Source organism: Silurus meridionalis, chromosome 12 (assembly GCF_014805685.1).
Source record: "Silurus meridionalis isolate SWU-2019-XX chromosome 12, ASM1480568v1, whole genome shotgun sequence".
In the NCBI taxonomy this organism is placed as follows: Eukaryota; Metazoa; Chordata; class Actinopteri; order Siluriformes; family Siluridae; genus Silurus; species Silurus meridionalis.
In genome coordinates, this window is record NC_060895.1 from 25991018 (window position 1) to 26046017 (window position 55000).

At 43.7% G+C, this 55000-nt stretch overlaps 2 protein-coding genes across 2 annotated transcripts in view; both read left to right on the top strand.

Annotated features, from left to right (window-relative positions):
* The window catches only part of grin3ba (glutamate receptor, ionotropic, N-methyl-D-aspartate 3Ba), a 63809-nt gene extending 62369 nt beyond the window's left edge, over window positions 1-1440 (top strand). Inside the window, exon 9 of the mRNA XM_046863405.1 lies at window positions 328-1440. Within this exon, the coding sequence (XP_046719361.1) occupies window positions 328-949 (622 nt within the window). The 3' untranslated portion in view covers window positions 950-1440. The remainder of the gene's footprint in view (window positions 1-327) is intronic.
* Window positions 1441-13686: 12246 nt separating this feature from the next.
* Window positions 13687-43953, top strand: plppr3a (phospholipid phosphatase related 3a). The gene is made up of 8 exons (XM_046863535.1): window positions 13687-14041; window positions 15625-15728; window positions 23736-23921; window positions 24158-24287; window positions 25045-25240; window positions 28044-28101; window positions 29187-29360; window positions 42153-43953. Exons 1-8 carry the CDS (start codon window positions 13942-13944, stop codon window positions 43359-43361), a joined length of 2157 nt encoding a protein of 718 aa, XP_046719491.1. The 5' UTR covers window positions 13687-13941; the 3' UTR covers window positions 43362-43953.
* Window positions 43954-55000: the final 11047 nt, after the last annotated feature.

Here is a 55000-nt window from a genome sequence, read left to right on the forward strand (position 1 = left end):
TAATTCTTGTTCACTTGTTCATTTAATTTATTTTTATTTAAAAACCATACCATAAGAGTTGATCAGCAGTGTGCTAACAGTTAACCAGGTTACTAATACTGCACTAACCATCACCATCTCACAGAAAGTAGCTACTGTGCTACGCTCGCTGACTTGCTAACACGCTAACACATTTGGAAGCTGCACAGCAGTTTACATATTCATGAAGTCATCATGCTCATTTGCATATCCGGCAAATATGTTGAGGAGTGCAGTGAACTGTAGATCTAAATCTGTATACACACATCTGTCCAGAAGAGGTTAACTGGAGTTTCTTTTGCCCCTCAGCATTCCGTTGTGTCTGTCAGAAGGCTGTAAACTCCACCGTCTGCCCTCCACTGATCCCTCCATCTCCTCCTCCACCTCCATCAACAAGTTGACCAGCGAAAGTCCCGAAGCACTGAGCGGAGAACCCAAAGACACTAACCACAAGCGTGTGCACTTCAACCTGGGGTCAGAGCGAGGCATCAGGGGCCAAGACGTGGCCATGGTGAGGCCACAGGTGGGCATCGGGCTCTCAGAGGAGGCTGCATGTGACCTGGTGGAGTTGGAGCAGGGCAGTAGGAGTTCGGATGGTGGAATGAAGAAGCTGTTGAGGTCACAGCGGGGTATCAGGGGGTTAGTGGGCAGCCCCCCTGCTCAGCTGTGTTCTAATGGAGATGCGGCATCAGGTCTCAGCCTGGTTCTCCTGCCCCCCGCCTGCCCCGAGGCATCACGCAACGCTCTATGGGAGGGCGAACTACAGGAGATAGAGGGCAAAATCAAAGAGTTCCGGGGGAACCTGCGGGCAGCGCTGGCACGGAGAGCTGAGCTCCAGAAGAACCTGCAGAAAGAGAAAGAGAGACAGAGACAGGCAGAGAGAGACAGCAGACGTCTCTCCATTACCACAGACATGAACAGGAGGAGGTGATGAGTGAGACCGGAGGGATGAACGAGTGCGCTCTCTCTCTCTTTCTTCCCTCTTCTCTTTCAAACGCTGTTTCTTACAATCAAACTAAGTTTAGTATTTTTATTTATTTCCTTTTATTTTTTTTATTTTACAAACATGAAGATATGAAAGCAAAGCAGAAAAGATTGTGAATGAGAGAAAGCGTGAGAGAGAGAAAGAGAGATGTATAATGAAAAAGAAAAGAAAATAATGATGAAAAGCGGAATTTGCTTGAGGAATAAAAAAGGGATCAAAGGAAAAAAGAACAAAAAGAAACAGTACAAATGAGGAAAAGAGATCAAAGTAAATTTAAAAAGTTTTTTTTTAAGGAGTGAAGCAATGGTGCTGGTTGGTCGGCTTGTTATGACATCATCAGTGAGAATTCTTCTGCTTTCTGATTGTTAATATACAGTGTGATGATGTCGATCAGGCAACAGAACGCTGAAGGAAGAAAAGTAAACTCACCTGAATCACGAATCCTTTCCCCCTCCAGCACAGCGTGTACACGTCTTCATTCTCTCTTAGACTTCCTGTTAGACACGTGTGAGGCCACGCCCACATTTAGGCAAATATACAGTATTACTGAAAGCTTTTGTATATAAACAGTTTTTCACCCTGTGTATCTCCAGAACAGCATCATCATCACTGATGTCTCCTAACAATAAACCTGAACATGATGGTTAAAGTCAAATACAATATGAAATATTCTGTTTCTCTGATATGTATGTAGAGAAGCTCATCTCAATGAGATCAGGGTCATGTGGATAAAGAAGTGGAGGAAATGAAGAGGATGAGAAAGCAGATCTTTCTCTCCTGACATTCTTCTGTACCTCTGAATCTCAATACAGAACCTCATCATCTCCACCCCCAGGAACTGTTCTCCTGCATTCACACGCACGCCACTGCTTCACGTTTTACACACAGATCTTCATATTTCTTTTGAGTTTGTTTGTTAATTTATTCATGTGCTTCAGATGATGATGATGATGATGATGATGATGATGATGGGGGGGGGTCAAGCACTGAAGGCACCATATTGTTTTCTCTCATTCGTCTTCTGGTTAGTGTATCTATAGAACCGTCTTATAAAAAGTTAACTGATTGTGGAGGATCTGAGGAGCATTCTGTCCAGATATGGACCAAGTTCTGCCAACATTCTAGAGCCACAATCAGGTCAAAATCACTTGATTCCCTGCTTCTTGATTCCTTGATCATTTACGGTTTCCATCACCTCAGAACTATTTTCCCAAAATGGTCTAACAAATGCACCAAACAAAGCGTGCACCAAACTTATTCTCAGCGCCATCTGCTGGTCAAAGATGACACTAAGATGCTTAAAATGTTGACATCGAACTGCCATTATTGCTCCTCAGTTTCCAAATGTCCAATCTACACCAGATTAGACTGATTTGACCTTCTGTTTTCCTTGATCACAACATACACATTATTTGTAAAACTACTCCTCAGTGATCAGTGTCTGTCTTCTTCTTTCTTCTTCTTCTTTCGGCTGCTCCCATTAGGGGTCGCCACAGCGGATCATCTGTCTCCATACCCCACTGTTCTCTACATCTGCCTCTTTTACACCAACTACCTGCATGTCTTCCCTCACCACATCCATGAACCTCCTTTTGGCCTTCCTCTTTCCTCCTACCTGGTGGCTCCATCCTCAGCATTCTTCTACCAATATAATTTATGTCCCTCCTCTGCACATGTCCAAACCATCTCAATCTCGCCTCCCTCACCTTGTCACCAAAACATCTTACATGTGCTGTCCCTCTAATAAACTCATTTCTAATCCTGTCCATCGTCGTCACTCCCAACGAAAACCTTAACATCTTCAGCTCTGCTACCTCCAGCTCCACCTCCTGTCTTTTACTCAATGCCACTGTCTCTAATCCATACAACATCTCAGGTCTCACCACAGTCCTATAAACTTTCCCTTTCAATTTTGCAGATACCCTACTATCACAAATCACTCCTGTCACTCTTCTCCACCCACTCCACCCTGCCTGCACTCTTTTCTTCACTTCTCTAACACACTCTCCATTACTCTGCACTGTTGAACCCAGGTACCTGAACTCCTCCACCTTCACCACCTCTTCTCCCTGCATCCGCACCCCTCCACTGCCCTCCCTCTCATTCACACACATGTACTCTGTCTTACTCCTACTGACTTTCATTCCCCTTCTCTCCAACGCATATCTCCACCTCTCCAGGATCTTCTCAACCTGCTCCCTACTCAGTGATCAGTGTCTGTAAGTGCAGCATTAATGATGATGATGATGATGATGAGTGTGTAGGACAGTCTGAGTGGTAATGAGCAGTGTTTTAATCACTCATATTATATACGTTAGAAAAATTATGAGAACATTTAAAAAGGAAATAAATATCATTTCTACATGGATGTGAAGTGCACAGAATAATTTCATTTTACTCCAAAAAAAAAAAGAAAGTGAGAATATCTTTTAAAAAAATGTAGAAATGCAGTAAATACATTTATCATCAGATCAGATCAGAACTGAGTCCAATTCTCTCTCTGATTATAAACAATATTTGTCACACTGAGAACATTGTGTGGTGAGTGAAGGGCATCAGGAAGTGTGTTCTGATTGGCTGAGAGTAAAAACATGTGTTCTGATTGGCAGTGAGTAACAAGAACTGAGTTCTGATCGGCTGACAACAACCGGAAGTGAGTTCTGATTGGCTGAATGTAAAAGGACACGTGTTCTGATTAGCTGTAACACGAAGTGAGATTTGTGGGAGATGAAAGCACATGAAGTATTGTAGAAAAGAAGATTTAGTGTGATGTGAGCAGCGATCAGAAGGACGGAAAACTCAAACACTGGTTATATTTAAGTGTTTTCAATAATTAAATGTTATAAATTAATTATAAATATATGCATAATAAATTAAGGTGATGTTGCTGATATAAGTTATTGGGTTAATTAATGATCAATATGTTTATTTATGAAGATAAAAATGCGATGAGATTCAGTATAATTATAGACCAGAGAGCAGACTGGTGTAATGACGCTCTTCTGCCACAGGGATGCGTGTGTGAGTCCCAACAGACCAAAATACAGTGTAACAGTATAAAGTGAAAAAAAAATGTGAGAAATGATCATAAATTTTACCTAAAATAAGGACAGCTACAAATCTGCTCTGATTATTTATTTATACATTTTAAAGAAACAATATACTTTTTGAATCTGAACAAGTATAAATCAAACAGCTCATTCAGTAAATTATTAAATATATAAATCACACTTTTATCTCCATAAATAATATTATTTTATACAGGAACCTACAGAATAAAAATCCTAAATAAAATTAATTTAGAAGCTAAATATTTTGCTATTTTCTTTATTTTTCTATTATATGTATATATATATATATATATATATATATATATATATATATATATATATGCACACACATGAATATATATAAAATATTTTTCCCATTTTAGGAAAAAAAAATATATAATTGTATTGAATTTCAATGCTGAGTTAAAGCAGTTCTTTTGAAACAGCAGCAGGAGATCAGACCGAAAAAATCAATCATCACCAGCCTGTAAAGACGGGAGGACTGGAGGGTGAGGTCAACCGAGTGAACAGAAAAAAATCTGTTCTATTTTGTTCGATAGATAAAATTTTACCACCAAATCACTGGACGCACTGGGAGAGATCTGACAGCATTTACTCTGGCTTTAACCAATAAATTCCTCCTGATGTGGAACAGTCCAGTGTTTATGGCTGTATGTGATTAGATTCAGTTCTGATGCACATTTTAGAAAAAACATTTTGTTTAGGCTGAAGGGATGAAGGACAAGTGAAGGTCAAAGATGTTTAACCAGATGCTGAAAAACTCAATACAGAGCTGCTTTCAGTTTATTTTAATAATATAATATAATATAATATAATTTAATATAATATATTATAATACATTATAATATAATATGATTTAATATTGTACAATGTTGCAGTGAAGAATCAGGTCCAATTAACAGCTAAGAATCCAGGAGAACAAGAGAGAAATTATGGCGTGATCGTTCAAGTCATTACGTCATTGACATCATTAACTGTGTGTCTGATGGTCCTGAGAGAGAGAGAGAGAGAGAGAGAGAGAGAGAGAGAGAGAGAGAGAGAGCGAGAGGGAGAGAGAGAGCAAAGGAGGGGTTCACAGTGAGCGGTAATTCTAGAATTTCAGAAATCTAAATATATCCCATCATTATGACGCCATGTCTCAAGTCAAGTCAGTCAAAAAGCTTTTATTGTCATTTCAACCATATAAAGCTGATGCAGTACACAGTGAAATGAAACAAGGTTCCTCCAGAACCCTGACGCTACATCACAAAACATAGAGCTACATCACACAACATAGAGATACATACAACATAGAGCTACATAACACAACAGAGCTACATATCACAAAATAGAGCTACATCACACAACATAGAGCTACATACAACATAGAGCTACATAACAATACATAGAGCTACATCAGACAACATAGATCTACATCACACAACATAGAGCTATATCACACCACATAAAGCTACATCACACAACATAGAGCTACATAATACAACATAGAGCTACATACAGAACACAGAGATACATAACACAACATAAAGCTACATAACACAACATAGAGCTTCATAACACAACATAGAGCTACATACAGAACACAGAGCTACATAACACAACATAAAGCTACATAACACAACATAGAGCTTCATAACACAACATAGAGCTACATACAGAACACAGAGCTACATAACACAACATAAAGCTACATAACACAACATAGAGCTTCATAACACAACATAGAGCTACATACAGAACACAGAGCTACATCACACCACATAAAGCTACATCACACAACATCAAGCTACATACAACATAGAGCTCCATAATACAACATAGAGCTCCATAATACAACATAGAGCTACATACACAATACAGAGCTACATCACACAACATAGAGCTACATCACACCACATAGAGCTACATCACACAACATAGAGCTACATCACACAACATAGAGCTACAATACACTGCATAAAGCTACATCACACAACATAGAGCTACATACAACATAGAGCTACATCACACAACATAGAGAAACATAACACAACATAGAGCTACATCACACTGCATAAAGCTACATCACACAACATAGAGATACAATACACTGCATAGAGCTACATCACACAACATAGAGCTACATACAACATAGAGAAACATAACACAATATAGAGCTACATCACACAACATATATCTACATCACACTGCACAAAGCTAAATCACACAACATAGAGCTACATACAGAACACAGAGCTACATAACACAACATAGAGCTACTTAACATAACATAGAGCTACATACAGCATAGAGCTACTTAACACAACATAAAGCTACATCACACCACATAGAGCTACATCACACAAAGCTACATAACACAAAATAGAGTTACATACAGAACACATAGCTACAGTTGTGTTCAAAATTATTCAACCCCCAATGCTGTAAATGGTTTTAGGGAATTTAGTGTACATTTGTAATTGTATTCAGAATGAAATCCTACAAGGACTTCTTAAAGAACCATATGCAACTAAAATGACATCAATTAGTTTTGTAATACAGTAGTAAATGTTTCTTTTGTGAATTCTTCATTGACATAATTATTCAACCCCTTAAAGACTACCACTCTGAAGAACAGAGGTTCAATGAAGTGTTTTCAATCAGGTATTGAAAACACCTGTGGATATCAGGGAGCAGCAATAAAGCCTAATAAGCACCAATTAGCAGCTTTAAAATGACTGTGATACTCAGCTCCTTCTAGACATTTACTGGTGTGGTTACAAACATGGTGAGGTCAAGAGAATGGTCCAGGAAGACAAGAGAACAGGTGATTACTCTTCACAGGAAGGGCAATGGCTATAAGAAGATTGCAAAGATGTTAAACATACCAAGAGACACCATAGGAAGCATCATTCGCAAATTCAAGGCAAAGGGCACTGTTGAAACGCTACCTGGTCGTGGCAGAAAGAAGATGCTGACTTCGACTGCTGTGCGCTACCTGAAGCGTAGAGTGGAGAAAAGTCCCGTGTGACTGCTGAGGAACTGAGAAAAGATTTGTCAGATGTGGGTACTGAAGTTTCTGCTCAGACAATACGGCGCACCTTGCGTAATGAAGGCCTCCATGCCAGAACTCCCAGGCGCACCCCCTTGCTGTCCCCAAAGAATAAGAAGAGTCGACTGCAGTATGCCAAAAGTCATGTGGACAAACCACAGAAGTTTTGGGATAGTGTTCTGTGGACTGATGAAACAAAATTAGAACTGTTTGGGCCCATGGATCAACGCTATGTTTGGAGGAGGAAGAACAAGGCCTATGAAGAAAAGAACACCTTGCCTGCTGTGAAGTATGGCGGGGGGGTCAATCATGCTTTGGGGCTGTTTTGCTTCTGCAGGTACTGGGAAGCTTCAGCGTGTGCAAGGTACCATGAATTCTCTTCAGTACCAGGAGATATTGGATGACAATGTGATGCAGTCCGTCACAAACCTGAGGCTTGGAAGACGTTGGACCTTTCAACAGGACAATGATCCCAAACATACCTCCAAGTCCACTAGAGCATGGTTGCAGATTAAAGGCTGGAACATTTTGAAGTGGCCATCGCAGTCACCAGACTTAAATCCGTGACTGAACTGGAGGCTTTTGCCCATGATGAATGGGTGAAGATACCCGTAGATCGCTGCAAGACACTTGTGTCAAGCTATGCTTCACGTTTAAAAGCTGTTATAACTGTAAAAGGATGTTGTACTAAGTACTAAGATTGAATGTCACTTGGGGGTTGAATAAAACTGATAATGATGTGAGCTCAGAAAAGACATTTGTGGTTATTTCATTATAAATGTTATGTTATATTTGTCTGACCTACACGTGCCTCTTTGATTTAATTGTAAGCAGGATGACTGAATGATCATAATCAATGTCAAACCGACCAAAACAATCAATTTCAGTGGGGTTGAATAATTTTGAACACAACTGTACATAACAACATAAAGCTACATCACAACATAGAGTTACATAACACAACATAAAGCTACATAACACAACATAGAGCTACATAACACAACATAAAGCTATATAACACAACATAGAGCTACATACAGATACATACAGAACACATATTTAAGAGTTACGTGTCCTCACAATAAAGTGCATTGTATGCAAACAGTGCGGAAAAAAACTGAGTGAACAGGCAACACAAGGCAGTGTGACACAAATACACAAAACTCATAATAGTGCTTCTAGTAAGCCTGCTCTATAATGTGTTATACAGTACAATATGCAAAACAGAACTGTATACAACAATGTATTTGTAAATAAACACAATTTAAACACAAAATGTGCAAAACAGCAACATCAGCAATCAAGTTGATGTGCAAATCAGCATGTAAACAGTTACAGTATACAGTTATAATTAATTAATAATATAATATGGGTGGTGCTAAAGACATGGATGTGTGTGAATCGAAATGAGTATTAAGTGTGTGTTTGAGTTCAGATTTTTAGCAGTTCAGAAACACAGTTAAGTGAGTGTGTGTGTGTGTGTGTGTGTGTGTGTGTGTGTGTGTGTGTGTGTGTGTTTCAGTTCCAGTTCAGTTCTGTGTGTTGAGGAGCCTGATGGCTTAAGGGGTTAAAACAAGACATCACATTAAAACTGTCAAACACTCTGTATGTGAAGGCTGAATGCTTCGGAAACTCTTTTTTGATGGTAGAGGGGTGGAGAGTGTGTGTGAGTGTGTGAGTCTTCACAGCTGGGTGAGCTGGCAAAGGCGTTTGTCAAGCTCCAGCAGACACAACACCAGGCCCTCACCTCCTGCATGCTAAGCAGGAACAGTGGCTCCAGGAGCTGATCCGTGCCCAGGCGGAGGACGAGAAGGTCCCACCACCATCCTGATGCCGCGGCATTCCTGGAGCTGTTTAAGCCAGGAAATGGTCGGACCTACCTGGATGAACAAACCTCATAGAACACCATGTTGAGACACCTTCAGGTTCAATGTGCACAGTTGCCCATACCAACTTCCTGAACACAAACAAAACATGGTTTGGGATGAACTCAAGGCTATGCTTGACATGGGGATAATTGAGGAGTCTCACAGTGATTGGAGAATCCCAGTGCTCTTGGTCCGCAAGTGGCAGGTTGGTTAGCTTCTGTGTGGAATATTAAAAAGTCAACTTGGTGTGAAAATTCTACGCGTGTCCAAAGCCTCACATCAATAAACTGCTTAATCAGCTAGGTACGGCAAACTTTAATTCATCAGTGGATTTAGCCAAGCGATATTGGCAGATAGACTCCAATGTCTTGTGAAAAAAAAGCTTTCTCCACTCCGTTCAGTTTACATGAGTTTATCACACTTCCGTTCAGCTTGTTCAGGGCCCAGGAACGTTTTAACCAACTTCTTTGACCACATAATGGGCATTCCCCTTCCTACTTGGATAACAGAATAATCTATAGTAATGACTGGCAGTGGCATTTGCAACACCTAATGTTACAGTCATTGTGGCTATAAAACTAGGAGCTACTGAGCAACTCATAAAATAGCTCAACATCTGCGATCATCACAGAACCAATACCAGCTTCTCCATGCCAGAACTTTTAAACACTCCAGGAGGTCCAATGTCAAAACTCCACACATGTAGTGGGATCCAATTGCCACTGGTACGTCTCTAGATGGTTCAGGATGTTTGCGAGTTTGGCATCTACTTCTTTAAAGGTCCATAATCTTCATGAGGTTGGACGTGACTGGGGTTGGAGCAACCTCAGGATGCCTCAGGATGGGTAGGGAAAGAGAAGCAGTGGAGAGAAATTAGCGTAGCTGCTGTTCATGATATTAACAGCACAAGTTGATAATGTGCATTTGATCAGATGTTCTGGAGCACAAGGTTATGATATGTGACGTATGTTATGTGTAGGCTTTGCTAAAAAGCTAAGTTTTTAATCTGCACCCCAGTCGAGGGGGAGGAGCACCAACTGTAATGGTGCTAAACATCAGCTGTAAGTTGTTGTTGCAGTAAAAGCCGGTACAGCACCATAGAAAAGGAGTGCCTGGCTTAAGTGGGTGGTCCTCACCCTTCGATTCTATCTGTTGTGACAGGCCTTCACACTCTGTTCAGACGTGCCGCTCCAGTATGCAAGGTGTGGTGTAAATGTCCGTGATAGAGGGAAGAGAGACTCGGATAATCTTCTCAGCTGTCCTCACTATCCTCCCAAACCAGAAAGTGATGCAGCTGCTCAGGATGCTCTAAATGATCCCTCTGAAGAACATGGTCAGGATGGGGAAGGGAGATGAGCTTTCCTCTGCCTTCTCAGGAAGTACAGATGCTACTGGTCTTTTGTGCTGATGGAGCTGGTGTTGAGTAACCAGGTGAGGTTCTCCGCCAGATGAACCCTAAAGAATTTGGTGCTTTTGACAATCACCACAGAGGATCGATAGATGTTAAGTTGAGAATGACCACTTTGTGCTCTCCTAAAGTCAACAACCATTTCTTTAGTTCAGGGGACGATAGTCATTGAGGCAGGAGACTGTAGACTTCTTTGGCATAGGGGCGATGGTTGTTGTCTTGAAAAGTCGTTGAGCACTCTGCCAGGAATGTTGTCTGGTCCAGCAAACTTCCGTGGGTTGACTCTGCATAGAGTTTTCCTCACTTCAACTGTGGATAGACAGAGCACATGGTAAATGGGTGGAGGGGTTATCTTCCTTGCCAACACGTTGTTCTGCACATCAAAACAGTCTTAGAAGTCATTCAGCAGTTCTGAGAGGCATCATAGTCACAGGTAGGTGAAGTTGTCTTGTAGTTCGTGATCGTCTGGATGCCACATGCGCCGGGTGTCTCTGCTGTATTGGAAGTGGCCATGGATTTTCTTATTGACCCTAGCTGTTCTCAAGGCCGTCTTGTCCCCTGCGCTGAAGATGGAGTCTGTAGACTTTAGCAGCGCACACACCTTTTTGCTCATCCATGGCTTTTTGGTTGGAGCGTGTGGTGATAGTCTTGAAGATGGTGATGTCATTAATGCACTTGCCAATGTAGGTGGTCACTGATGATGTGGACTTCTCTAAGTTGGTGAAGTCGCTGTTGGTTGCAGCCTCCATAAACATGTCCCAGTCAGTGCATTTAAAGCAGTCTTCAAGAGCAGACATGACAGAGATGTGGTCTGAGTAGCCGAGGTGGGGGCGGGGCTTTGCCAGGAATGCTTCCAGGACGTTTCTGTAAACAACATTCAGCATGTTTTCCTCTCTGATGCAAAGTCCACATTCTGATGAAATTTAGGGAGCACAGTCCGCTGTGGCGACCCCTAATGGGAGCAGCCGAAAGAAGAAGAAGAAGAAGAAGAGTCCTGATTTGCATGATTGAAATCTCTAGCGACAATAAACTGTCAGTGTGTGTGTTCTGCAGTTTGCTAAAGGTCCCGTAGAGTACACAGAGTGCATTTTTAGCATATGCACTAGGTGGAAAGTACATTCAGAGTACGATAACGTTGGTGAATTCCTGGAGGAAATAAAAAGGTCCACATCTCACAACCATAAACTCCACCAGCAATGAGCAGTGGGTGGAAACAAGGACAGAGTTCTTACAACATTCCATGTTGCTGTAAGCACACAGTCTGCTGCTGTAAGTCTTCCCACACACTTTTACTGTAGCCACAACTTTTCTCCAATCTTGTAAAAGTGCTTGTAAGTGTATCTGCGACCAAATCAGTTTCTTCTCCTCTGTCAGTCGTTGTGAAATAGAAAAAACAGCGATTAAATCCACATTAATATATATTTGAGATTGTGCAGTTTGATACAGATGTGGTTTGTGAGCTCTGACTAGTGCATCTCTGACCATCTAATCAAAGACGTGAAAATGCTGACGTTATTGTACGCCTGCTAGAGAATCTGTTTGGTTACAGCAACAGTTTCATTCTCATGTGTTTAAAACTACAGATGCTGATTCTGGAACTCAAGGCAGATTTTGTTGCCCCCTGACAACAAGTGATGTGATGCTGAAATCTGATTGGATAGAAAGGAATTAGACACTACTTGCAGCAGTGCACCTGATGGAAACACTATGAAATTAATAGACTATTGGGAACAATTTAATACATAATAATGGAAAAAATTGTAATCAATTAAAATGTAATTTAGTGATTTTGATAGAGTTGAGCCCTCTCCCACACCCACTCCTACACCCACACTCCACTCCCACGCCTCTCCACACCCACTCCTACACCCACACTCCACTCCCATGCCCTCTCCCACACCCACTCCTACACCCACACTCCACTCCCATACCCTCTCCCACACCCACTCCTACACCCACACTCCACTCCCACGCCTCCCACACCCACTCCACACCCACACTCCACTCCCACGCCTCCCACACCCACACTCCACTCACATGCCCTCCCACACCCACTCCTACACCCACACTCCACTCCCACGCCTCTCCCACACCCACACTCCACTCCCACGCCTCTCCCACACCCACTCCTACACCCACACTCCACTCCCACGCCTCTCCACACCCACACTCCACTCCCATGCCCTCTCCCACACCCACTCCTACACCCACACTCCACTCCCACACCTCTCCCACACCCACACTCCACTCCCATGCCCTCCCACACCCACTCCTACACCCACACTCCACTCCCACACCCTCCCACACCCACACTCCACTCCCATGCCCTCTCCACACCCACTCCTACACCCATACTCCACTCCCACGCCTCTCCACACCCACTCCTACACCCACACTCCTCTCCCACACCCTCTCCCACACCCACACTCCACTCCCATGCCCTCTCCCACACCCACTCCTACACCCACACTCCACTTCCACGTCCTCTCCCACACCCACTCCTACACCCACACTCCACTCCCACACCCATGACCACTCTCACAACGCGTGCCATCATTTTAAACAAAGTTTTTATTACAACACACAAGCTAGTTCGCATCCTAAATGCCGTAAAGCTCCTTCTTGATAAGTCTTGGATTAGAGTGGAGAGAGTGGATCATCTTGGGGATCATTGAATGATATATGAGAATCATTGACACAGGAAAGGTCTGTTACTACAGAAACCATAATGAACTCATTAATATAAACTTCACCAATCAGAAAGCAGGATTGAAACAGCGCCATGGTGTTCATAGAGATAAAATGAGCACCTTCTGGCCAATCAGAGAGCAGCGATGTGGTATGAATATATTTAGATTTACATTCTAACTTAGTGTAGTGCTAGCTAGCCAAATACCTAATTGTACATTCCGATGCGTAATGAGTGGGGCAGAGGCAAGGCTGTGATTTGCATATTCATGAATATGTATACGTTTCATTCTGTTCATTTTATAATGCTAAAAAAGTATTACTACAGATTATTCTGTGGTTTATTTGGACAATTTCAGAAGGACTTAAAAGGGCGCACACACACACACACACACACACACACACACACACACACACACACATACCCTGTTTCCTGCTGTCTTTTGTTTTCTTCAGTCTTAATGATGAATGGAAAGGAGCAGAGACACACAGGGGTCCAGTGGGGGTGTGTGTGTGTGTGTGTGTGTGTGTGTGTGTGTGTGTGTGTTGTGTGTGTGTTAGACCCCTCCTCCTCCTGCCTCATTTACTCCTTCCCCTCCCTCTCTCACCCTCTTTGTGTCCACGCTGCTCTCGTCCTCACAATCACTCGTCTTCTCCTCACACAATCCGAGAAAGGAAAGAAACTCATCCGTCCTTCTGCCATCTCTCCACCCGAATATCCTCCCATCCATGAGATCTCAGAGGATAGATGAGGATTAAGACAGCAGCATAGTGTGTATATCTGTGACTGTTTGAGCGTGCGTGTGTGTGTGTGTGTGTGTGTGTGTGTGCACTCACCCTGAAAAGAAACACACTCTCAGTCTGGTGAATGGATGAAGACCAACGGATCCAAACTGGAGCGCAATAAACGAGTGAAAAAACGGAGACGGACCGGGAAAGAGTCCCTCCATCAGCACCACCCGAGAGAGAGAGGTGAGAGCTTTATGTGTGTGTGTGTGTGTGTGTGTGTGTGTGTGTGTGTGTGTGTGTTGTGTGTGTGTTTCTTTATGGAAACAGATTCCTTTCACACCAACCTCACAGGGACAAAAGACGTTGTGGAGACAAAAGTCCTGGGAACACTGCACTTATTTTGGCCATCAGGAACTATTCAGTGTGTGTGTGTCTCTGTGTGTGTGTGTGTGTGTGTGTGTGTGTGTGTGTGTGTGTGTGTGTGTGTGTGAGAGAGAGAGAGAGAGAGAGAGACAGTAAAATTTGAGGCATGTACACGTGAGGTGTAGCTAAAGAACCTTACTGTCTGGTTCCCTTGCAGCAATGCAGGTGTGTGTGTGTGCGTGCGTGCGTGCGTGTGTGTGTGTGTGTGTGTGTGTGTGTGTGTGTGTGTGTGTGTGTGTGTGTGTGTGTGTGTATTTTCTGGGGATCCTAAGTCAGTCATGTTGTCTTTTATAATAGAATGGGGGTGGGGTTTAGGTATATTTTAAATTTATGATGTCACAAAGTCGCTTAAGACATTAAAATATGCAAATTATTTGGGGTTGATATGTAGTTATTCTGTGCAATGATAATCACTAACTCCCAAGCTAGCTTGCCATTTATTACTGGCATGTAACGCTAGCCAGCCTTCAAGATTTGCTGTTTAATTAGTTTAGTTACTAAGAGCTAGCTAATTTAATAGCTGTGTAGTCAGAGTTAGCTAGCCTTAGCAAACATTTTTCCTAATTATTGTGTTCTGTTAATTTATTATTACTTTTTTAAACCAGAGCACAGTCTAAATAATTTTAGTATCATTTTAGAATTTCTTTAAATGTAACAAATATTTGTAAAAATGTGTTATTGCAGTAATAATAATAATAATAATAATAATAATAATAATAATAATATTTATTGTATGTTATATAATGTTTATTGTTATGAATGTTGTTCTATAAAAAGTTTGAAATAGCTTGTGTCACTAAATAATTTTATTGTTGCTGTTAAATTAATTATATTATTTGTAATAAAATCTAATAAAATTCAAATAAAATTCTCAGGATATTTATACTATATTATATTAGCTATAAATGTATTATTATGTGTGTGTGTGTGTGTGTGTGTGTGTGTGTGTGTGTGTGTGTGTGTGTGTGTGTGTTTGAATTGTCTCACTGATGAACAGCTGCTCGTTTTTGCTTTTCTTTACTGAACTAATGACTGTTTAACACACACACACACACACACACACACACACACACACACACACACACACACATGTTATTGCAACATCTACAGGAACTGAGGAACATATACAGTTCGTTTGTACAGCCATGTTGTTGAACTGAGTTCTAGATTGTGTTGGTTAGAAGGTCATTTCACAAGACTGGTGATAGAACGAGTGTGTGCTATACAGTAGCTGCTGTAACATAAGTGGTACGAACTTGTTTCATGTAACTCTAAATGGATACAAATTGTATTCAGTGGTAAATTGCTGTAAATTGAAGGAAATTAACCACATCTGGGTGTGATGTGTGTATTTTTCTCTGATGTGTGTGTGTGTGTATGTGTGTGTGTGTGTGTGTGTGTAGCGAGTTCCCGCTCCAGCAGCAGGACGATGTCTCCGAAAGACAACAAACCCAAAAAAACACAGAAAGACAGTATGACTTTACTGCCATGCTTCTACTTCGTGGAGGTGAGATGATTATTATTATTATTATTATTATTATTATTATTATTATTATTATTATTATTATTAATTATAGTAGTAGTAGTAGTAGTAGTAATATTGTATTTTGTATGATGAGGGGTGGAGTTTATATAGCAGTAGTCAAGTCAAGTCAAGAAGCTTTTATTTTCATTTCAACCATATCTACTGAAGCAGTACAGAGTGAAATTAAGAAAATGTTCCTCCAGAACCCTGGTGCTGCATAAACAACATAAAGCTACAGAACAGACAAACACAGAGTTAAGGACTAGTAAGTGTCCTTGCCACATAAAGTGCATCGTGTACAACCAGTGCACACAGTGCAACACAACACAAGACGGTGCAACACAACACAAGACAGTGCAACACAACACAAGACGGTGCAACACAACACAAGACGGTGCAACACAACACAAGACAGTGTAGGACAGATACACAAAATAGCGCCGCCATTACACCTACTGTATATTACACAGTGCAGTGTGTACGAGAAAACTGAGTACAGGAGTGAACCTGTAATTATCAAAATGTAAACAAAAAGGTTTGTGTGAAACAGCAACAGCAGCAGTCAAAAAAAATGTGCAAAAACAAGCATGTAAACAGTTTGTAATAACGAAGTGATATAATATGGGTGGTGCTGAAGACATGGATGTGTGAGGTGAGTACAAGTGTGTGTTGAGTCCGGGTTGTACAGATCAGTCACACAGTTGTGTGTGTGTGTGTGTGTGTGTGTGTGTGTGTGTGTGTGTGTGTGTGTGAGTTTCAGTTCAGTTTTGTGTTGAGGAGCCTGATGGCTTGAGAGAAGAAACTGTTGCACAGTCTGGATGTGAGGCCCAAATGCTTCGGAAACACTTCCCTGATGGCAGGAGGGTGAAGAGTGTGTGTGACGGTGTGTGTGTGTGTGTGTGTGTGTGTGTGTGTGTGTGTGTGTGTGTGTGTGTGTGGTCATCCACAATGCTGTTGGTGTAAATGTCCATGATAGAGGGGGGAGAGACTCTGATAATCTTCTCAGCTGTCCTCACTATCCTCTGCAGGGTCTTGTGATCCGAGACGTTGCAGTTCCCAAAGCAGGCAGTGACGCAGCTGCTCAGGATGCTTTCGATGGTCCCCTTGTAGAACGTGAACAGGATAGGGGAAGGGAGATCTTCTCAGGAAGTAGAGATGTTGCTGGGTTTTCTTGGTGATGGAACTAGTATTGAGTGACCAGGTGAAGTTCTCCACCAGATGAACACCAAGGTATTTGGTGTTCTTGACGATCTCCACGGAGGATACATCAATGATCAGTGGAGAATGGTCGCTCTGTATTCCCCTTAAAGTCAACAACCATCTATTTGGTTTAGTCAACGTTCAGAGACAGGTTATTCACTCCACACCAGGCTGTTAACTGTTGCACCTCCTCTCTGTATGCTGACTCATCGTTCTTGCTGATGAGACCCACCACGGTCGTGTCATCGGCAAACTTGATGGTGTGATTCGAGCTGTGCATTGCTACACAGTTCGAACCTGCAACCTTCTCTGCTTTACCGAGACATGGCTGAACCCAGCGGTACCGGACCATGCCATCCAGCCGGCAAATTTTTCTCGGTTTACCGCATGGACAGAACACTGGAGTCGGGGAAGTCAAGAGGAGGTGGAGTGTGTCTGATGGTAAACAACCACTGGTGCAACAGCGCGAGCATCGTTCCACTTTCACGCTCCTGCACACTAAATCTGGAACTACTGACCATCAAATGTCGGCCCTTTTATGTACCTCGGGAATTCAGCTCAGTCATAGTCAGGCGGACAGCGGACACGGACACTGCAGTATGGGACTTACATGAGACAATAACACTTCACCAAACACAGCATCGGGACGCGGCACTCATTGTGGTGGGAGACTTCAATAGTGCCAACCTCAAGCACACACTACCGAACTTTCATCAGCACATCACCTGCCCCACCAGGGGCGAAAGAACACTGGACCACTGTTACACACCATTTAAGAACAGCTACAAGGCACAATCACGTCCACCGTTCAGGAAATTGGACCATGCCGCCATCTTCCTCATGCCTGTTTACAAACAAAGGCTGAAACAGGAAGCTCCGGTTCAGAGGGAGGTCGCGCGCTGGACTGAAAAATTGTGCAGGACGCTTTAGATGACACAGACTGGGACATGTTCAGGCGCAGCTCTGATGACGTCAACATGTTTATGGAAGCGGTTGTGGGATTCATTGGGAAACTAGCGGATGATACGGTGCAGAAAACCACCATCAGAACGTTTTCCAACCTGAAGCCACAGGTGGATAAAACCATACGCGACGCTCTGAGATCCCGCTCCGCTGCCTACAACACGGGGATCACCACTGGGGACATGGTCAAGTACAAGGCTGAAGGATGCAAAGTGGTGCTACGGGAGAAAACTAGAGTCACAGTTCCAACATTGTGGCTCTAGGAGCCTGTGGCAGGGACTAAAAACAATCACGGACTACAGAACACCATCTTCTAGAATGGGGAATGCAGAGGCTTCTCTGGCAGACAAGCTAAACATCTTTTACGGTCACTTCGAGGCTGCAGCTAACCACGCTAGCAGCGCTAGCGGCACAAACAGCATGCACACCGAGAGAGCACGTTCGCCAGCTCAGAGCATGATGTGAGGAGGGCATTTAAGAGAGTGAATATCAGGAAGGCAGCAGGACCAGATGGCATCACTGGTTGGGTTCTGAAAGCCTGCGCTGACCAGCTAGCACCGGTGTTCACTGAGATATTAAATGTCTGACTGGATCAGTCTGTTGTCCTTTCATGCTTCAAACATTCCACCATTGTTCCTGTCCCGAAAAAGCCCCAGCCCGCCTGCCTTAATGACTACCACCCTGTAGCCTTGACCTTGTAGTGATGAAGTGCTTTCAGAAACTGGTCAGAGACTTTATCCCTGCATCACTACCAGACACACTGGACCCATTACAGTTCGCATACCGCCCGAACCATTGTACTGAGGACGCCATTTACATCATCTCATCCACACTACGATGAGTCACCTAGACTACAAAAAAAGGGAATTATACAAAGATGCTGTTTGTGTACTACAGTTCAGCATTTAACACTATAATTCCCTCCACGGTCACCTCTAAGTTGGAGGTCCTGGGACCGGTGTTAATTTGGATCTCTAACTTCCTGACAGACAGAACACAAGCCATACAGGTGGGAAAACACACCTCATCCACCCTCACCCTCAGCACTGGAGCTCCCCAGGGTTGTGTTCTGAGCCCCCTGCTGTACTCACTGTACACATATGACTGTGTGGCCACTTCCAACTCCACCACCATCATCAAGTTTGCTGACGACACTGTTGTGGTGGGCCTGATCTCCAACAATGATGAGACGACCTAACTACAGGAGGTTTAAAACCTGGAGAGATGGTGCCAGGAGAACAACCTTCTCCTGAATGTCAGCAAGACTAAGGAGTTGATAGTGGGCTTCAGCACGAAGCAGGAGCGGTCATACCAACCGCCAAACATCAACGGGACCCCAGTGGAGAGAGTGGACAGTTTCCGGTACTTAGATGTTCACATCACACAGGACCTGTTTTGGTCCTGTCACACCAACACCCTGGTGAAGAAGCCTGGCAGCATCTGTACCATCTAAGATGCTTAAGGGACTTTAAACTACCCTCTCAGATGCTAAAGACTTTTTGCACATGCACCATTAAAAGCGTCCTGACGGGTAGCATCACTTCCTGGTTCGTGACTTTCTGGCACCATGCAGGAAAGGCGAGCCCTCCAGAGGGTGGTGCGTTCAGCTGATTGTATTATCCACACTGAGCTCCCTAACCTGCAGGACATCTACAGCACGCAGTGCAGGACCAGAGCCAGGAAGATTGTGAAGGACCTCAGCCATCCCAACAATGGACTCTTTTCTTTGTTATGTTCAGGGAAACGCTTCTGCTCCATGAAAGCAAACACAGAGAGAATAAGGAGGAGCTTCTTCCCACAGGCCATTCGGAGTTTGGACCAGCAAACACCCAGGATCTAAAACTGGTCCACTCTCTCTCCATCACACTTTTTCACACTGTTTTTTTTTTTTTTTTAGCACTACGACACTTTTCTCACTTTAATCTCTGGACTGTCACTTTAACTCTGGACTTGCACAGCACAGTGCACTTTATACCACACCATACCAAACACGGTCACTTTATACCACACCATACCACATACGGTCACTTTGAGGACAATCAGATCAACCACCATAAATTTTTACTGTTTACTGTTTTCATAAGCATACCTTGTATATACACTTTTTTCTCATATATATATATATATATATATATATATATATATATATATATATATATATATATATATCTTTATATATTTTATATTTTATATAGTTTATACTCTTTATTTATTTTTTTCTTGGTTTATTTTTCTCCCCATCCCATTCCCTCATGCCGGACCGTCGTAAAAAGCATTTCACTGCATGTTGTACTCTGTATGTATGTGTATGTGACAAATAAAATTTGATTTAATTTGATTTGATTGATTTGATTTGAACAGCAGTGGACTAAGCACACAGCCCTGAGGTTCCCCAATGCTCAGTGTGATGGTGCTGGAGATGCTGTTCCCGATCCGGACTGACTGAGGTTTCCCAGTCAGGAAGTCCAGGATCCAGTTGCAGAGGGAGGTGTTCAGGCCCAGTAGGCTCAGCTTCTCAATTAGGTGCTGAGGAATGATTGTGTTGAATGCTGAGCTGACGTCTATAAACAGCATTCGTACATATGAGTCCTTGTTGTCCAGGTGGGTGAGGGCCAGATGAAGGGTCGTGGAGATGGCATCGTCTGTGCAGTGGTTTGGATGATATGCGAACTGCATGGGGTCCAATGAGAGTGGAAGATGGGTCTTCATGTGCCTCATGACCTTCTCGAAGCACTTCATCATGATGGGCGATGGTCGACGTCTTGAGACATGTAGGAACAACAGCGCTGTTCAGGGAGATGTTGAAGATGTCGATAAAGACATCCGCTAGCTGTTCTCCACATCCTCTGAGCACTCTGCCAGGAACGTTGTCCGGTCCAGCAGACTTCCGTGGGTTTACTTTGCATAGTTTTCCTCTCTTCAGCTGTGGATAGACAGAGCACCTGGTCACTAAGAGGAGAGGTGGTCCTTCTCGCCGCCATGTTGTTCTGCACCTCTAACCGGTCGTAGAAGTCGTTCAGTGCATTGGAGAGGGAGGCGTCATGGTCACAAGCGGGTTTTGTTGTCTTGTAGTTTGTGATCGCCTAGATGCGCTGCCACATGCGGGAGTCTCCACTGTCCTGGAAGTGCCCAGTAGGTGTGAGATACAGTGATGTAAATAAATGGGTGTGGCTTTAAGGTGTTCATTTGAGAAATGGGTTTTTTAAAAAAGGAGTAGTTTTGGATTTTGCACTTATTTCTGTTAAATAGTGTTATGGTCAGCTATAATGTGTGTGACAATAGAGTGGTCATGATAAAGGTGTGGGGTTATAATAAAAGGTGTGGCTATGGATAATATGTTTATAGTCAGAGGTAGAGTTATAATAAGAGGTGTGGCAATGAGTATGTTATTGTCAGGCGTGGAGTTCTTATTAGGTGTGGTTATGGTGAGGGGTGGATTGGTGGAGTTATAATTAGAGGTGTTGCCATGGATTATATAGTTATGGTGAGGGGTGGAGTTATAATTAGAGGTGTGATTATGGATTCTATGGTTGCTAATTAATTAGTTAATTTGCATTGACTTCACACTATTTTGCCTTTTCAATAAATAATAATACATTTTATTTAAATGCACCTTTTAAAGCACTCAAGGACACTGTACAGTAGAATGAATCATAAAATCAAAGAACAACAACAAACAGCCATTAGGGTTGCACAAGCCTTATTGCCGGTCCCAAAAAAAAGGGGAGATCTGCTCGATGGAGGAGCTTCTAGTAATTATACAGGCAGCTGAGTTCTAGACCAATTGAAGTATATGAAGTTTGTGAGGAAACCCAAACAAGAGAGTTACAATAGTCAGCGCACGAGGTATAAAGAGCATCTACAAGAACAGCTGTGGAATGGAGGAATTGTGAGGAACAGACAAAGACGGCTGATGTTCCGAAGATGGAAGTATGCAGACCGAGTAATTCAAATGAACAATTCACATGCTTTTCAAAAGACAATGTACTATAAAGGACAACACCCAGACTCTTACACTGAGATGAGGAGACTATAGAGTTAACAATAGAAAGTGAGAAACTATTGAATTTTGACAAATGTCCAATTCCATCCAGAAGAACCTCTGCTGTGTCAAAATTCAGCACAATTTGTGAGAAAATTGCACGAGAATCACGAAGGAAGGGTACAGTTTGGCTTGGAGGACAAATACAGCTGGTGTCATCCATGTAGCAATGAAAAATAATGCCATATTTTCTGACCAAGAGGATTTTTGAGAGAAATTGTAAATTGGGTGAAAGTATATAGTATTTATATAGTAACAGACCAAATACTTATTAAAGCAAGCAGGTGAAACTCTGACATGTTAGATCTTATGCAGCTTTTTACAAGGTTATGGCACACATTTAAGTGTGTGTGTGTGTGTGTGTGTGTGTGTGTGTGTGTGTGTGTGTGTATGGAGCACTAGAGGAAGTAGAGCAGCATTAACAGTGCCATATGGCAGCGTTCAGCATGTCGTGTTGTACAAACAGAAGCAGCAGGACTGTAACACTGGAGGCTGACTGATGACATCATCGTTCATCTTAATTACGTGAACCAACACAGGCATTTATAGAGCAGCACTTCACTTGGGGACGTGGTGTATCTTCATCCCTATTGGCTGTTGTTTAAATTAGTCAACTGCATTAACATATGGATGTTACATCATGGAATAGAAGTGTGTATGCACTGCGGGATTTACACACATCATTATTCACACCTGAGCCATTAATCCACACTTCATTTACAATCTTGTATTAGATCAGGTGCTGTTCTACAGTGTGTGTTGGATCAGGTGCTGTTCTACAGTGTGTGTTGGATCAGGTGCTATTTTACGGTGTGTTTTTGATCAGGTGCTATTTTATGGTGTGTGTTGGATCAGGTGCTATTTTACGGTGTGTGTTGGATCAGGTGCTGTTCTACAGTGTGTGTTGGATCAGGTGCTGTTCTACAGTGTGTGTTGGATCAGGTGCTGTTCTACAGTGTGTGTTGGATCAGGTGCTATTTTACGGTGTGTGTTGGATCAGGTGCTGTTTTACAGTGTGTGTTGGATCAGGTGCTGTTCTACAGTGTGTGTTGGATCAGGTGCTGTTTTACAGTGTGTGTTGGATCAGGTGCTGTTTTACAGTGTGTGTTGGATCAGGTGCTGTTTTACAGTGTGTGTTGGATCAGGTGCTGTTCTACAGTGTGTGTTGGATCAGGTGCTGTTTTACAGTGTGTGTTGGATCAGGTGCTGTTTTACAGTGTGTGTTGGATCAGGTGCTGTTTTACAGTGTGTGTTGGATCAGGTGCTGTTTTACAGTGTGTGTTGGATCAGGTGCTGTTCTACAGTGTGTGTTGGATCAGGTGCTGTTTTACAGTGTGTGTTGGATCAGGTGCTGTTCTACAGTGTGTGTTGGATCAGGTGCTGTTCTACAGTGTGTGTTGGATCAGGTGCTGTTCTACAGTGTGTGTTGGATCAGGTGCTGTTTTACAGTGTGTGTTGGATCAGGTGCTGTTTTACAGTGTGTGTTGGATTGCTGTTTAAACAATTTCCTTCTTTAGTCTGTAATATTTATCCCTGATCTTTTCAGGTGTGAAGGTGAGTGTTTGTGTTTAAATCAGCTACGCAACACGACTTTGAATTCCAGGAATTTTCTCTGAGTAAATAATTACCTAACATTCCGATTTAAGAGTCTGCTTTAGAGTTCATTATTATTTTCTGAATTTAATTCAAGTGACCGCATTTATATAAAAATATAATTTTAAAATATACATTCTCTCTCTCTCTCTCTCTCTCTCTCTCTCTCTGTCTCTCTCTCTCTCTCTCAGTTGCCCATCGTGGCCTCCTCGATGATCTCGCTGTACTTTCTAGAGTTAACTGACGTCCTCCAGCCAGTTAAATCCGGATTCCGTTGTTATGACCAGGCTCTGAGTAAACCATACGTGGAGACGGGAGACGAGCTCATCCCCCTGCTCATGCTCCTGAGTCTTGCCTTTGCTGGGCCTGCTGCCTCGGTAACACACACCCACACACACACACACACACACACACACACACACACAGTGTAAAATTGACTTAAAACACCCCTCACTCTAAAATGCAAACACTGATATAATAACATGGAGACACTGGATTTTGTTGCTATGGGAACAGGAGGGGAATCTATGATAGTGTATCAGAGGTAAACTTTAGTGTGTGTGTGTGTGTGTGTGTGTGTGTGTGTGTGTGTGTGTGTGTGTGGTTGATTTAGATTATGCTGGCTGAGGCTTTGATGTACTGCACGAGATCCAGAGTGAAGTTCAGTCCTGGTTCGGAAGGCAGCATCAATGCAAGTGGCTGCAGCTTCAACTCCTTCCTGCGCAGAACCGTTCGGTTTGTAGGTAATGTCTGTCTGTCTGTTTGTCTCTGTCGATCTGTATCAGTATGTCTGTCTGTCTCTCTGCCTGTCTGTACATCTTCCTGTCTGTTTGTCTGTCTGCCTCTCTGTCAGTCTCTGCCTGTCTGTTTTTCTCTCAGCCTGTCTGTCTGTGTGTCTGTCTGTCTGCCTCTGTCTGTATCTCTGGCTTGCAGTCTGTCTGTCTTTCTGTCTATCTTTTTGTTTGTCTCTGTTTCTCTCTATGTATGTCTGTATGTACAGAACTGTGAAAACGTGTTAGGCAGGCATGAAGCAATGCAGTAAAGTAGTATGCTTTAAATAAAAAGCCAAACCTCCGACATGGAAACAAAGTCTAAGAAAATGGCAGCAGGTGCTCTGGACTGATGAGTCAAAACTTTAAATATTTGCTGTAGCAGGAGGCAGGATGCTGAAGGTCTTGAGAGTGGAACAATAATGAATGTCTGCAGGCAACAGTGAAGCATGGTGGAGGTTACTGGCAGGTTTGGAGCTGCATTTCTGCAGATGGAGATGGGGTTAAGATTAATAGTGACCCTCAATGCTGAGAAATCCAGGCAGATACTTCATCAAATTTAATCTGCAGCAGGACAACAACCTCAGAAATGCAGCTAATGTCATTAAGAACTACTCTCAGTGTAGGGAAGAACAAGGAGTCCTGGAAGTGATAGTTTTGTTATATCTGTGATTAGTTCTCCATTTCTCTCTCTCTCTCTCTCTCTCTCTCTCTCTCTCTCTCTCTGTAGGTGTACATGTGTTTGGGTTATGTTCTACAGCCCTTGTGACGGATGTTATTCAGCTCTGTACTGGTTATCATACTCCGTTCTTCCTCACTGTCTGTAAACCAAATTACACCCTGCCTGGAGTCTCCTGCCTCAAAGAGCCCTACATCACCCAGGACATCTGTTCAGGACGTGACCATTATGCTATCCAGTCCGCTAGGTAACACACACACACACACACACACACACATATATATACACACAGACACACACACACATACTGTATACTCACACATACATACACAAATACATACACAAACATACATACATGCATTCATACATATATACACACACACACACACACACACACACACACACACAAAATACACACACACACAACACATACAAACATACATACATACATACATATATATACACAGACATACATACTTACACACACACACACACACACACACACACACACACACATCTACACACATATGTACATTACGCACATACATACACACACATACATACACACGCAAATATTTAAATACACACATACATAGACACACATATACACATACACAGTAAGGGGGTAATGGTACACGTATTTGTACCGGAAAAAAATTGTATCAGTGCACACTTTCATGCGAGAGAAACGGAGGCGGAAGCCGTAGTCAATGAAACGGGTTTTATTGAGAAAAGGTGAGGATGTGAAGAGTATTTTCTGAAGTAAAGCTCTGAGGAGATATCCGTGACACACCTGGAAAGAGGTTTGGCCCACGATGTCCGAAGCGGAGTTCCGGAGCAGGAAAGTAATATCCGTGGTGCGCCTGGAAAGAGGCGCGGTCCACAATGTCCTAATCGGAATCCGAGGTGTGAAAGTAATATCGAAGGTGTGCCTGGAAAGAGGCGCGGTCCACACGAAGAGAGAGAGAGTCTCAAGTACCACCCGCATAACGTGCAATAACGGACAGCGAGAATGTGGAAGTGAGGGGTTTATATGGGAGCTGGTGATGAGCGGATGAATGAGTGCCAGGTGTGCCCAATGAAGCCGGGAGCTTCATGGAACGCGTAGGCAATGACAGCCGCCGAAGGGGGCATGGCAGGTGGAATCCTGACCCCCCAAAGGTGTGGCACTGGATGCCCCCAACCCACAGAAAGCCCAGGGGGCCAGGGCACTCAGAGGAGGGCCCCTCTAACGGTCCAGGGCCAAAGGGGACCCGGGTGGAACCGCCACGGAACCGGGGAAAGACGGGAAGGACCCGAAGCGGAGAGACCACCCCTGCGGAGATCTGGAATGGGACAACGGACACAGTGGGGTCCCGGAACGGAGCACAGCCCAACCCGGAGGCGGAGAGAAGTCCACCACGGAGACCTGGAGCGGAGCGACGCCTATGGCGAGGACCAGAGGCAGGATGACGCGCTCAGCGGAGACAGGAAGCGGAGCGATGCCCACCATGGTGGTCTGGAGCAGAGCGATTTGTCCACCGCGGAGGACTGGAGCCGAGAGGTGTACCCCAAGGAGGCCTGGAATGGAGTGAAACCCCCGGCGAGGACCGGAAACCGGGCAATGTCCTCGGCGGAGACCGGAGGCTGCGTGACGCCCACCATGTAGAACTGGAGCCGAGAGGTGTCACCCAGGGAGACGGGGAACGGAGCAACACCCCCTGCGGAGACTAGAGGCCGAGCGACGCCACCCAGAAGGGTCTGGAACGGAGCCCAGTACGCCCACAGCAGAGGCCGGAGGCGGAGAGACGCTTCTGGTAAAGGACAGGAACCCAGCAGTGCCCGCAGCGGAGTCCAGAGGCTGAGTGACGTCCATGGCAGAGAGCAGAGGGCGAGAGATGCCCTCGGTGGTGTTCAGGGGCGGAGTAACGCCCACCATGCAGGGCTGGAGCGGAGTGATGCCCACCAGGGAGGGCTGGAGCAGAGCGATGTCACCCACGGAAACCTGGAATGGAGCGACACCCTCAGCGGAGACCGGAGGCTGAGCGACGTTCTCGGCGGCGTTCTGTAACTGAGTGGCGTCCATCACGGGGAACAGGAACGGAGTGATGTCCTCTATGGAGGTCTGGAACGGAGCCCCTTCCACCATGGAAACCCGGACCGGCACGTCGACCTTGGCGACAGCCGGAGGCAGGGTGGAGCTCTCAACGAGGCTCACGGGCTGGAAAACCTCCTGGATGGAGACCGGAGATGGAGCGATGCCCCTGACGGAGTCCCGAGGATGAGCCATGCTTTTAGCCGACCCCTGAGGCCAGATGACGCCCTCGATTGAGCTCAGAGGCCGAGCAATGACCTCGGCGGGGTTCATTGGTGCGATGTCACCTTCCGGGGAACTCAGGAACTTTATATGGGAGCTGGTGATGAGCGGATGAATGAGTCCCAGGTGTGCCCAATGAAGCCAGGGGCTTCATGGAACACGGAGGCAATGACAGCCGCCGAAGGGGGCGTGGCAGGTGGATTCCTGACACACACGTGTACAAGTACTGAATCCACTCTTTTTTACATGTGGAACATAACTACAATCTGAGTTCCCTCAGGAACATATTAAGTGGCGGACTGTCAGTTATTATTTTTTCTGCCTCACACTTAGAGTGCATTTTTATTATTATTATTATTATTATTATTGCAATTGAAAACATACACAACAACCATATAGAACAGTTAAGTAGATCAGATCTTTAGAAAATTGAATATTAAATGTAAAACACATTTTAATGACACAATATTTAATTTAATTTAATTAATTACATTATTTCTGTTTATTTAATTTTATTTCTATATCTGCCAACATCAAAAATAAAATGATTGACAGCTCTGTATTTCAATTCAATTCAATTCAATTCATGTTTATTTGTATTGAGCTTTTAATAATGAACGTTGTCTCAAAGCAGCTTTAAACAGATAATGTGGTGATAAAGAATAAATAAAATGTTCCTTATTCTCTATTTCTTCCTCTTTCTTCCTCTCCCTCTTTATCCCTTTCTCCCTCTTTCTCTCTCTCTCTCTCTCAGGAAATCTTTCCCGTCCCAGCATGCCACACTTTCGGGTTTCGCAGCGGTCTACATCTCTGTAAGCTTGACTCACTTTCACACTTTCACATTTTTTTTGGTTGGTATGCAGCTGGAGATGGAAACGAAAACCTCATCACCATGGCAACTCATGCATTAGCACCTGCTAGCTGGAGCTGATTAGCATTGAGCAAACATTAGCCATTTGCCAACTTTTGTCCTCCTACGTACCACCAAGGAGACAGTTACTGAAACCATCTCTAACCTCCGAGTGAGAATCATACTGCACTGAGAGAGAGAGAGAGAGAGAGAGAGAGAGAGAGAGAGAGAGAGAGAGAGAGAGAGAGAGAGAGAGAGAGAGAGAGAGAGAGAGAGAGGAGGGGGTCATCTAGTGTTAAATGTAAATAAAAACAAATCTCATAAATCCATATTTTACTCTAAATGAAACAAAAACAAAAATGATCGAATGTTTAAACTGATACAATTTTTTTTTAAAATAAGGTCATTATGAATTTGATGGCTGTAACACGTCTCATAAAAGTTGGTACAGGACCATGTTTCCCACTGTGAAGCACCACATCTTCTGTCTCTATACATCTGGGAACTGAGGAGAGCAGTTGCTGAAGTTTTGGAAGAGGAACGTTCTCCAATATGTGTCTGATACAGGATTCTATCTGCTCAACGGTTCTGGGTTTCCTTTGTTGTGTTTTTTGTTTCATGATGCTCCAAATGTTTTTAAAAGGTGAAAGTTCTAGACTGCAGGTAGACCAGTTCAGCACTCGGACTCTTCTACTACGAACTCATGCTGGTGTAATAGATGCAGTATGCAGTTAGCATTGTCTTGGTCAGATACACAAGGCCGTACCTGAAAAATACATTTTCTGGATGGAAGCATTTGTTGCTCTAAAACCTGTATATAGCGTTCAGCATTGAGAAAACCACTCTATATGCACAAGATTCCCTTCCACAGGCACTAATACACTTCATACCACTAATAAATCCTAATATGTCTGGATCACTGATCACTCTGTCTCTCTCTCTCTCTGTCTCTCTCTCTCTCCCTATCTATCTCTATCTCTCTCTCTCTCCCTCTCTCTCTCCCTCTCTCATCATTAACCTGTCGTTCCTCTCTCTTCTCTCGAGCAGATGTACTTCAACACCACTATCTCAGACAGTACAAAGCTCCTGAAGCCCGTGTTGGTGTTCGTGTTTGCAATAGCAGCTGCTCTGGCGAGTCTCACGCAGATCACGCAGTACCGCAGTCACCCCATCGACGTCTACGTGGGCTTCGTCATCGGGGCCGGGATCGCCGTTTATCTGGTAACCACACCCACTTTTCTAACTGCAACCTATAACCAGGTACAGAAGCAGGGGGGCACAGGGTGCATCTCAGTGGGAGGGACTTCGGTCTTGTCAGTCTGAATTTGGGTGGAGGATATGGATTTCACTGTTCCTATCTTTCACAAAGACTCTGAAAATTATGGATTGTGTGTGTTGTGATAGTGTTAAGGGCCTCTGTGCAGCTTAGTGGTGCTGGAATTTAAACTTATGACCTTCTGATCAGATCTTAACCACTAAGCTACTACTTCAACATGTGGAGAGGAAAAGTTTGATTGTTTTATTTCTCTCGCTCCTCCTCCTTCTCCTTCTCTTTTTCATTATTCTCCCCATTCTTTTCTTTTTCTACTTTTTCTTCTTCTCCTCCTCTTTCTCCTTTTTCTTCTTCTCCTCCTCTTTCTCCTTCTTCTTCTGTTTCTCCTTCTCTTTCTCCTTCTTCTCCTTTCTCGCCCTTCTTTTTCCTTTCCTTTCCTTTTCTTCTCTCTCCTTCTTTCCTTCTTCTTCTCTAACTTTCTCCCTTATTTTCCTTCTCTTTCTTTCCTTTCCTCCCTTTTTCTTCGTTTCCTTTTACTTCTCCTGGCTGAAATTCTGGGCTTCACTATTTCTCGTTACATTTCTTCTCAGCATGTTCTCACTGAGACGTGTTATATTCATCATTTCTTTACTGTAAGAGGGAGAAATGTTTTGATTCAGCAAGAACAATTTAACATCTCTCTCTCTCTCTCTCTCTCTCTCTCTCTCTCTCTCTCCTCTCTCTCTCTCTCTCCTCTCTCTCTCTCTCTCTCTCCTCTCTCTCTCTCTCTCTCTCCCTATCTATCTCTATCTCTCTCTCTCTCTCTCTCTCTCTCTCTCTCTCTCTCTCTCCTCCTATCTCTCTCTCTCTATCTCTTTGTTCCTCCTATACCCCCTCTCTCTCTCTCTCTCTCTCTCTCTCTCTTTCTCTTTCTCTCGTTCCTTCCTATATCTCTCCCCCCTCTCTCCCCACTCTCTCTCTCTCCCTCTCTCTCCCTCTCCTCTGATGTGTTGCTATTTTTTCTGTGAAAGAGATGAAAGAGATCTGAGAAGCTGTTTTCTGTTTGGAACAGATGAACAGGTGAAGTGTGGATTTGTTAGTCTGAGGTTATTTACAGTGAACATGTGAATGGTTTTTATTTTTTGGTACGTTACTGAGACACAGAAATGAAAAAGTAAAAAAAGAGGTGAAATTGATCTTGTGCGTTCTTTGTTCCTGTAGGAGAATCCTGAAGGTTCTGTGTAGAACTCTAGATAAAGGTTGTGATTAAAACCTTATGTTGAAAGAGAAAGGTAAATCTAAAATCTGGTCTTAAAACCACAAAAATTAAAAATTCTGTAGATCAAACATTTAAAAACAAAACCTTTTTCTCTTTAGAATCAGAAGGTGTCTGAGTGAATGTGATGTCTGTGTGAATGTGGTGTCTGTGTGAATGTGATGTCTGAGTGAATGTGGTGTCTGTGTGAATGTGATGTCTGTGTGAATGTGGTGTCTGTGTGAATGTGATGTCTGTGTGAATGTGGTGTCTGTGTGAATGTGGTGTGAATGTGATGTCTGTGTGAATGTGATGTCTGTGTAAATGTGATGTCTGTGTGAATGTGGTGTCTGTGTGAATGTGATGTCTGTGTGAATGTGGTGTCTGTGTGAATGTGGTGTCTGTGTGAATGTGATGTCTGTGTGAATGTGGTGTCTGAGTGAATGTGATGTCTGTGTGAATGTGATGTGAATGTGATGTCTGTGTGAATGTGGTGTCTGTGTGAATGTGGTGTCTGAGTGAATGTGATGTCTGTGTGAATGTGGTGTCTGTGTGAATGTGGTGTCTGTGAATGTGGTGTCTGAGTGAATGTGATGTCTGTGTGAATGTGATGTCTGTGTAAATGTGGTGTGAATGTGATGTCTGTGTGAATGTGGTGTCTGTGTGAATGTGGTGTCTGAGTGAATGTGGTGTCTGAGTGAATGTGGTGTCTGTGTGAATGTGATGTCTGTGTGAATGTGATGTCTGTGTGAATGTGATGTCTGTGTGAATGTAATGTCTGTGTGAATGTGTGTCTGTGTGAATGTGATGTCTGTGTGAATGTGATGTCTGTGTGAATGTGGTGTCTGTGTGAATGTGGTGTGAATGTGATGTCTGTGTGAATGTGATGTCTGTGTGAATGTGGTGTCTGAGTGAATGTGGTGTCTGAGTGAATGTGGTGTCTGTGTGAATGTGATGTCTGTGTGAATGTGATGTCTGTGTGAATGTGGTGTCTGTGAATGTGGTGTCTGTGTGAATGTGGTGTCTGAGTGAATGTGATGTCTGTGAATGTGGTGTCTGTGTGAATGTGGTGTCTGTGTGAATGTGGTGTCTGTGTGAATGTGATGTCTGTGTGAATGTGGTGTCTGTGTGAATGTGGTGTCTGTGTGAATGTGGTGTCTGTGTGAATGTGATGTCTGTGTGAATGTGGTGTCTGTGTGAATGTGGTGTCTGTGTGAATGTGATGTCTGAGTGAATGTGGTGTGAATGTGGTGTCTGTGTGAATGTGATGTCTGAGTGAATGTGGTGTCTGTGAATGGTGTCTGTGTGAATGGTGTCTGTGTGAATGTGATGTCTGTGAATGTGGTGTCTGTGTGAATGTGGTGTCTGTGTGAATGTGATGTCTGAGTGAATGTGGTGTGAATGTGGTGTCTGTGTGAATGTGGTGTCTGTGTGAATGTGGTGTCTGTGTGAATGTGATGTCTGAGTGAATGTGGTGTGAATGTGGTGTCTGTGTGAATGTGATGTCTGTGTGAATGTGGTGTCTGAGTGAATGTGATGTCTGTGTGAATGTGATGTCTGTGTGAATGTGGTGTCTGTGTGAATGTGGTGTCTGTGTGAATGTGATGTCTGTGTGAATGTGGTGTCTGTGTGAATGTGATGTCTGTGTGAATGTGGTGTCTGTGTGAATGTGGTGTCTGTGTGAATGTGATGTCTGTGTGAATGTGGTGTCTGTGTGAATGTGATGTCTGAGTGAATGTGGTGTGAATGTGGTGTCTGTGTGAATGTGGTGTCTGAGTGAATGGGATGTCTGTGTGAATGTGATGTCTGTGTAAATGTGATGTCTGTGTGAATGTGGTGTGAATGTGGTGTCTGTGTGAATGTGGTGTGAATGTGGTGTCTGTGTGAATGTGGTGTCTGTGTGAATGTGGTGTCTGTGTGAATGATGTCTGTGTGAATGTGGTGTGAATGTGGTGTCTGTGTGAATGTGGTGTCTGTGAATGTGGTGTCTGTGTGTATGTGATGTCTGTGTGAATGTAATGTCTGTGTGAATGTCTGTGTGAATGTGTGTCTGTGTGAATGTGTCTGTGTGAATGTGGTGTCTGAGTGAATGTGATGTCTGTGTGAATGTGAATGTGGTGTCTGTGTGAATGTGGTGTCTGTGTGAATGTGGTGTCTGTGTGAATGTGGATGTCTGTGTGAATGTGATGTCTGTGTGAATGTGTGTCTGTGTGAATGTGGTGTCTGTGTGAATGTGAATGTCTGTGTGAATGTGAATGTGGTGTCTGTGTGAATGTGGTGTCTGTGTGAATGTGGTGTCTGTGTGAATGTGATGTCTGTGAATGTGAATGTGGTGTCTGTGTGAATGTGAATGTGGTGAATGTGGTGTCTGTGTGAATGTGATGTCTGTGTGAATGTGGTGTCTGTGTGAATGTGATGTCTGTGAATGTGTGTCTGTGAATGTGTGTCTGTGTGAATGTGATGTCTGAGTGAATGTGTGAATGTGGTGTCTGTGTGAATATGGTGTCTGTGTGAATGTGGTGTCTGTGTGAATGTGATGTCTGTGTGAATGTGGTGTCTGTGTGAATGTGTCTGTGTGAATGATGTCTGTGAATGTGATGTCTGTGTGTGAATGTGAATGTGGTGTCTGTGTGAATGTGGTGTCTGTGAATGTGGTGTCTGTGTGAATGTGGTGTCTGTGTGAATGTGGTGTCTGTGTGAATGTGGTGTCTGTGTGAATGTGGTGTCTGTGTGAATGTGATGTCTGTGTGAATGTGATGTCTGTGTGAATGTGGTGTCTGTGTGAATGTGATGTCTGTGTGAATGTGGTGTCTGTGTGAATGTGGTGTCTGAGTGAATGATGTCTGTGAATGTGTCTGTGTGAATGTGATGTCTGTGTAAATGTGGTGTCTGAATGTGGTGTCTGTGTGAATGTGGTGTGAATGTGTGAATGTGAATGTGGTGTCTGTGAATGTGTCTGTGTGAATGTGGTGTCTGTGTGAATGTGATGTCTGTGTGAATGTGGTGTCTGTGTGAATGTGATGTCTGTGTGAATGTGGTGTGAATGTGGTGTCTGTGTGAATGTGGTGTCTGTGTGAATGTGGTGTCTGTGTGTGAATGTGATGTCTGTGTGAATGTGTGTCTGTGAATGTGGTGTCTGTGAATGTGGTGTCTGTGTGAATGTGGTGTCTGTGTGTATGTGATGTCTGTGTGAATGTGATGTCTGTGTGAATATGGTGTCTGTGTGAATGTGAATGTCTGTGTGAATGTGTGTCTGTGAATGTGGTGTCTGTGTGAATGTGGTGTCTGAGTGAATGTGTGTCTGTGTGAATGTGATGTCTGAGTGAATGTGATGTCTGTGTGAATGTGGTGTCTGTGTGAATGTCTGTGTGAATGTGATGTCTGAATGTGATGTCTGTGTGAATGTGGTGTCTGTGTGAATGTGGTGTCTGAGTGAATGTGATGTCTGTGTGAATGTGGTGTCTGTGTGAATGTGGTGTCTGTGTGAATGTGGTGTCTGAGTGAATGTGATGTCTGTGTGAATGTGATGTCTGTGTAAATGTGATGTCTGTGTGAATGTGGTGTGAATGTGGTGTCTGTGTGAATGTGGTGTGAATGTGGTGTCTGAATGTGGTGTCTGTGTGAATGTGGTGTCTGTGTGAATGTGATGTCTGTGTGAATGTGTGTGAATGTGGTGTCTGTGTGAATGTGGTGTCTGTGTGAATGTGGTGTCTGAGTGAATGTGATGTCTGTGTGAATGTGATGTCTGTGTGAATGTGGTGTCTGTGTGAATGTGATGTCTGTGTGAATGTGATGTCTGTGTGAATGTGGTGTCTGTGTGAATGTGGTGTCTGTGTAAATGTGATGTCTGTGTGAATGTGGTGTCTGTGTGAATGTGGTGTCTGTGAATGTGATGTCTGTGTGAATGTGGTGTCTGAGTGAATGTGATGTCTGTGTGAATGTGGTGTCTGTGTGAATGTGATGTCTGTGTGAATGTGGTGTCTGTGTGAATGTGGTGTCTGTGTGAATGTGGTGTCTGAGTGAATGTGATGTCTGTGTGAATGTGGTGTCTGTGTGAATGTGGTGTCTGTGTGAATGTGGTGTCTGTGTGAATGTGATGTCTGTGTGAATGTGGTGTCTGTGTGAATGTGGTGTCTGTGTGAATGTGGTGTCTGTGTGAATGTGATGTCTGTGTGAATGTGGTGTCTGTGTGAATGTGGTGTCTGTGTGAATGTGATGTCTGAGTGAATGTGGTGAATGTGGTGTCTGTGTGAATGTGATGTCTGAGTGAATGTGGTGTGAATGTGAATGTGGTGTCTGTGTGAATGTGGTGTCTGTGTGAATGTGATGTCTGTGTGAATGTGGTGTCTGTGTGAATGTGGTGTCTGTGTGAATGTGATGTCTGAGTGAATGTGGTGTGAATGTGGTGTCTGTGTGAATGTGTGTCTGTGTGAATGTGGTGTCTGTGTGAATGTGATGTCTGAGTGAATGTGGTGTGAATGTGGTGTCTGTGTGAATGTGATGTCTGTGTGAATGTGGTGTCTGAGTGAATGTGATGTCTGTGTGAATGTGATGTCTGTGTGAATGTGGTGTCTGTGTGAATGTGGTGTCTGTGTGAATGTGATGTCTGTGTGAATGTGGTGTCTGTGTGAATGTGATGTCTGTGTGAATGTGGTGTCTGTGTGAATGTGGTGTCTGTGTGAATGTGATGTCTGTGTGAATGTGGTGTCTGTGTGAATGTGATGTCTGAGTGAATGTGTGAATGTGGTGTCTGTGTGAATGTGGTGTCTGAGTGAATGGGATGTCTGTGTGAATGTGATGTCTGTGTAAATGTGATGTCTGTGAATGTGGTGTGAATGTGGTGTCTGTGTGAATGTGTGTGAATGTGGTGTCTGTGTGAATGTGGTGTCTGTGTGAATGTGGTGTCTGTGTGAATGTGATGTCTGTGTGAATGGTGTGAATGTGGTGTCTGTGTGAATGTGGTGTGAATGGTGTCTGTGTGAATGTGGTGTCTGTGTGAATGTGGTGTCTGTGTGAATGTGATGTCTGTGTGAATGTGGTGTGAATGTGGTGTCTGTGTGAATGTGGTGTCTGTGAATGTGGTGTCTGTGTGAATGTGATGTCTGTGTGAATGTAATGTCTGTGTGAATGGTGTGAATGTGGTGTCTGTGTGAATGTGGTGTGAATGTGGTGTCTGTGTGAATGTGATGTCTGTGTGAATGTGGTGTCTGTGTGAATGTGGTGTCTGAGTGAATGTGGTGTCTGTGTGAATGTGATGTCTGAGTGAATGTGATGTCTGTGTGAATGTGGTGTGAATGTGGTGTCTGTGTGAATGTGGTGTGAATGTGGTGTCTGTGAATGTGTGTCTGTGTGAATGTGATGTCTGTGTGAATGTGGTGTGAATGGTGTCTGTGTGAATGTGGTGTCTGTGTGAATGTGATGTCTGTGAATGTGGTGAATGTGGTGTCTGTGTGAATGTGGTGTCTGTGTGAATGTGGTGTCTGTGTGAATGTGGTGTCTGTGTGAATGTGATGTCTGTGTGAATGTGATGTCTGAGTGAATGTGGTGTCTGTGTGAATGTGATGTCTGTGTGAATGTGATGTCTGTGTGAATGTGGTGTCTGTGTGAATGTGATGTCTGTGTGAATGTGGTGTCTGTGTGAATGTGATGTCTGAGTGAATGTGATGTCTGAGTGAATGTGATGTCTGTGAATGTGGTGTCTGTGTGAATGTGATGTCTGAGTGAATGGTGTCTGTGAATGTGGTGTCTGTGTGAATGTGGTGTCTGTGTGAATGTGGTGTCTGTGTGAATGTGATGTCTGTGTGAATGTGTGTGAATGTGGTGTCTGTGTGAATGTGTCTGTGTGAATGTGGTGTCTGTGTGAATGATGTCTGTGTGAATGTGGTGTGAATGTGGTGTCTGTGTGAATGTGGTGTCTGTGTGAATGTGGTGTGAATGTGGTGTCTGTGTGAATGTGATGTCTGTGTGAATGTGGTGTCTGTGTGAATGTGGTGTCTGAGTGAATGTGGTGTCTGTGTGAATGTGATGTCTGAGTGAATGTGATGTCTGTGTGAATGTGGTGTCTGAGTGAATGTGATGTCTGTGAATGTGGTGTCTGTGTGAATGTGATGTCTGAGTGAATGTGATGTCTGTGTGAATGTGATGTCTGTGTAAATGTGATGTCTGTGTGAATGTGATGTCTGTGTGAATGTGGTGTCTGTGTGAATGTGATGTCTGTGTGAATGTGGTGTCTGTGAATGTGATGTCTGTGTGAATGTGGTGTCTGTGTGAATGTGATGTCTGAGTGAATGTGGTGTCTGTGTGAATGTGATGTCTGTGTGAATGTGATGTCTGTGTGAATGTGGTGTCTGTGTGAATGTGATGTCTGAGTGAATGTGGTGTCTGTGTGAATGTGATGTCTGTGTGAATGTGATGTCTGTGTGAATGTGGTGTCTGTGTGAATGTGATGTCTGAGTGAATGTGATGTCTGAGTGAATGTGATGTCTGTGTGAATGTGGTGTCTGTGTGAATGTGATGTCTGAGTGAATGTGGTGTGAATGTGGTGTCTGTGTGAATGTGGTGTCTGAGTGAATGTGATGTCTGTGTGAATGTGATGTCTGTGTAAATGTGATGTCTGTGTGAATGTGGTGTGAATGTGGTGTCTGTGTGAATGTGGTGTGAATGTGGTGTCTGTGTGAATGTGGTGTCTGTGTGAATGTGATGTCTGTGTGAATGTGGTGTGAATGTGGTCTGTGTGAATGTGGTGTCTGTGTGAATGTGATGTCTGTGTGAATGTGGTGTGAATGTGGTGTCTGTGAATGTGGTGTCTGTGTGAATGTGGTGTCTGTGTGAATGTGGTGTCTGTGTGAATGTGATGTCTGTGTGAATGTGATGTCTGAGTGAATGGTGTCTGTGTGAATGTGATGTCTGTGTGAATGTGATGTCTGTGTGAATGTGGTGTCTGAGTGAATGTGATGTCTGTGTGAATGTGGTGTCTGTGTGAATGTGATGTCTGAGTGAATGTGATGTCTGAGTGAATGTGATGTCTGTGTGAATGTGGTGTCTGTGTGAATGTGATGTCTGAGTGAATGTGGTGTGAATGTGGTGTCTGTGTGAATGTGGTGTCTGAGTGAATGTGATGTCTGTGTGAATGTGATGTCTGTGTAAATGTGATGTCTGTGTGAATGTGATGTCTGTGTGAATGTGGTGTCTGAGTGAATGTGGTGTCTGTGTGAATGTGGTGTCTGTGTGAATGTGATGTCTGTGTGAATGTGATGTCTGAGTGAATGTGATGTCTGTGTGAATGTGGTGTCTGTGTGAATGTGTGAATGTGGTGTCTGTGAATGTGATGTCTGTGTGAATGTGGTGTCTGTGTGAATGTGATGTCTGTGTGAATGTGTGTGAATGTGGTGTCTGTGTGAATGTGGTGTGAATGTGGTGTCTGTGTGAATGTGTGTCTGTGTGAATGTGATGTCTGTGAATGTGGTGTGAATGTGTGTGAATGTGATGTCTGTGTGAATGTGGTGTCTGTGTGTGAATGTGTGTCTGTGTGAATGTGGTGTCTGTGTGAATGTGGTGTCTGTGTGAATGTGGTGTCTGTGTGAATGTGGTGTGAATGTGGTGTCTGTGTGAATGTGATGTCTGTGTGAATGTGGTGTCTGTGTGAATGTGGTGTCTGTGTGAATGTGGTGTGAATGTGGTGTCTGAATGTGGTGTCTGTGTGAATGTGGTGTCTGTGTGAATGTGGTGTCTGAGTGAATGTGGTGTCTGTGTGAATGTGATGTCTGAGTGAATGTGATGTCTGTGTGAATGTGGTGTCTGAGTGAATGTGATGTCTGTGTGAATGTGGTGTCTGTGTGAATGTGATGTCTGAGTGAATGTGGTGTCTGAGTGAATGTGATGTCTGTGTGAATGTGGTGTCTGTGTGAATGTGATGTCTGTGTGAATGTGGTGTCTGTGTGAATGTGGTGTCTGTGTGTGAATGTGATGTCTGTGTGAATGTGATGTCTGTGTGAATGTGATGTCTGTGTGAATGTGGTGTCTGTGTGAATGTGGTGTGAATGTGGTGTCTGTGTGAATGTGGTGTCTGTGTGAATGTGATGTCTGAGTGAATGTGGTGTCTGTGTGAATGTGATGTCTGTGTGAATGTGGTGTCTGTGTGAATGTGATGTCTGAGTGAATGTGGTGTCTGAGTGAATGTGATGTCTGTGTGAATGTGGTGTCTGAGTGAATGTGATGTCTGTGTGAATGTGATGTCTGTGTGAATGTGGTGTCTGTGTGAATGTGGTGTGAATGTGGTGTCTGTGAATGTGGTGTCTGTGTGAATGTAATGTCTGTGTGAATGTGGTGTCTGTGTGAATGTGATGTCTGTGTGAATGTGGTGTCTGTGTGAATGTGGTGTGAATGTGGTGTCTGTGTGAATGTGGTGTCTGTGAATGTGATGTCTGTGTGAATGTGATGTCTGTGTGAATGTGGTGTCTGAGTGAATGTGGTGTCTGTGAATGTGATGTCTGTGTGAATGTGGTGTCTGTGTGAATGTGATGTCTGAGTGAATGTGGTGTCTGTGTGAATGTGATGTCTGTGTGAATGTGGTGTCTGTGTGAATGTGATGTCTGAGTGAATGTGGTGTCTGAGTGAATGTGGTGTCTGTGTGAATGTGGTGTCTGAGTGAATGTGGTGTCTGTGTGAATGTGATGTCTGAGTGAATGTGGTGTCTGTGAATGTGATGTCTGTGTGAATGTGGTGTCTGTGTGAATGTGATGTCTGAGTGAATGGTGTCTGAGTGAATGTGGTGTCTGTGTGAATGTGGTGTCTGAGTGAATGTGGTGTCTGTGTGAATGTGGTGTGAATGTGATGTCTGTGTGAATGTGGTGTGAATGTGGTGTCTGTGAATGTGGTGTCTGTGTGAATGTGGTGTCTGTGAATGTGATGTCTGTGTGAATGTGGTGTGAATGTGGTGTCTGTGTGAATGTGATGTCTGTGTGAATGTGATGTCTGTGTGAATGTGGTGTCTGTGTGAATGTGATGTCTGTGAATGTGGTGTCTGTGTGAATGTAATGTCTGTGTAAATGTGATGTCTGTGTGAATGTGGTGTCTGAGTGAATGTGGTGTCTGTGTGAATGTGGTGTCTGTGTGAATGTGGTGTCTGAGTCAATGTGGTGTCTGTGTGAATGTGGTGAATGTGATGTCTGTGTGAATGTGGTGTCTGAGTGAATGTGGTGTCTGAGTGAATGTGGTGTCTGAGTGAATGTGGTGTCTGTGTGAATGTGATTTCTGTGTGAATGTGATGTCTGTGTGAATGTGGTGTCTGTGTGAATGTGATGTCTGAGTGAATGTGGTGTCTGTGTGAATGTGATGTCTGTGTGAATGTGATGTCTGTGTGAATGTGGTGTCTGTGTGAATGTGGTGTCTGTGTGAATGTGATGTCTGTGTGAATGTGATGTCTGTGTGAATGTGGTGTCTGTGTGAATGTGATGTCTGAGTGAATGTGATGTCTGAGTGAATGTGGTGTCTGTGTGAATGTGGTGTCTGAGTGAATGTGGTGTCTGTGTGAATGTGGTGTCTGTGTGAATGTGGTGAATGTGATGTCTGTGTGAATGTGGTGTCTGAGTGAATGTGGTGTCTGAGTGAATGTGGTGTCTGTGTGAATGTGATGTCTGTTTGAATGTGATGTCTGTGTGAATGTGATGTCTGTGTGAATGTAATGTCTGTGTGAATGTTGTGTCTGTGTGAATGTGATGTCTGTGTGAATGTGATGTCTGTGTGAATGTGGTGTCTGTGTGAATGTGGTGTGAATGTGATGTCTGTGTGAATGTGATGTCTGTGTGAATGGTGTCTGAGTGAATGTGGTGTCTGAGTGAATGTGGTGTCTGTGTGAATGTGATGTCTGTGTGTGAATGTGATGTCTGTGAATGTGGTGTCTGTGTGAATGTGGTGTCTGTGTGAATGTGGTGTCTGAGTGAATGTGGTGTCTGTGTGAATGTGGTGTCTGAGTGAATGTGGTGTCTGTGTGAATGTGGTGTCTGAGTGAATGTGGTGTCTGTGTGAATGTGGTGTCTGAGTGAATGTGTTGTCTGTGTGAATGTGATGTCTGTGTGAATGTGGTGTCTGTGTGAATGTGATGTCTGAGTGAATGTGGTGTTTGAGTGAATGTGGTGTCTGTGTGAATGTGGTGTGAATGTGTGAATGTGGTCTGTGTGAATGTGGTGTCTGTGTGAATGTGGTGTCTGAGTGAATGTGGTGTCTGAGTGAATGTGGTGTCTGAGTGAATGTGGTGTCTGTGTGAATGTGATGTCTGAGTGAATGTGGTGTCTGAGTGAATGTGGTGTCTGAGTGAATGTGGTGTCTGTGTGAATGTGATGTCTGAGTGAATGTGGTGTCTGAGTGAATGTGTGTCTGAGTGAATGTGGTGTCTGTGTGAATGTGGTGTAAATGTGATGTCTGTGTGAATGTGGTGTCTGTGTGAATGTGGTGTCTGAGTGAATGTGATGTCTGTGTGAATGTGGTGTGAATGTGGTGTGAATGTGATGTCTGTGTGCATGTGGTGTCTGTGTGAATGTGGTGTCTGAGTGAATGTGATGTCTGTGTGAATGTGGTGTGAATGTGGTGTCTGAGTGAATGTGGTGTCTGTGTGAATATGGTGTGAATGTGATGTCTGTGTGAATGTGATGTCTGTGTGAATGTGGTGTCTGTGTGAATGTGGTGTCTGAGTGAATGTGATGTCTGTGAATGTGGTGTCTGTGAATGTGATGTCTGTGTGAATGTGATGTCTGTGTGAATGTGGTGTCTGTGTGAATGTGGTGTCTGAGTGAATGTGGTGTCTGAGTGAATGTGGTGTGAATGTGGTGTCTGTGTGAATGTGGTGTCTTTACTCAGATTACTCAGACACCCGACTTTTCCACACACATGAGGTTTTTACCCAAACTGTTGCACAAAGTTGGAGAGACAATTGTATCAGACGCTTTTGTATACACGAGCATGAATTTGTTTCTTCACTTAAACTAGGAGACCCAAACCTGTTCCAGCATGATAATGCCCCTGTGCACAAAGCAGCGCCATGAAGATCTCAGAAACCCCAGGAACCTCCTCACCTTCTCACCTACATCAGGACCTGACTTTACTAACATCCTTGTAGCTGAATGAATCTCCACAACATCTAGTGGAACATCTTCCCAGAACAGTGGAGCTCATTATAACAGCAAACAGGGAATAAATGTGAAATTAGATGTTCAAAAAGCACATAGAGCTTATGGTCAGGTGTCCACATACTTTTGGTTAAATAGTGTAGATATATTTGTTTTTTATTATAAATTGCAAATTTAATTAATATAATAGATGATTCTTATTTTAATTTGCTTTATCTTGTATTTTTAGCTTTTGTATTAATAATTAATAAATAAATAAATAAATAAATAAATAATGCCAGATGTTTGGACTCAATTTGAACTTTTTTCTCAGTACATTTATCAAGTAATGATGGTCTCTCACTAATTATTTTGTAATATGCAGAACATTTCTCTCTTCTCAGGCACTTTACGCTGTTGGAAACTTCAAGTCCTCGGTGGAATCATCTCCTCGGATACTGAAAAAACCTCCTCCTCCTCAGAAAGATGCTCTTCATGCTTTAACGCAACGCGGTCATGACTCTGTCTACCAGAAAGCTCATGCTTCCGAGAGCAATGACGAGCTCGTCGCTCCGGTGGAGGTAGCAGGAATGAACCGTAAAGTTCGTCGTGAAAAAGCTTCGATGGGAAGTTTGAAGCGAGCCAGCGCTGACGTGGAGCTCCTGGCACCCAGGAACCCGATGGGGAAAGAAACCATGCTGACATTTAGCAACACGCTGCCCAGAGCAAGCGCTAATGTAAACGGCATGGAAGAACCTGCTCAGAGACACATGACCTTCCACGTACCTTCATCCAAACAGCTGGTGTCCGAGTGGAAGCAGAAATCTCTGGAAATGCGGACATTGAGCTTGAGGGAGGACGGCCTGCACGGCAGCTCTATAGATGTTGTAGAAGAAACAAATGAAGAGTTCAAGGAGACCTTAGACATGGATTTGCCCACTTCCTTGTATCCCAGTGTTCAGGCAGCTGCAGCAGCCACCAGAGTCTCAATTTCCCAAAGACCTGGTGCACCACCATTGGTTCACATCCCAGAAGAAGCTGCCAAGCCTCCTCCTGTATCTCCTAAAAGTGCCACAACTAGAGCTAAATGGCTTTCTATGATGGAAAAAGGTCCAGTACCGGTAACAACACCAGAGCCACCTCGTCTCCCAAACAAGCCGCTGGTCATGCAGGTTACAACCACTCCAAAGTCTTCTGAAACAGCTTCTTCTTGTGCTACTTCAAGTGTTTCCTCGAGCACCGAGTCCCCGTATTTCCGCATGCCATCTGAACGAGATTCATGCAGTATCGTCACCATTGATGCTCACGCCCCTCATCATCCTGTAGTCCGCCTTTCCTCAGTAAGCTCCAACACCTGGGATTGGAGGAGCAGTACTAACGGGAGCACAGAAGTCCAAGAAACCAGTCGGACCATGCCCAGGAAGGAGTTCCGAGCTGCCAAAACGGACTCGTTTGGTTCAGAACCTCCACCACATCCAGATCTGGTGCCACAGTTCCACCAAAAACCTTCTGTACACGCTCAGGAATGGGATCCCGGGCAGCCGCACCCCGAACCGGATCATTTCTTCAAGAACTTGCATTTGGAACAACGACTTAATGACGCAAATATTTAAAAAAAAAAAACAACTTCAGTATGGGTGAGACTCAAACCCAGAGTCTAATCTGGGGGCAGAAAGTGTACCAGCAAATGAAAGTCAAATCTTTGAAGGAGGAAAAAAATATTTGAGGAAATGTTTTTATAGCTGATGGAGTTCATTGTGAAATAGATCTCTGTTTTTTTTTAGGGGGGAGGGGGGGGTATTCCTGGTTTTCCTAGCTGTCATAAAGGAGGTGAGAACTTTCAGATCCAAGATGGTGGTTATTTAACGAGAAGACGATGTGTCTTTCTATTGTTTGTACAAATTGGGGTTCCGCTTCAATTCATCATTTATCTTCAGGGGGAGGAGGAAACTGGGAATGGGGCAGAAAGCAAATCTTCACCTAGATCAGGGTGTTAACATTGGATTCTTTTCTGCTAGCAGAAGGTGTTCATGTGACTCTGTCGTGTGTTTTATGTAGGACAGAAATGTCTTAACTTTGACTGACCCTACAGGACACTTTTAGGAAATATCATATTTATTATTGTCATCTAGTATTATTAAGGAACTGTTTGTGTGGGTGTGTGTGTGTGTGTGTGTGTGTGTGTGTGTGTGTGTGTGTGTGTGTGTGTGTGTGTGGGTAGGTGGGGGGTATTCGGTGATTGTACATCACGTTTCAGAAAAAAAAGTTCAACTCAAAATAGTGGCATTGAACAGTTGCGACAAGATAAAGGGGATAAATAAAGGGGGCGGGGCTTAGAGGTGATCAGTTCACATCAGTGAGTTCAAAACACTTACACAATTATCAATTATTCAATATTTATATGTCGGTAAGACTGGTGGTGTGTTAAAATTAGACTGATCTGTGTGTCATGATGATGATGATGTGAAAGAGTAAAAGTTGAGCAATCAGACTCGATATCCGAACCAGCAAGAAGATGAGATTGTAATAAATTGATTCGAGGCGATTATGCAACCAACCAAACTTTCATTAACTCAAAAACAAAAAAATCAGGACTTCACTGTTTCCAGCATCATGGACTTCAATTTTTTTTTTATGTGAAAAAAGACCTCCTGAGTTTTATATGAGGAAAAATTGTGAAAAGTTCCTCTTCATTATCCTAATGTACATCGAGTTTTTTAAAATACAAGACATTTTGTGTTTTGGAGGCAATCTGAGCCTCGTCTGAGACCTCGTCTGGGACTCGACTCGGCCTCACCTGAGCCTCGTCTGAGACCTCGTCTGGGCCTCGACTCGGCCTCATCTGAGCCTCGTCTGAAACCTCGTCTGGGCCTCAACTGGGTCTCGTCTGGACATCATCTGTACCTCGTCTGAGCATCAAACTGAGCCTAGTCTGGGCCTCGTCTGGGCCTTGCCTGAGCCATGTCTGAGTGTTTTTATACTTACCTGTTGAAGTGTTGCTTGTTTTCATGAGGGTGTGTTGCATGACATTTTATTTATGTGTGTGTTAGTTTGTGGACAGACTGTAGGTCTGTTCTACTGTATAGCAGCAACAGAGGCTTCTTTCTTAACAAGTTTTTTGCTAAAATAAAATTGAATTCTTACGCTTACACTCTGAACATTTCAAACTGATTTTGTAGAAATGAAGCAAAGATTCACTCCTTTCATCCTTCGTCAGACACATCAAAGACCTGTTCAGGAAGAAGGTGAAGTCTGGAGACTTTATTTATTTTGGAGAAAAAAAATCACAGCATGCGTTCTGCACTGAGAACCATGTCCAAGAAGTTCTCAGCAGGGGAAACACAGGTGAACGAAATACACCTTCACACACAACATACTGTAACTCAAACACACTGTAAGTGATTAGCAGCTAGCTGTTAGCTATGTGAGTTAGTAATGATGTTACTGTAAGCCTGCTAATAATCATGTCTATTTATCCAGCTTTCATCTAGTAATGGTTTCATTTTATCCAGCTTGCTACTGTACACCACAGCACAGCTGAATCCTGCACACCTGATTGGTCAGACGGTGGTGATTATTTCTCTAGAACAGCAGATCTGACAGTAGTGGAGGTTTATATTAAACAGGCAGATCTAATATTTAATTGTTTATATAGTAACAGCTCATTCACAGAGATATCTCTATAGGGTTATGGAAGGAGTCTCCGGTGACAGAGTAAAAGTTTTAATTTTTTATCTCAAGTCCTACAATGGATATTTAATATACTGAGCAGAAAATCTAAATACAAAAAGTTAAATACTGTGAAATAGGATGTAGTATGGTTTAAGAAGAAGAATAAGAAGAAGTAATAAAGGTAGTAACCACAATAATAATTATGATCGTTAAAACATATAATAATAATAATTAATAATTTATAAGTCACCACTAGGGGGCACCACCAAGGTGAGTTTAACACTGCAGCAAGGGACGAATTACTGAGAAGCTTCACACAGATACACTGGGTGTGTGAAAATATCTATCTATCTATCTATCTATCTATTTATCTATCTATCTATCTATCTATCTATCTATCTATCTATCTATCTATCTATCTACAGTATTTATTCAGTGATTTGTTCACAGAAACACTTACATGGTTATTTACAAGATGAAAGATTAGTGAAAAGCTGGACATGGTGAGGAAAAGTCACCAAAACAGTTTAAAACAGTTGTTACACTTTTTCATGATCTGTTTATACTTTTGTGTTTTCTTTCCTGTAGAATTTACACAAAAACACACAATTTGCCTTCATTTCAAATCCCCAGGAAAAGCGTAATGTACAGAAACAATGTACAGTGAAAGGAGACGTGTTGAATTGTGATCATTGTGTTTGTTGTGTTAGTGATGATGTTCATTGTGACTGTATGAGATTCTGTGTGTGATGCAGCTCTGATCTACTGCACGTCTCTATAACACTGATGCTTTCTGTAGACGTGGCGTCACAATGATGGTGGATTGATTCAGGTAGAACATCACTGAAAGAATAGTGATGTGTTTTTTACATTGTCTAAAGAAGCTTCATTTCACTTTAAAGACAGTTTGGCACACCCCTGGAATTCCCTCATCAGCCTCATGAGGTCGTCACCTGGAAAGGTTTTCCAACACACATAAGAAGTTCCCAGAGGTGTTGAGTGCTTGTTGGCTGCTTTTCCTTTCCTCTTTGTAGGAGAGAGAGAGAGAGGTGGACTCTCATCCCAAACCATCTCACCTGGATTTAGATGTGATGATTATGGAGGCAACATCATCTGATGTATCACTCCATCGCTCTCCTTTTGAACAAATATCTCTTACAGAAACTAGAGGTGTCGTTGTTCTGTTGGGAAAGAAAAGATGCTCCCACTAAGTGTAAACCAGATGGACGGCTACATGTTGCTGCAGAATGCTGTAGTCATCATGTTGGTTAAGTGTCTGCTCACTTCTGACTAAATCGCCAACAATAATAATAATAATAATAATTCGTTACATTTATATAGCGGTAACAATGTCACCAGCAAAGCCCCTTCACACCATGGCACCTGCTCAGCCATGCTTCATAGTGGAAGCCACACATTCAGGAACCGTCCGTCCACCCTCTGTACGTCTAACAAAGACACAATGCTTAGAACCAAACATCTCACATTTACACTCTACAGACCAAAGGATAGTTTTCCACTGTTATAATGTTCCTGGTGTTTCTTGGTCTGAGTAAGTCTCTTCTGCTTGTTGTTCTTCAGACATAATGGTTTCTTTGCCTCAATTTGACCATGAAGTCCTGACTCACACAGTCTTCTCTGGACAGTGGAAGTTGGAAATATGTTTAACACTTGAACTTTGTGAAGCATTTATGTAAATGAGTTGTTTCTGAGGCTGAAAATTCTAATAAATGTATCCTCTGCAGCAGAGGTAGCTCTTGATCTTCCTGGGACGGTCCTCGTGAGAGCTTGTTTCATCATAGAGTTTGATGGTTTTGGAGACGTCATTGGGAGATACATTTAAAGTTCTTGAGATGTTTGGAAATGAGTGAGCTTTATTTGTTAAAGTAATGATGGATCTTTTCTCTTTCCTTTACTGAGTGTTTCTTGACATAATCTGGATTTGTACAGCAGTTGGAGTAGCACTAATAGTGATATTGACTCTGTACTCACACTTTAATCTACACAACACAACTGATGCTCTAAAGCACATTGTGAAAGAAATGTCACAAACGAACTCATTATATTGATTATATATATATATATATATATATATATATATATATATATATATATATATATATATATATATATATATATATAAAAGAGAGATTAAAAACGGACACCACCCCGAAATGCATTTTTATTATTATTTAAGCCGTAAATCCTCCTTCCACACACTTTAAACACACAACAGAAAACATTTGCAAGAATACAGTAATTATATTTGCATTATTACATTTCATTATTTCAATATAAAACTCCATAAAAACAATTCCCTATAAGTGTTTTGGTCTCTGCTTCTCTCCGCGAGACACCAGGAAAATCTGCCAAACTAATTGATTATTTGGCAAATGCAATTCCGCGATAATCCGGGGCGCCAGATTAAAACCGTGATAAGGTGGGGGATTACTGTATTTTGTTCCAATCTTAATTTATATATAAAAAAAATGTTCATGTGTTTAAAATATTACAATTAAAATAAAAACTACTACTAATCCTACTACTGCTTCTACTACTTCTAATTCTACTGTTAATGTTGAGCTATTTTATGAGTTGCTCAGTAGCTCCTGGTTTTATCACCATAAAGACTGTAGAAGACTGTAGAAAGATCATCAGTCATAATCACACACGCCAGTGCTCATGTTAGTTCTCACTCTCCAGTGTTCTGTAGTGTTTAAAGACTATAATCACACTCTTGATGTCACCCAAATGAGGATGAGGTTCTGCTTTTGAGTCTGGTTCCTCTCAAGGTTTCTTCCTCAGAACATCTAAGGGAGTTTTTCCTTCACCACAGTCTCCATGCTGCTCATCAGGGATAAATACACATCGTTCACCTTAACTCTTAAAAATCTGTAAAGCTGCTTTGAGACAATGTCTGTTGTGAAAAGCGCAATAAAAATAAACTTGACTTGACTTAATATTACTTCTAGTACTACTACTTTAACTACTACTACTTCTACGTTTACTTCTATTATGACAACTACTACTGCTACTACTAATAATATAATAATAACAACAGATTTGACAGTAAAATCATTTTAAAGTTTATAAAGAATTTATAATTAGTGAACATTGAAAGGAAGATGAGAGCGTAAGCGGGAAAAGCTCTCCTCATTCCTCATCTCTGCCTTAGAGTCTGTAGATAATGTTATGAAGCTGTTTATGGAATAATGAATTATTAACAGTCACTCACTCACTTCTAGGAAGCACTTTATCCTCATCAGGGTGTAGACAAAACCCTGAGTCTATCCTGGGAATACTGAGGCTCAGGTGGGAGTTCACACACAAATATACAAGTATTCACTCCATATCTAAAAATGACCCCTTTACCCCCACAAATACCCATATACCCCCATATGCCATCTTCGTCCAAGATGGTGGCACGGCAGTAGCTCGCAACAGTCACTCCAGATCCAAAATAGTGCTACTTCACTTTGTTGCCTGCCTTACGCAACATATGGACATGTCCTTGTGTACCACTACCGAACACTTCAGGAACACTGAAACAACCCCAACAACACAATAAACAATGATCTGCGGCAGAAGGGGTAGCTACATCGGCAAGTTCATTGATGACGTGACCATCTCCAAGACCATCACCACACGCTCCAACCAGAAGCCGTGGATGACCGCTAAGGTGCGTGCACCACTAAAATCCAAAGACTACGCCTTCAGAGCAGGGGACAAGACGGCCTTAAAGACAGCAACGGCCAATTGCATTCAAAGAGGTGAAGCACGAACACGCCAAGAGAATCCATGGCCACTTCCAGGACAGCGGAGAATCCCGGCGCATGTGGCAGGGCATACAGGCGATCACGAACTATAATAGAACTTCTCCTGCTTGTGGCGGTGACAACTCCCTCCAAGATGTGCTGAATGACTTCTACGCCCGGTTCGAGGTGCAAAACAACATGGTGGCGAGGAAGACCACCCCTCCTTCCGGTGATCAGGTGCTCTGTCTAACCACAGCTGAAGTGAGGAAAACTGTATGCAGAGTTAACCCACGAAAGTCTGCTGGACCAGACAACATTCCTGGCAGAGTGCTCAACATCTCCCTGAACAGCGCCATTGTTTCTATGTGCCTCAAAACGACGACCATCATCCCCGTGTCGAAGAAGTGTACTGTCTCCTGCCTAAATGACTGACAGTCTACTGTCTCCTGCCTGGGTGAGGGCCAGATGAAGGGTTGTGGAGATTGCATCATCATGCTTCATGAGGGACATCAAGACCACCACCCTCACTGGACCCCATGCAGTTTGTGTATCGTCCAAACCATTCCACGGATGATGCAATCTCCACAACCCTTCATCTGGCCCTTACCCACCTGGACAATAAGCACTCATATGTACGAACCATGGTGAGTCTCATCAGCAAGAAAGATGAGTCAGCATACAGAGAGGCGGTGCAACAGTTAACAGCCTGTGTGGAGCAAACATCCTGTCTCTGAACATTGACAAAACTAAAGAGATGATTGTTGACTTCAGAAGAACCACAGAGCAACCACAGGAAGTGATGCTACCCGTCAGAACACTCTAAATGGTGCAAATGCAAGTCTTAAGCACTTGAGAGGGTAGTTTAATGTCCCTTAAGCATCTCAGATGGTACAGACGCTGCCCGGCTTCTTCATCAGGGTGTTGGTGTGACAGGACCAAGACAAGTCCTGTGTGATGTGAAAACCTAGGTACCGGAAACTGTCCACTCTCTCCACTGGGTTCCCGTTGATGTTTAGCTGTTGGTATGACCGCTCCTGCTTCGTGTTGAAGTCCACTATCAACTCCTTAGTCTTGCTGATGTTCAGGAGAAGGTTGTTCTCCTGGCACCATCTCTAAAGGTTTTTAACCTCATCATTGTTGGAGATCAGGCCCACCATAACAGTGTCATCAGCAAACTTGATTATGGTGGTGAAGTGGCCACACAGTCATTTGTGTACTGTGAGTACAGCAGGGGGCTCAGAACACAGCCCTGGGGAGCTCCAGTGCTAAGGGTAAGGGGTGAAAGAGGTGTTTTTTCCCATCTGTACGGTTTGTGGTCTGTCAGTCAGGAAGTTAGAGATACATTAAAACAGCGGCAGGCTGAGTCCCAGGACCTCCAACTTAGAGGTGAGCATGGAGGGAATTACACCAACTCCATCAAGAAAGCCCAGCCGCATCTCTACTTCTTGAAAAGGGTAAGAAAAGCTCATCTTCTTGCCCCCATCCTGACCATGTTCTACAGAGGGACCATCGAGAGCATCCTGAGCAGCTGCATCACTGCCTGGTTTGGGAACTGCGCCGTCTCGGTTCGCAAGATCCTACAGGATAGTGGGTATAGTTGAGAATGGACATTCACACCACACACTGCATCCGCAAAGCCAGCAGGATTGTGGACGACCCCACACACCTTACACAACCCTCACACACACTTCTTAGACGAAGCAGAAGCGGTTCCGAAGCATTCGGCCGTCACATCCAGACTGTGCAACAGTTTCTTCCCTCAAGCCATCAGGCTCCTCAATACAGAACTGAACTAAAACTCACACACACACACACCCCACACACACACACACACACACACTCAACTGTGTGACTGATCTGTACAACCCGGACTCAACACACACTCATACTCACCTCACACATCCATGTTTCCAGTACCACCTATATTATATGACTTCATTATTACATGCTGTTTACATGCTTGTTTTTTGACTGCTGCTATTGCTGTTTTGCTTTTTGTTTACATTTTGTTAATTACAGGTTCACTCCTGTACTCAGTTTTCTCCTACACACCACACTGTGTAATATACAGTAGGTTAACTGGTGGCGCTATTTAATAGAATAGCCTTTATTTGTCACATATACATGTGATACACGTGATACCGGGGCTTGAACCCCCGACCTTCCGATCAGTAGCCCAGCACCATAACCGCTGGAGCTACCACTCCCCCAAGTGAGTTTTGTGTTTGGTGTATTTGTCCTAAACTGTCTTATGTTGTCCTACATTGTCTTGTCTTTGTCACCTGCCATGCCTCCCTCCAAGGCTCTCACTCAGCCATTCCCTGCTCTAAACTCCTGCACCTGTTCCATATTGCCTTTCCCCTTTAAAGGGTCCCGTTTCCACCTCTCTCGTGGTTGGATCTACTTCCCGACTCCTTACCGCCAGTATTCCCCGTTGGTCCATACTCCTCGGACCGCTTCTGAGGAAGCACGCTAGATGGGTTTGCCTACGTCAGCTCACAGAGGCGATCATCGCGGACTCTGCGTTATGGATTATACCAGCATTACGGATTATACCCGCATTCCGGATTATACCGGCATTACGTAATATACCCGCGTTACGGATTGTACTCGCATTACGGTTCGTGCTTCTCCTCGACCCTTGTATATGTTTTAACGCTTTTACAGACATGATTGATTTACTCCGGAGTCCTCCACGTGGTCCCGATTGTGACAGTCTTGCACTGTTTGCACCAGGTTGCACACAATGCACTTTATGTGGTGAGGGGTTTTGGAGGAACAGTGTCTTATTTCACTGTGTACTGCGTCAGCTATATATGGTTAAAATGACAATAAAAGCTTTTTGACTTGACTTGACACATAACCATCTACAACCACAAATACCCATATACACCTTGCAAATTCAATTCAGTTTAATTCATTTTTATTTGTATTGTGCTTTTAACAATAAACATTGTCCCAAAGCAGCTTTACACAGATAATGTGGTGATAAAAATGAATAAGATGTTGTTTATTAGTGTAAGTTTGTCCCTGATGAATAAGCCGGTGGCAACTGTGGCAAGGAAAAACTCTCTGAGATGGCATAAGGAAGAAACCTTATGGGGAACCAGACTCAAGAGGGAACCTCGTCCTCATCTGGGTGGCACCAAATATCCATTTATTACAGATAAAAAATGTTGAGGTGCAGTGATGGACATCATTCAGCGAGAGATCAGGGAGATCCAGAAATTAACACAGCCACACCACACCACCATCAACAAACCTGAGTGAACGTGAGAAGACGACAGTATCCAAATATCCCAGTTCACCAAACACTCTATATCCATGATCCCTCCAGATCTGCTCCTTTACCTCACAAACACCTACTGACTAAACACTCCACTAAATAAATGTGTTCAGCCTCAACTTGAACACTGAGACTGTGTCTGAGTCCCGAACACTGATTGGAAGGTTGTTCCATAACTGTGGGGTTTATAAGAGAAAGATCTATAGCCACAGCCACAAATAACCGTCTACCCCCACAAATACCCATTTACAGCCACAAATAAACCCATCTACACCCACAATTACACATTAAACCCACAAATACCCCTCTACAACCACAAATACAGCTTATACATCCACAAATACCCATTTACCAACCTCACAAAACCCTCTACACCCACAAATACCCATCTATCCCCAAAGATCTACACTCACAAATACCCTCTATACAGACACCTTCCCAAACACTGTGGCTGATCACACCCCACACACACACACACACACACACACACACACACACACACACACACACACACACTGTGGTTGATAAGACACACACTGTGGCTGATAACACACACCCCCACACACACTGTGGCTAATAACACACATCCCTTACACACACTGTGGCTGATCACACACCCCTCACACACACTGTGTCTGATCACACACACCCCTTACACACAGTGGCTGATCACACACCCCTTACACACACTGTGACTGATCACATACCCCGTACACACACTGTGGCTGATCACACCCCCCCACACACACACACTGTGGCTGATCACACACCCCTATAAAAAATCTTACTGAAGTATTCGGGTAAGTTTCATTTCACATGCCATCAATCTCCTCAACATGAAGAAACTGGACTGACACAAACACACAAACCCATTAACACTTTTGCACAAATTGTCGCATACATGCACTTTATATATATGTACCAGTTAGGTTTGTGTAGATTTCTATTACTTATTGTTTATTTGTGTTGCGTTGTGTTGCGGTGTGGTGTGGTGTGGTGTGGTGTGGTGTGGTGTGGTGTGGGGTGGAGTGGAGTGGTGTGGTGTGGAGTGTAGTGGAGTGGAGTGGTGTGGTGTGAAGTGGTGTGGAGTGGTGTGGTGTGGAATGGAGTGGTGTGGAGTGGAGTGGAGTGGAGTGGTGTGGTGTGGTGTGGTGTGGTGTGGAGTGGAGTGGTGTGGAGTGGAGTGGAGTGGAGTGGAGTGGAGTGGTGTGGTGTGGTGTGGTGGAGTGGAGTGGTGTGGAGTGGAGTGGTGTGGTGTGGAGTGGTGTGGTGTGGTGTGATGTGGTGTGGTGTGTTGTGTTGCGTTGAGTTGCGTTGCTGTGCGGTTTGTTGTGGTGTGGTGTGGAGTGGAGTGGTGTGGTGTGGTGTGTTGTGTTGCGTGTGGTGTGTTGTGTTGCGTTGTGTTGCGGTGTGGTGTGGTTTGTTGTGGTGTGGTGCAGTGTGGTGTGTTGCATTGTGTTGTGGTGTGGTATGGTCTGGTGTGGTTTGGTATGGTATGGTATGGTATGGTATGGTGCGGTGCGGTGCGGTATGGTGTGGTGTGGTGTGGTGTGGTATGGTGTGGTTTGTTGTAGTGTGGTGTGGTTTGTTGTGGTGTGGTTTGTTGTGGTGTGGTGTGGTGTGGTTTGTTGTGGTGTGGTGTGTTGTGGTGTGTGTTGTGTTGTGTTGTGTTGCGTTGTGTTGCGGTGTGGTGTGGTGTGTTGCGTTGTGTTGCGGTGTGGTGTGGTTTGTTGTGGTGTGGTGCAGTGTGGTGTGTTGCATTGTGTTGTGGTGTGGTATGGTCTGGTGTGGTTTGGTATGGTATGGTATGGTATGGTGTGGTGGTGTGGTGTGGTGTGTTGTGGTGTGGTGTGGTATGGTGTGGTTTGTTGTAGTGTGGTGTGGTTTGTTGTGGTGTGGTTTGTTGTGGTGTGGTGGTGTGGTGTGTTGTGGTGTGGTGTGTTGTGGTGTGTTGTGTTGTGTTGCGGTGTGGTGTGGTATGGTGCGGTGTGGAGTGGTGCGGTGCGGTGCGGTATGGTGTGGTGTGGTCTGGTGTGGTGCGGTATGGTGTGGTGTGGTCTGGTGTGGTGCGGTATGGTATGGTGCGGTGTGGTGTAGTGTGTTGCGTTGCGTTGCGGTGTGGTGTGGTATGGTATGGTGCGGTGCAGTGCGGTGTGTTGTGGTGTGTGTGGTGTGTTGTGGTGTGGTGTGGTGGTGTGGTGTGGTGTGTGTTGTGGTGTGGAGTGGTGTGTTGTGGTGTAGTGTGGTGTGGTGTGGTGTGGTGTGTTGTGGTGTAGTGTGGTGTGGTGTGGTGTGTTGTGGTGTGGTGTGTTGTGTTGCGGTGTGGTGTGGTATGGTGTGGTATGGTATGGTATGGTATGATATGGTGTGGTGTGGTCTGGTGTGGTGTGGTGTGGTCTGGTGTGGTGTAGTGTGTTGCGTTGCGTTGCGGTGTGGTGTGGTATGGTATGGTATGGTGCGTGTGGTGTGTTGTGGTGTGGTGTGTTGTGGTGTGTTGTGGTGGTGTGGTGTGGTGTGTTGTGGTGTAGTGTGGTGTGGT

What these genes read in the sequence shown, in the direction of transcription:
- plppr3a (XM_046863535.1), top strand. Translation starts at nt 13,942, where the DNA reads ATGAAGACCAACGGATCCAAACTGGAGCGCAATAAACGAGTGAAAAAA. An exon ending in CATGCTTCTACTTCGTGGAG is followed by an intron (nt 15,729 to 23,735) that starts GTGAGATGATTA and finishes TCTCTCTCTCAG; the next exon opens with TTGCCCATCGTGGCCTCCTC. An exon ending in TCGCAGCGGTCTACATCTCT is followed by an intron (nt 28,102 to 29,186) that starts GTAAGCTTGACT and finishes TCTCTCGAGCAG; the next exon opens with ATGTACTTCAACACCACTAT.